General features: G+C 42.7%; 2 protein-coding genes across 2 annotated transcripts in view; both read right to left on the reverse strand.

Moving 5' to 3' along the window:
• Window positions 1–2,386: 2,386 nt before the first annotated feature.
• On the reverse strand, window positions 2,387–32,204 carry LOC311122146 (myoD family inhibitor domain-containing protein-like). The gene is made up of 5 exons (XM_084196548.1): window positions 31,966–32,204; window positions 31,512–31,674; window positions 29,676–29,804; window positions 10,545–10,850; window positions 2,387–4,444 (listed from the first exon to the last, which is right to left on the reverse strand). The coding sequence occupies exons 2-5, from the start codon at window positions 31,603–31,605 to the stop codon at window positions 4,191–4,193; spliced, it is 783 nt and encodes a 260-aa protein (XP_084052674.1). The 5' UTR covers window positions 31,606–31,674; window positions 31,966–32,204; the 3' UTR covers window positions 2,387–4,190.
• A 33,247-nt stretch (window positions 32,205–65,451) lies between these two features.
• Window positions 65,452–72,089, reverse strand: part of LOC311122147 (forkhead box protein P2-like) — a gene marked incomplete at its 5' end in the record, with an annotated part of 8,565 nt that continues 1,927 nt past the window's right edge. Inside the window, one exon of the mRNA XM_084196549.1 lies at window positions 65,452–66,697. Within this exon, the coding sequence (XP_084052675.1) occupies window positions 66,553–66,697 (145 nt within the window). The remainder of the gene's footprint in view (window positions 66,698–72,089) is intronic.

Here is a 72,089-nt window from a genome sequence, read left to right on the forward strand (position 1 = left end):
CTGTGAGAAGAAAGGACGTTGCTTGCATTATGCATCTTCACATCAGATGTTCGGAGCAGGTGCATCACCGGGCTGCATGGTGTTCCTCGCCTTGGCAGAGAATAAAATAATACTCCAGCTTCATCAGTGAAATGGAACACGAGATGTCTTATTACCAAACATGCTGCATCTCTGTTCTAATTACAAGGTAATGAGGTTTAATTTGCACGGGCTGAAAGGACAGAAGTACAAAAGCACAGACAAATACAGACAAATACACTGTAATGCTAAACAAAATGAAGAGTACTATAGCTGGAGCCATTTGGAAGACACGGCCCTATGCGGCAAATTGCCATGTAATGCACCCACCCTCATGTTCCTATCAAATGACTTGCATTGGATAGAATTACCGGTATGGTTGATCTTATCAATATGTGACTGAAGTCTACCTCTAATGTGAAAATGATGCAACTAAAAACACCATTAAAGCCCCGTCCCTTTATGTAATAAAAAGTGACTGTATAAATTTGTTCTCATGGCTAAGGGCAGAAGACATTCATTTTCTGAGTGACAATTCCCTCCCACCCAGAAAGAAGAGAGAAAGGAGAAAGAGCAAGAAAGAGAATGAGGGGTGGCAAGGCACTCTGACTTATTTAATATTGTAAGAGAGATGACCCCAGGTCCAAGAAGCGCCAAATTTCAAGACCGAAAACAGAAACAATGGAGGCGTCTTAATTGTGACATTACAGGCACTCGCACAGCCAGGAACAGAGGGGGACTGATTAAAAGGACGGTAAAGGTGGGTGACTTTGTGAAAAGGTCATCGCACACTTACACACCTGGGGTTTTCACGTATTTTCCTCTCAAAAAAGAGAAAGAAAAAAAGAGTGAAAGAAATAACTCCTATGTGATTATAGAGAAAGGAAAGGCTTTCGGGGGCCGGGGCCGATATTTTACAATGCATTAGTGAAATAAGATGGTAATTTCCTGGGCAGAAAATGACAAAAGGATCCTCCCTGTCTTTTAGCTTGCAGGGGGTTCGCCTGCCGTCATCACCCCATCTCCAGGTGGGCTGGGCGCGGGGGTTAATTGAGAGGTCAGGGCTGTGCTCTACCCGGCAGGAGGCCCGTGGTCTCCATGGTCCCTGCTGACCTCGCCGAGTGTTGGTGGCCGTGTTTCCATGTTCCTCCGCTGCGTCTACGTGAGAGGCGCTCTAACTACAGACTACCTATTGTCTCTGAGTGATGAATGGTGGGGAAGATGAAAAAGGCCGGTAGCGTAACAGGTAGAGTATCATAGGTTCTCTGGTCGGTGTTGTAGTCATACTACTGACCCCCCACATGACACACCGGTGTCATTTAATGTAACACTATAGATTGATAAAAAAATATAATATTATGCAATTTGAGGGATTATAGTAACTAACTGCCAACTAATAGAGTTGGTCAAAGTAGAGAGCACACAGACCTGACTTGGAGACCACCACACATTGACTGCTGCCCACCAAATAAGGATGTACAGTACAGATGACATATCTATAACATACTGATAGCCTACAAGCAGATCGGTTTGTGCTTTAGCCATATGTTCATCTCATGCCAATACAATGTAGTGACAAAACAGTTGGCTAAAGCGCCAACAGATCTGCTTCCATGCCAAGAATTGTTACACAATGGCTCATAGCAAATCTGAAGACAAGAGATAAGTACATTAACAACGTTCATACTTATTGTAATCTTTTTTTATTATTTCAAACATGATTCTGAATTAATGTATAACAACCTACAAAGTGTGTTGTATGCTAAATGCAGTGAAAAGAGGTCTTATAGAAGATGGGAAAAGGTGAAGACGGTACAGTATATCATATACAGATCAAGTAGACAGAATATAAAAACATACTACAGTTTGAGAAAAAAGATAAACACATGTAAATACTACTATGCTTGGAGAAGAAGTCTTCACATTATCTATAGTGTTGTTCCTGTTAATAGGACTGTATATCCAGAATAAAATATCCAGAGAAAGACTGTGTTAGTTAATCATACGAATATTAAGAGAGAGGTCTGCGGCTTATGTCTGCGGAGGTGTCCTTCCAACTCCTTTAAACATAATAACAATCCACCATTAGAGAAGTAGGCCTAAGATTTGACAGCACATTACCTTTAATGGTGTGAAGTGAAGGAACATTCCCATTTAGAAAAGCAACACACTAATGAGTCCCTGTGTTAAGTATCACTAAAACAACATCAAAGCAAATCTCTTCTTCGAGACTGAGAAAATGATTCACCACAAACTCAACTTGATACACAGAATTTTGTGCATTAGTTTAGGATTCTCTTCTCCTCTGAATCTGACAGCCCAGAATATTTCCTTATTGTGTTGTGAGTCATTCACTTGTAATCCAAAAGCCGCTTATGGCAAACAGGGTCAGCCATGTTTTAATTCCTTATCACTTTCTGTTTCTAAAGAGTGCATTTGAACAAGTAATACTGAGGCAGTATCCCAAATACATGCTAAATAACATCACAGAAGTAACAGTCGTACCGTACAGTATGTAATCAAAGTGAGTGTAAGACAGAGCAAATAATTGATTGTCAACAATATAAAAACATGATTGTCATAACATTTTGCTTTCTACAATGAGAAAATGTTGTGCAATTCACCAGTCGGACAAATTTCTTATCCCTTGCATATTCCAGGAAGCCAGTATTTCCAATGTATATCCAGTAAATTCACGGCTTGAAAGACTGACAGGTGAAAACCACGGTGAGAGTCTTTAGGATAGACTAAAACCATCATTTCCAACAATATGGCTTTAACATTGCGTGAGGGCGCACGCTACAGTATAACTCAAATGTTCATTAATCATTAGTTATATCAGGCCAACAATCAGGAACAATCTGACAAGAATAATACTACTCATATCTGGAGTGAACTGCTGACGGAAGGCCTAAATCAAAATCTCCTCTGATCTAATAACAGCATACTCCAAAGCCTGACAACCCAGATGTCCTTTAACTCCACGTTAACCCTATAGTTAACCCTGCCTGTCATCCATCAACCCTTCTCAAAAAGAGATTTGTTGATATAGGTAGATATTTTGCTATTAGCAGAAGTTGAATCTCTCGTGGACAGACTACGTAACATAAATGGCATCGTAACATCTGTCAAAAGACTGAGATGCGACAACTAACAAGCAACAAAGATTTTAGTTCTGGGTGTACGAGATTAGCATTGGTTATACATAATGGAGCTCCATTTGTGCAGTTATGTAAGTAACTCAAGCACACTTGAATCCAAAAGACAACTAAAATGTGTCCTACAAAGCACGTACATTATTTACACAATTTAAATGATACAGAACAAAAACTGATATCTGGATTAAATACATTGTTAACAGAAAAGGTATACACTAATCTACCTGATTTAGTGCTGATCTTCAAACTTCCTTTACATGAAGCTTTTCAATACGTATCGTTTATCAAACTACAGTAGATATGGACTATACCTACGGCTGTCCTGATCTGTTGTTGCAAATTGTTCATGAATGTGTGTCTTGTAGTTCTTATACAATGCCTCTAATTTAAAGTGTATTAATATGAAAAGGAAAAACACATCCCAGAAACATCACATAAAGTTATTACAGTGTCATACAGATATACTGACTAAAAACACTAAAAGGCTGCTAAATATCAAGGTAAAACATGTATTCCTTTGGTTTAGTGTCAGGAATTGACATTTTGGTAGTGAAAAATAAGAAAACTTTCAGTCGGACAGTATTCCTGAAGTGATAGAGATGATCTTCCTATTCAATAAGGCATCTAAGGTAATACTTTTTAAAGAGCTGATTAACATATGTCAACATTAAACACACACTTTGGTAAATTACATTTTCATATAACATGTTTATACTTGTGGTACGTAACAAAAGCATTTATAAACTATTTTTGGCCCCTGCTTGGCCATGTTGGCAGAGAGGCCCAGTGTAGATTAATACATCTCTCTGTGTGGGCTTATATCAAGAAGACACACACAAGCACTTGTACACACACACACACACACACATACGCGAACACACACACACACACACACCCACCCATTAGCCCACACACACTTTTCCTCTCTCCCTCCCTCTCTGCTGGAGTGTAAAGTACAGGTAGCAGTAGCACTACGGCCATACTTCCCAATCCCATCCCCCATCATGGTCCTTCCTATGTGGGGAAGCAGATGCCGCAGCACTCCATGCAGATCTCCAGGCAGTCGGAGGACTCGCAGCAGGCGTCCATGATGCCACAGTCCATGTCGTCGCAGGGGCAGTTGCAGTCGTCTCCCATGTCCTCAGCGCAGCAGCAGCAGCAGCAGGCCTCCGAGGTGCAGGTGCCACAGCTAGCCTGGGCCACCACCATGTTGCACAGGGTCAGGAACTCACAGAACAGACAGGCCAGGATGCAGTGGACACAGCAGTCTGGGTCCAACACACACCATGTCCATAGAGACGGATGGAGGATGAAGGATGAATGAGAAACACAGAAAACCACACAAAGCATGATCAAATACAAAGAAAACAAACAGAAAACAAGAACAAAAGCCTATTAAAAGCCAGTGGGAAAAAATCTGATTAAAACCCCTGCCTGGAACAGAGCGAGTTAATCCCTGGTCCTTGGTAATCAGAAGCCTTGAGCAGGGCTCAAGCAGTTATACAGTCACAAATCAGACTGGCCAATTACGCCGACACGTACAGTATGATAATGTCCTAACAGTAAACAGGTCAATATAACAGACTCTCACTATTAACTGACAAAACAAAACAGATGAAACCACAGAATGAAATGGAACAACAGTAGTATATTCAATAGTAGAATATTGTATCTCTATGGATGAAACTGTGCCCATGACTGTGTGTGTATGTGTGTGTGTATTGTGTGGGCGTGCACCTGTGTGTGTGCATTCAGGTGCATAAAAGAGAGTGTAAGCTGCGTAGAAGGAGCAGACTAAGCAGGGAGGAGGAAGGAGAGCCAAAGGGAATCAGGAAAAATTCCAAAGGGACTCAATTCCACTTTTGAGTTGTGATTAGCAGCTTTCTGAATAATTGGGGAATTATCATGCAAATGCACAGACTTGATTACGTAAAGCTGATTAGCAAAGTCCGAATTCTTCTCCCTGGCAAATTGTTGTGCTAATGCTGCCGTTTTTCTCATCACTGATTAACATTGAACCTCTTTTTAGACCTTTTACGTGGCTGGGGAGCATGACACCAAATCACTGTTGTTTTCCAATGAACGGATGGAGAACCCTCCTCTCTGTTGTTTTATTTTATGGAATTTATTATTCCGTTTTTTGTTCAGTGGTGTTAAACATTTTACAGAATGTAAGTGATGTCATGCACTAACATCCGTTACATGAAAGTCAGCTGGTACACAGTAAAAACAAAAAATAGACAGACGGACAACAGATTTAAGCAAAACAATAAGTAAAGAACAGGTAGGATTAAAATAATCAAAGCACATGCAAGCAATTTAAACAACGTTAGTACAAAGATGATCTATTCAACTAAGTCCTGGGTACTAAGTCACAGATCTCCTCTGCCATAATGTTTTCTGTACCATGCAAGGAGCTGAGAAGGCTCTCCCCACCACACCCTCCGGCCAGAACATGCACCTCTACACAAGGCCCAGCAGAGCTTGGGAGCTGCAAGACATTATATGGATGCAGAGAAATGCCAATACAAACAGAATTCATTTGCATAACTTTCATCAGACCATCAGCCTATCAGAAAGACAGGGCACCTTTTTGACTGGGTTTGAGGAAGAGAGCGAAGGAGAAGGAAAAGAGGAGAGGAATGCTGAATGCTCATGTTTGTTTAATCAAAGTCGTTTTTTTTCTCCTGTTCCCTCACACAGGCAGGCCGCAGAGCTTGACCAGTAGCGCTGTATCGGATACAAACCAGAGAATGCCAACATGAACGATACAATTGTGTTCCCCAAGATGTTTGAACGCTAATTATCATAGGCAACTACAACGGAGACACTTTAAAAGAAATGCTTCATATTTCAATATTTGAAACGATGACATTAAGTTATTAAAAAATATTAATTCATGATACTGTGCCTATACATATTGTGCACCGTATTCTAGCGCTTAAAGCTATTGTGTACTACTAGAGAAAGTGAAATGAGTAGAACTTTGCCAATGTCAAATGATGAAACCTAAAAGCATCTAAAACCTTGAAAGTAATAATAATTAAGCTAGCACCAGCACAGTACACTATGTTCTGATACAAAATGATCTAAATACTGTCCATAGCATCAAGTAGTTGGGGCATCTTAGTTAGCTATTCACTTGGATGTATAATTCAACAGCAGCGATTAGTGAGAGCCGTACAGAAGGGAGCGAGGAAGGGGGCGAGGGGGGCTGGGTCATGTACACAAGAACGCCAGACATCTCTCCTACCACAAAGAAAAATACGGCGCAAATTGACACCGCCTCAGTGAGAGAGCGTTCATGTTTAATGTCAGGCCGCGGCGAAAATGCCCAGATTCTGGAGGGCCAAAAACAGCAGCGAGCGCCTCAGAGGATATAGTTTGAGACATCTGGGAAAAAAACTCCAAAAGGCTCACATCAAAAAGAGGAACAGCATGACATAAAACAAGCTGGAATGGGTGCACACCATCGAGCCAAGCGAAAACATTCAAATGAAGAGAGACTGTTGGGTGGAGGGCCAGGATACTGCCTAGCTGCCTGCCCGGCACAGGGAGGGAGAGAGGGAGGGTGAGAGATAGCGATTGAGAGGAGAGGCCCACCCCATGCAGTAGTCTTTAGAGTGCAAGTCCATAATGCATGAATGAGGGTCAAACTTGTGGCTACGGGGAATATACACACAAACCAAGGTGTGAAGTTGGCGCAAAGAAAGCATTCCAATTCAGTCACCACAAAGGCCTTAAAAAGAATTGAATGGGACTTAAAAAGGAGCTCAAAAATCATATAATGGATTATACAACAAATAAAAACCTCAAAAAGGCCCCAACCGACCCCCAGCCTGAATAAAAGACGAGTGGTAAACGAGTCTTCAGTCAGTAGCGTCTACAGAACTGTTATCACAGCTTTATTTCTGTGCCAGAGAACATGTGCCAAGAATGCTCTGCTCTAGAATCCCCTGAGCTAGGTTCCCTTCTAGTGGAGCTTTATTTTTCTAGTGTTCATAGGGGCTGTTTAGTAGCTAATTTCACAGGCAAACAGATTATGGTAATCCATGTAAACATTCAAACACAACAGCTTGCTGTTTTCCGCCGGGAAATAAATACTTGAGTGTGAACATATTGATTTAGAAAACACAAGTCGAAAAATAACCAACACAAAAGCTGTAATGAGACAGACTTATTGAACTGTTGCTGCTATTTTTCTTTGCCAATTAAGACGTGGAAGAAAAACATGACCCCTGTGGAATACATCATTGGTGAATATTTAACTCGTATCATACCTTTTATTTATAGGGAACTCTTTCACTTGTCAACCTTAGCCCTACCATTAATCTGCTGCATATGTCAAATAGCTTAACCTTGGTGAAGACAAACAATCTCAAATTCCCCAATCCATATAAAAACACATTTACAGTGAGCTCCAAAAGTATTTTGTTGTTTTGGCTCTGTACTCCAGCACCTTGGATTTGAAATTATACAATGACTATGAGGTTAAAGTGCAGACTGTCAGCTTTAATTTGAGGGTATCATTCAGGACTAGCATCCACATTAATGAAGAAGTGTTTAGAAACATTCTGTTCTTATTTACAATAAAAGTGACTCCAAAATGACACAATACATTATTTACCATTAATTTCTATTGGGCACAAAATAATCTGAAACATAACCAAAACAAACAGCAAATGCATCCAAAAAGTTTGTAGGAGTCACAAGCTTGATGTAATCATTGTGTGCTATGAATACACATAAGTGAATTTTGTCCCAATAGTTTTGGTCCCCTGAAATGGGGGGCCTACAGTGAGTGAAAAAAGTATTTGATCCCCTGCTGATTTTGTACGTTTGCCCACTGACAAAGAAATGATCAGTCTATAATTGTAATGGTAGGTTTATTTGAACAGTGAGAGACAGAATAACAACAAAAAAATCGAGAAAAACGCATGTCAAAAATGTTATAAATTGATTTGCATTTTAATGAGGGAAATAAGTATTTGACCCCCTCTCAATCAGAAAGATTTCTGGCTCCCAGGTGTCTTTTATACAGTTAACGAGCTGAGATTAGGAACACACTCTTAAAGGGAGTGCTCCTAATCTCAACTTGTTACCTGTATAAAAAGACACCTGTCCACAGAAGCAATCAATCAATCAGATTCCAAACTCTCCACCATGGCCAAGACCAAAGAGCTCTCCAAGGATGTCAGGGACAAGATTGTAGACCTACACAAGGCTGGAATGGGCTACAAGACCATCGCCAAGCAGCTTGGTGAGAAGGTGACAACAGTTGGTGCGATTATTCGCAAATGGAAGAAACACAAAAGAACTGTCAATCTCCCTCGGCCTGGGGCTCCATGCAAGATCTCACCTCGTGGAGTTGCAATGATCATGAGAACGGTGAGGAATCAGCCCAGAACTACACGGGAGGATCTTGTCAATGATCTCTAGGCAGCTGGGACCATAGTCACCAAGAAAACAATTGGTAACACATTATGCCGTGAAGGACTGAAATCCTGCAGCGCCCGCAAGGTCCCCCTGCTCAAGAAAGCACATGCCCGTCTGAAGTTTGCCAATGAACATCTGAATGATTCAGATGATAACTGGGTGAAAGTGTTGTGGTCAGATGAGACCAAAATGGAGCTCTTTGGCATCAACTCGCCGTGTTTGGAGGAGGGGGAATACTGCCTATGACCCCAAGAACACCATCCCCACTGTCAAACATGGAGGTGGAAACATTATGCTTTGGGGGTGTTTTTCTGCTAAGGGGACAGGACAACTTCACCGCATCAAAGGGACGATGGACGGGGCCATGTACCGTCAAATCTTGGGTGAGAACCTCCTTCCCTCAGCCAGGGCATTGAAAATGGGTCGTGGATGGGTATTCCAGCATGACAATGAGCCAAAACACACGGCCAAGGCAACAAAGGAGTGGCTCAAGAAGAAGCACATTAAGGTCCTGGAGTGGCCTAGCCAGTCACCAGACCTTAATCCCATAGAACATCTGTGGAGGGAGCTGAAGGTTCGAGTTGCCAAACGTCAGGCTCGAAACCTTAATGACTTGGAGAAGATCTGCAAAGAGGAGTGGGACAAAATCCCTCCTGAGGTGTGCAAACCTGGTGGCCAACTACAAGAAACGTCTGACCTCTGTGATTGCCAACAAGGGTTTTGCCACCAAGTACTAAGTCATGTTTTGCAGAGGGATCAAATACTTCTTTCCCTCATTAAAATGCAAATCAATTTATAACATTTTTGACATGCGTTTTTCTGGATTTTTTTGTTGTTATTCTGTCTCTCACTGTTCAAATAAACCTACATTTAAAATTATAATGTGATCATTTCTTTGTCAGTGGGCAAACGTAGAAAATCAGCAGGGGATCAAATACTTTTTTCCCTCATTGTATGTACAAAAAGTGCTGTAATTTCTAAACGGTTCACCCGATATAGACGAAAATACCCTCAAATTAAAGCTGGCAGTCTGCACTTTAACCTCAGTCATTGTATCATTTCAAATCCAAAGTGCTGGAGTACAGAGCCAACATAACAAAAAATGTGTCACTTTCCCAATACTTTAGAGCTCACTGTATCACATATTTCACACTTATCATCTATCTTATTTTTTCTCCTTCTTCCTCTATAAGACAAAGTAAAAGACAAAGCGAGCGGACTCAGAGACGAGGCGATGATAAGCAGGGAGCAGCAGGCAGGTTAGATAATGGATAGCAGATAACAGATAGCAGACAGCTGTTACAAGGTAAAAAGAGAATGTGTGTGTGATTCACAGATGGACAGAGCCACTGTTAATGAGGAGCCACAGTCGGGCTGTAGACTGGAGGACAGACCCATGCAGAGGGAGGGAGGTGTGGAAGGAGGGATGCCACTTCGCAGGCACCCTGGGCAGCTCAGCCTCATTAGAAGGTCACACCTTGCTGACCATTAGTCATTCAGAACACCAATCACCTTCATTACTGCACTCACCTCCGCACAACACCTTAGAAAATGATGGTTCCCCCTGAATTCTAAAATACATCCTTTCAGTTGTTGTTGAGGAAAATAAAGCCATATTAGGCAGGCCTTGACCAATTTCATCATTAAAATAAGAGAACTGAGAGAATCTGTCAACTTTTGACCGTCTATTCTGTCCCCTCGACAAATGGCATGTTAAATGGTGGAAGACCTGCACTAAAGGTGTTGATGAAGTGTTAGGGGACAGTCAAGCCAAGCAGATGAGGGAAGTGTGTGTTCATTGTGTGATTAGTGTGTGAGTGACTCTAATGACCTGAAGTTGGAGCACAGTACTTACCTCCTGGTGAGAGTGTGTGTGTGTTCTATATAAGAAGTATTTGTGTGTACAGTCGGCGCCCAGTACTAATAACTCACCCTCTGGCAGCGTCCCAGGCTTCTGGGATCCGGTGGAGCTTCCTTTACTCCGTCTGCTGCTGTCGCTGTTGACCGACAGACTGGAACGAAGCTGGCTCTGCATCTTCTGGGAGACGCCGGGCGATGGGTGCTGCTTCCTGTGCTGCTCTGCCCCACAGGAACATTTCCGGTGGATTCCATCGCTGTTACTCAGGCCGGTGGAGGATTGGTGGCCATTTTGACTCCTGGCAGAAGCAGCATCTTCTCCTCCCTCGTCGGGCTCTCCCTGCGCAGAGGCGGTTGGCTGGGGCAGCGGCTGAGGTTGAGCTGGACGGGAAAAGTTATTTAAAAAATGTTACACTCCTCTCTTTTCAGTTCGAGAGCACTTACTGTGCTTTCAGCATGTAGCATGTTTGACTGAGAACATCGCATTTATTCTCTACTAAGATTTTATAGCTAGATTCTGGGTTTGAGGAGGATGTTTAGAACGTTCAAGGTACTGACTGTCTTTGTTATGTTGGGTGTTCATGACAAGTATCAAGTAAGTCACTTAAGGTAACTTTTTTGTAACCCTCAAGATTTCTTGTTTTGATCTTTTCATACCATCAGAACAGATACGGGAATCCCGAGGCTAAACCTTCAATAACTCTCCTTTTTAGTACTGCCATTATGGAGCCTTAACAAATAAAGGAGCACAGAAGAGGATTACAACCCTCACACAGCCACATGATCACACAGTACAGTATCCCTGTAGGTGAACAGTGAGGGAACAAGCGTTTTCTTGGAGCAGCACCCAGGTGAGTTAAGAGAAAGATGGAGAGAGAGAGAGAGACTGATCCTGCATTCCTGCCTCTGCTACAGTAGTGTAGTGATTTAGCTTCCCCTTTCTCAAAGCGCTGGCTCTTTACACTCTTACAGTCGCTCCACGTGTGACAGGCAGCAGCCAGCCATGAAGAGTCAACCACCGAAGAATGAACGTCGGGCCATCTGATAAAATAAAGGGAGCGGTGACATTTCCAGTGGAAGAAGGGGAAGCGACTCCTGCACATTCAGCTCTACAGGGAGCTAGCTCCTGCATTACCTTCCATCTGCACCGGAAAGGAAAGCAGAGAGAAGTAGCAGCATGGTGACTTATTGATCTCCGTTGAATTATTCATCTCTTTTTTTGTGTTTCTCCCTCGTTCTTTTTTTCCCTTTTTCTTACAAACTCTGCATTTTAGGGTGCGAGTGCTGTATTGTACAAGTGGCGGCCCGTACGGCAATACAACAATCACAGGGGAACTTTTTGTTGGCGACAGCCACACGATCTAGTGTTGATTTGTAGAGTGCTACTACTGTACCTGAACTTCTCCAAGTCAAAGTGGATGCACCAAACAGCGGTCTGAATATGCCCGTTCTTTCTTTCCTGTGTGCTCACCAACTAGTGCAATTACTGTTAACAAGAGAAAGGAAAATCGAGTTCTAGCCCACCTCTTTTTTACAACACACTCTCAGCACCCAGGGAGACCTCTCTGACGAGAATGTAGATGTAAAACAATGCAATTAAAAACAGACACTGCTTTGTCTCCTCGTACAGTGGTCCGCACGCTGCCTCTATAAACAAATATAGACTTTTGGGATCAGGTTTCCATGCAATTTGAATTAGACAACTGGTTGGCACAAAGGAGAATTCATTATGTTCCGATATAAACCCAGGATGATGGATTTGACAGCTTTTTACGTGACATTGTTAGCAAAACTACGGATGGCTAACAAGGAGATTCAACAATTGCTGTTGTTTTCTTTCGCCATATCCACATGTAACTTGTGAAATATCAACTTTGTTCTTACATAGTGAACATCAACAATCTATTCTGTAATAAGGCACATTTTGTAACAGTGGAATTCAGAATCGGCAGCGAACACACCATACTATAACCAGTACAAAAGTTATCTTAAACTGGCCTCCCGAGTGGCGCAGCGGTCTAAGGCACTGCATCGCAGTGCTGAGGCGTCACTACAGCCTCTGGTTCGATCCCAGGCTGTGTCACAGTCGGCCGTGACCGGGAGACCCATGAGGCGGCGCACAATTGTCCGGGTTAAGGGAGGGTTTGGCTGGCCGGGATTTCCTTGTCTCATCGTGCTCTACTAACTCCTTGTGGCGGGCCGGGCGCCTGCAAGCTGACTCCGGTCGTCAGTTGGACGGTGTTTCCTCCGTAACATTGGTGCGACTGGCTTCCGGGTTAAGCGAGCAGTGTGTCAAGAAGCAGTGCGGCTTGGCAGGGTTGTGTTTCGGAGGACGCATGGCTCCCGACCTTCGCCTCTCCCGAGTCCGTAGGGGAGTTGCAGCGATGAGACAAGACTAACGACCAATTGGATACCACGAAATTGGGGAGAAAAAGGGGTAAACGTTTTTTTATTTATAATAAGTTATCTTAAGCTCAATAGCCTTTACTGAAGTATGTAGGCAGGCCTATGTGACGCCACACTCTGGCCTAAAAGACGACACTTGCCTATGAAATAAATTACCCATAGCAGCTGGTGTAATAAAGCAGTCTCTTTTCTCATACAGAGGTCATGGAGGCATCCACAAACGACCAACCCACACCACAGTCTGTCTATTCTCTGCCTCAGCCAGCATAATTACATTTCCCTTTGGAGAAAGTCAAGCTTTCAATTTACAAAGTATAAATTGTTATTAGGAAACCACTGCATAAAAAAAGCAGTGGTTTGGGTTTCTGACACACTAGAAAGCCTAGAAAGTGGTTCAAGTGCGAGCCTGTGAAGACACATTTCGAGGTACAGGTTCCCAGTCTCTCTGGCAAATAGTTTTATTTTTATCCAGAGAAGGCAATGGGAGACTAAGATGAATGAACAGGAACAGGGTAATATTCATAATCATTGATCACAGTAATGATGATCCTGCCAAAGATGATGACATGATGAACCATGCAACCACACTGAACCAAGTAGAATATACGGTATAACTCCTTCTGGTAATAATAGAGACATAGAACAAGCAGCAACAGACAATATCAACTTGGATAACAATTGTATACTCTATAGATCGGGTATACAATATAAATGCCTATGTAATATAAATGCACTGCAAAGTCAGTGTTCCTATCCGGACAAGAAAACATATCTCCCATAAAAAAATGAACAACTCCCACACGTTTAAAAAATCATAAGCGATTAAAATTGAACAGTTGTGTGGTTTACCACAAAAACCTGTTCGGAGCTGGTGGAAATACACAACCTGACAGATCGCATTAAAACACCATGTTTAGGAGAGGAAAAAACACTTCAAATTGGACTTCTAACCACCCTATTTCTAACACATCAACAACTGTTGAGAGTGTACATTTGTAGTTGAATAATACATGGAGTATTCCTCTACACAGGCTGTCAAACATATCACCGGGAACTGGGGGTGAGTGGTTCTTGACTGTCTAAGCAGCATCCCAATTTGGTCCCTTGTATCTGACAGGCTCAAATATCTTGGGAGCATTTTTAAAAAGGCCAGTGTATGATGGATTCATGAAGAACACACAAATATAATTGCCATTTGTCACCAAGTCTTCAGCGAGTAGTACCCCACGCCATGGGGACCGCAGCGCCAATGCGCCTAGAGAGCACTACGGTCTGTGTGCGGGATCGCTCTGTATGTAAAACTGTGTATAAACATCAACTTTTTTTTGTGGGGCAGAAAATAGGTCCTATAGGAAGAATTCAAAATCGCACCCAAAAAACACAAGGAGTATATTTACATTTACATTTTAGTCATTTAGAAGACGCTCTTATCCAGAGTGACTTACAGTTAGTGCATACATTATTATATATATTTTTTCATACTGGCCCCCCCGTGGGAAGTATATCACATGGACCCACCAGGAAGACACAGGTATATTTATGAACATCAACTCAAATGTGCTGTATAAACAGTAATTCTAAAATAGTACAGGTACCGGAAATATAACTAAGAGGTCAAAACAGGGCAGCTTGGAAATTCTAATTTGCACATTACTACACTGTAAGTCATACACGTAAGGCAGGAGCTGGATTGGAGTGAAAACTAGAGCGCTGTGTTTCTATGGCTCAAGCCTTTTTAATTTTAAGAGAGAGAGAGAGAGAGAGAGAGAGAGAGAGAGAGAGAGAGAGAGAGAGAGAGAGAGAGAGAGAGAGAGAGAGAGAGAGAGAGAGAGAGATCTGTTTGCAGAGACCTATTAGGATGCCTGTCATAAGGAACATACATAGTTATTCAAATGACACATGTCAGCAGGCTAAACAGATCCATCCAGCCCCATCTCCTAATAGCTAGCCAGATACACCATGCTTGTGGTTTGTGAGTCAAAATGCACTGTGGAATGCACTGTGGAAAGTGGAATACTCACAGGAAAAAAACAGACAAATATTATAAGCAAGATGTAAACTAATCCAACAGGAGCATTTCTTTCTAAATCAACTTGTTTGTTTATCTTCGTAACCATTACAGTACATATTATAAACATGTCTCCTATACATGTTCTGGCCGTATACCTGGTTGATCGAAATGCTAATTTGTGAATGTGCCAATGACCTAGCAGCGGTCTCATCATCCCCTAAACAGCCTGGGGTGGTGTTTCCCCTCCTAACAAACAGCCCTGTAATGTCTGGCTGGCTGGGCAGCTCAATCCAAAGGGATATATTTTCTCATTAGAAATTATACATCTCCCATTCCCATATTTATAGACTCAAAACCAGGGGAATTATATGTAGAGAAGAGGGGGAAAAATAGGACCATGAATGTTATTACAAAGGCTCTGATTAAAATGTTCCTTCGGCATATCAATGCTCATTTACGGTTTGACCTTCCAACTCCGTGACAAGGACTTTCTTTATTGTGTCGGAGGACAGGTTGTTAGAAGGGACAAGCAATGTCAGAATCATCATGAATTGTCCTTTCGACTATTCCAACTCAACACAACCCAGGCTGTGATCATTGTACATGCAAATATCAGGCGTACAAATTGCATTTGAATTGCATTCAAATTGATTAAATAGAAAATCTAGCGTGAAAATGTTGCTGAGTGTTAGGGTGCTGTAGCTTAGAATAGCCTGGATAAGCTAGTCCAACTAGCCTAGTCTAACTGTAATTAATGGAGACAGACTAGCATTCACCATAACATTTAGTATAGCAGGAAGACATTCAACACATGCAGCGTAACAGGAAAATGAATCTTGCTTCAATAGAATAAAACATGTGACAATCGTGGTTGTCGTGGTAATGTCAGATCACTCCTATACTAAAAAAGTAACCTTCCAACTGATCACACACAGCTCTATTTATCTTAGCCTAGTGACGATAGGCCATCTGTGCTTGTTGAGGAAACTAAATTACCTTCTCTGATAGGATACTCTTTCAGCAAGATGTGAGATGTTATGTGACAGAACTGTTGTAACTCAATTAGACCGCCTATCCTCTATTCTGAGGGTATTGTATAATATAGCATCTCATTCCTGGAGAAACAACCATATCTACGCTCATGTCTTATTTTCCTGCCGTTTTGAATGAGGAAAGTCACTATTACTCAGCTGTTTTTCACCGTGGCACACTTAATTATTTGTGACAAATTATCATTCAAATTTGGTTCTTCAAAATGTAACCTGCTGTAGTGATCTGACACTTGAGTGTTTTAATTTTCTGAACCATTCCTCTTTTATTTTTTTCCCCCAGTCTCTTTCCTTCCCTCTTTTAGACTGCCCCTCTCACGCTCTCTTGATAACAATGACAAGGAAAGCAGGGCGTCTGGGATTTACTAACTTCAAATTTGGTAATTTCGCCGCTGATTGAGGGAAAAAAATAACCCCTTCGGACTTTGTTCTGCTTAATTACATTTTACAGTGGAGAAAGCAACTTGAAAGACAAGAGCTTGATTCGACAACCTGAACCTTTCAGGCGCTCTTGGGGAAGGTGGAGGCTATCATCAATTATCCTTCGATTTCAAAACGGAACATTTGGCGAGATGAATATGTCTGACTGCTATCTAAATCATTAAAAACACCCAATGAGATGCCATTTTCTCTTAAATTAATCACATTGAGAGGAAAATCATTCACATTGCACAAAAGGCAAAAGCGCACAGGCATTGAAGTTCTTCTCTTTTCCCCTCTTGTGTTGTGTGGAATTTGGTGTGCTGCTAATTTGAGTAGTGCTAATGTAGCATAACAGAACAGATCAAGGACATCCACCACAGCCTTAAAACCTGAGCGCTGCTGAATGACACTAAATGCAGTCTTTTCTCCCTCCATTTCTGTCTTAAGCTTTATCAAATCCCAATTTTTCCCCAATCTGTTTCCATCTGAGACCAAAAGAGGAATGTAGTAAAATCAAATGTAAAAATGTCTTCACAAGTTTGAGAAAGTGCACATCTTGCACAGATTTAGGCTTTACACAGGCAGCTACCACATTTTCTAGAAAGATCAATTATGACGTGACTCAGAGCAGGCCTAGGGGAGCTGCCAGACTCCAAGCTCGCAGAGTGCTCCACCCTCTCTCTGACGACTCAAAACCAAAACTAAGCAACAGAGAAGTGGAGTGAAGAGAGGGAGGGGGGATGAGGAGAACGGGGAGTATTTTCAGTTTCAGTTCAATCGATGACTCACAGATTCCACCAATTTCTAAATCTCTATGCTGAAGTTAGCTACAAGTTCCACAGGAAACTGACTTGTTTGAAATTCAAACGGGGCACAATGCATCTGGAGGGAGGGCATTGCAGTACTAACAGCACTGGAGAGGAGGACAGATGCATTTCAAATCAACACACAGTAACAACAAAAAACGACAAAAGAAACTTGGCAAAACTGAGCAGTCCATAACGGCCAGCCAATATAGGGTCTGTATGGGGCCGTCAGTCTATAAAAAATATCTATAGACATGGTACCTTTATTTGCTCAGTATCAATCTGAGCATTAACCAAAGCTAATGGGACAGCTGTGGGTCAATGGTCTTTGTCTTCAGAGGTGCCAATCAGGGCCTTAAGCTGTGTGATCAGACTAGGGGACAGAGGTGCTAGTCTGCCTCTGAGTGGGTTTTTAACGGAGACGGCCGTATTGATTTCAGCTCTAGCCGGGGAGCGCCGTCTGCACTGTGTCTGAATGGAGCCAGCCCAGCCGGGTCCCCAGTCACAGTCCAGTGATCAGAGCCCTGACAGAATGACCTACCAGAGAGGTGGTGAACCTGCAAACACGATGGGGGCACAGGAGGGGCAACATCACTAGAGATCTCTGTAATAGAAAAGGGTTTTAACCTTAATGTTGGAGCCAAAACCCTGTTAGAGGCCAAGTAATCCCCCCCTGCACCACTCTCATTTGATGTGGGCCCCCATGTGTGTGTGTGAGCTTTCCTTCTCTCTTCTCCAAGGCACTACCCCTGTGCTGTGTTGTGGGGTTGGTTTGGGAGCCAACAGAGTGGAGCTGCACTAGGGCATTGCTGTTCAGGGAATGCAGCAGAGCCTTTGTAGTAGAGTTGATATAGTGGAGCTCTATGGACACCTGCTCTGACTGCTCCAAGAAGACAGGTAAACTAGGGAATGAGATCTAGGCCAGTGTGTTTTACTATTATTAGAAAACTGACAATAATTTGAATGTGTTTGAGTATTCAAATCCTTCCTCCAACACTGCAAAACAATCAATATTTCGTTCTCCATAGTCTTTGTTTCTTTCGTTCTCCATAGCCAATAACCTTGTGTTTGAATTATGACGGTGATATCTGATATCCCACACATTAGAAATACTTGTGTATGAGATTTCAGTACATAAATGGATGGTACACGAACTGACTTCTTGGAAAGGTGGCCTTTGGAAAGTATTCAGACCCCTTGACTTTTTCCACATTTTGTTACATTACAGCCTTATTCTAAAATTGATTAAATAAAAATCCTCAGCAATCTACACACAATACCCCATAATGACAAACAAAAAACCCAGAAATAACTTATTTACATAACTATTCAGAGCCTTTGCTATGAGACTCAAAATTGAGCTCAGGTGCATCCTGTTTACATTGATCATCCTTGAGATGTTTCTACAACTTGAATGGAGTCCCCCTGTGGTAAAGTAAATTGATTGGACATGATTTGGAAATGCACACACCTGTCTATATAAAGGTCCCACAGTTGACAGTGCATGTCAGAGCAAAAACCAAGCCTTGAGGTCAAAGGTATTGTCCATAGAGCTCCGAGACAGGATTATGTCAAGGCACAGATCTGGGGAAGGGTACCAAAACATTTCTGCAGCATTGAAGGTCCCCAAGAACACAGCGGAAGTTTGGAACCACCAAGACTCTTCCTAGAGCTGGCCGCCTGGCCAAACTGAGCAATTGGGGGAGAAGGGCCTTGGACAGGGAGGGGACCAAGAACCCGATGGTCACTCTGACAGAGCTCTAGAGTTCCTCTGTGGAGATGGGAGAACCTCCCAGAAGGACAACCATCTCTGCAGCACTCCACCAATCAGGCCTTTATGGTAGAGTGGCCAGACGGAAGCCACTCCTCAGTAAAAGGCACATGACAGCCCGCTTGGAGTTTGCCAAAAGGCACCTAAAGACTCTCAGACCATGAGAAACAAGATTCTCTGGTCTAATGAAACCAAGATTGAACTCCTTGGCCTGAATGCCAAGCGTCATGTATGGAGGAAACCTGGCACCATCCCTACGGTGAAGCACGGTGGTGGCAGCATCATGCTGTGGGGATGTTTTTCAGCGGCAGGGAGACTAGTCAGGATGGAGGCAAAGATGAACAGAGCAAAGTACAGAGAGATCCTTGATGAAAACCTGCTCCAGAGCGCTCAGGACCTCAGACCGGTGCAAAGGTTCACCTTCCAACAGGACAATGAACCTAAGCACAAAGCCAAGACAACGCAGGAGTGGCTTCAGGACAAGTCTCTGAATGTCCTTGAGTGGCCCAGCCAGAGCGCAGACTTGACCCGATCAAATATCTCTGGAGAGACCTGAAACCGGCTGTGCAGTGACGCTCCCCATCCAACAGAGCTTGAGAGGATCTGCAGAGAAGAATAGGGGAAAAACTCCCCAAATACAGCTGTGCCAAGCTTGTAGCGTCATACCCAAGAAGACTCGAGGCTGTAATCGCTGCCAAAGGTGCTTCAACAAAGTACTGAGTAAAGGGTCTGAATACTTATGTAAATGTGATATCATTATTTTATTTGTAATAAATTAGCAACATTTCTAAAAAACTGTTTTTGCTTTGTCATTATGGGGTATTGTGTGTAGATTGATGAGGGGGGAAAAACTATTTAAATCAATTTTAGAATAAGGCTGTAACCTAACAAAATGTGGGAAAAGTCAAGGGGTCTGAATACTTTCCGAAGGCACTGTATCAAATAATTTCACTTAAGTATTTTCAATCTCTCTTTTTTTGTTTAAAACATCCACAATGAATAGGCTTCAACACTTCTGGAAATGCTAATTGAATGCTTGAAATTTCCCATATGAAATCCATCTACAGCAAGACAATGAGGAAATAATTACCACAGAGGTAGAATTACAATGGCCATTTTAATCAACCCCTGTGCTACCATTTCACCCTATTTATACTGTTTTTGATTCCATGATCCACTGGTAAGTAATCACTTGAAAATTATGCCTCTGTTTTAATGGGCTCTTGCTTTAGACATTTTTTCAGTAGAGACGGGTGTCTACTGGATTACAATAAAGATTTAGCTCTTAGGTAACAACAACCATGCTGTTCTTTTTGGCAGAAATACTAGCACAAAAAAAAAACAGATAGACTAATTTTTTTAATACTGATGATATATGAAAGTTTCTGAAGTTTACAGGATCTTACCCTGTATACTAGGGTGTTACATTTTGTATGTGGGTCTAACTCATCTTTACACTACACAAAACAATGACGATTCCTGGATATCCCACTAATTTCATAGATGCTATATTGAGGCATCAATAAGCAAGAAGAAAGCTCTTCTGCAACATCCACCAGCGAAGCAACAATTCATTGACATACATCTACCATTGGAAGTGTCAAATATTAACTTCCTAAAGGTGATTTCTGCACCCGGGTAATAACCTTGAAGCTTCCAGAGTAAAAGCACAATCAGGGATTCACACAAAGGCCACACTAATGTATTTCTTTTCAAGGCGACAGCCATGTTATTTGACCTCACGACTTCACTTCAGAATTTCCCTCAAGATAAAAAAAATAAAATCAGTTCAGCAGCCAGGGTTCTTCTTTATCCATGGCGAGAGCACTTCAACTATTTGACAATCACATTGAATAATGTGGCGATTAAACACCTAAAACTGGCGTTAGGTCATGGCAATTTATTTAAGGCCCGGGCCTGCAGAGCCAAAGCCCTGTTTGGAGGAGATATCAGCTGAGTGTATCCCCATAGAGGCCGAGCCACACAAAACCCTGCTAGCTGCCACATACTGGGGCCTTATAGTTGAAGGGCTCTGACAAGAAATAGTGACCTGAACATACATGACCTTCACGTTTTGCATATTAAAGGTCAGAAATAACTTGAGCTAAATAACACAAGTTTAACTGTTAAAGAGTAACATTAATGAAAACCAGATGTTTTAGGCTAAGTTGTAGTGAAACACGTCAATTATGGTCTTCATTTTAACAGTTTGTTGCAAAAGTGATATATTTTGGTCTTTTAGTAGTAAATCTAGGTCTTTTTGCCCCTAGCGGTTCAACTCTAGCATTGAAATCGTGATGTAGAGGCACCTTGAGAAGGTGCCTCTATGTCATCTCAAGGGAGGGGGTTCAGTATGAAATACACTATTTTCTAGATGAGCTGGGTGGTACCACCTCAAGGCTTACTATATTTGGCAATGGTCTTGGTAAGTGGAGTGTGCCAATATATTTTGCATGATGCTTCCTTGACTACTGACGTTACACAAAATTCAAAAGGCAGTATGGCACATTTCCACATGACCAAATTCAAATTTTTTGCTTAGTTTCATACACATCTATGTGCTTTTACAAATAAAAAAAACAGGCTATGATGATTATACGTTTATATTCGTAGCTACATCCATCGTCAAAAGACCGATGACAATGGTGGTCATGCCAACTATTTTTCCCAATCGCTATGACTGGCACAGTCTGCTAAAACAGTTGGCTCATAGTTCACTGGTTGTGAGTTCTAACCCCACAAGGGGCAGATATTTTTCCTGTGCCCATATACTATTAATTCTGAAAAGTGAAACCATACCTGTGAGAGGGGTCACCCTGGTAGTAGTTGTAGGTTTTTATACAGTACCCAAGACCAATCTGAGAGTTAATTTGACCATTGGAAAAAGAGCTACTGCATAAATACTGCAATGCGGGTTGGATTGAATTGAGCCCCTAATTTTCATTTTGAAGGTGATGATTGCACTTTTCTTCCCAAAGCAATAACGCAATAAATGTGAGTCCACATTTCATTATATATTTTTTGTGCCCCATGGGCGATTCGAACTTACACCGCAGGTGGCAATAGATAAAGAACTCAGCGCCTTACCACTGTGAGCCAACTGTCCAGAGCCTAATATAATCGCAATACACAGAATTGTATTATCAGAGTGTGCCAGGGGACTTCTGGTAACTATGCTTTAGTGAGAAAGTGTTGGGATCAGGTACAACTAAGTTTTCCCACCCGCAAAATTAATATTTATGAGCTACTTCTCACCTGAATGCATTTCTTTTTTTTAAGGGGTTGGGCAAAGGCTGAAAGTGGGGTTGGAAGATACCCTTTAAGACAGAAATAGACAACACGTTCAAATAACAAGCGGCAGTTTTTCTGTTTTGATTCAGGCTAATAAAAACAACAGACCCAGACAGATCACATGCAGCATAGGGCACCCAACAACTTGGAAATCGGACAGAGGGAGGAAAGAAAAAGGAATAAAATGGCACTATGTTGTCAGTCAGATGATTCCCTCCCGATTTCCTGTTTCAGTAAGCGAGGGCTTCATTACAATCAACCAGACCTGTTCAGTGCTCATCAGTTCCCTCGGCCTGGATGTCTAACATTGCATTCTGTAAGCTTACTGTATATTCAAAATATTTATATTTACATTCAATTTGCTAAACAAGCCCTCTATACACAGATTTGGTTTTTATCATTATTTTAAGTGATTAAAACATGTTCCTGCACCTTTCGCTCAAAATGAGATTTGTCGTCCCAAACACAGTCTGTGGGGGGTGACTACAATTACTACATTAAAACTGTTGTCACAGACTTCTTTATTTTTAGATGAAAGTGATGCATTTCACTTGCCAGTAGTGCAGCACACCATACAGTACACTGCATAGTCTACACCTAGGGCTGGCACAATAACCGTATAACCATGTAACTGAAGGTTATGGATGAAGACCTTCATGAAAATAAAATAACCGTCATAACAATTAAAAAAATATGTATATATATTTTTTGATTTGGATAACAATTAAAAACATATGTATATATATTTTTTGATTTGGATAACAATTAAAAAAATATGTATATATATTTTTGGATTTGGGTGTGGAACGAACAGCTGACTGAAGACAGGACGGCCAGGCATTCGTGTGGCAATTTGACTGGTAAACTCATGGGTACACTCGCAATGGCTGCAATAATTGTCATGGTAATGTAAAACGTTAATTCAAATGATGTTAACAGATGTGGCTCATGCAATGGAATTTATTTTTTTGTCAGGAGCGGAGCTGAGAAAATGTACGTCAATGTTAAAAAAAAATATATATATATTTTTTTTACATTGCTATTCTAACGGTCATTACGTTGACCGCTGTCATTTGGCTAGCCAATTACCATCATCCAAAATTCCATGACCATCACAACCCTACCTACACCTGCTAGCTACAGTAGAAACCTTGGTTTGAAAAGTTCTTGCTTCAAAATCCCTGTTCGAAACTGCTCCGGTAAACAAACCAATGGCAAGTCATTAGCGTAAGACCAAAAAGGCGCCCTGGAAAAGTTTAACAGCCTAGAAACAAAGAGTTGCTGTATCAGAATGTAAACAATCCTCTTAAAACAACTACATGGATGGAAGCAATCAGGTTGTTGTTGCTATTAGCGTTGCCTGACACCACACTCTCCTTATGGAGTGGCAAACACGAGGGGTTTAGAGGAGTTAGAGATCCTGCTTTTTCTGTTTGTACTGCTGTACTATTCTGACCTGGAAAGTGGATACTCAACTCTGTTTCAAACAACAGTAAATCTTGAGGTAATGAGATTTTGCCAAGAGGCTAAAGCAGTGTGATTTAAGTGTAAAGTATTGCTTTGGCAAACTTCGCAGGTTAAATGACGAGCAGTAAGAGGCATTGTGAGTGGGTTAATAGTGACACTTGAAGACAAGAGATCAGTTGGTAGTGAATTGGAAGAACATTCTGGAGAACAGGAACAGAACAGGTTGTTTCTATTATCACAGTTCTAACTCAGTGGGACTCCGAGTTGGAAATCGGGTGTGACATGTACTTTCCATTCAAAAACAAATGGCGAGGACTTTCCAATCAATTTATTTTCGTTTCCCCTATTATTTCTGCTGAACAAAAGGGCAAAATGATGCATGAGGAAGCGTTTACATTGCTTAACCCTTTACACTCGTGGGAATGTAAATGTTTTACAGAATGAATATGAAAAGCATATGCATAACCATGGTAGCAGTTGAAAGGGAACAGTTTGGAGATAATGGAACAATTATTACACTAAAGGTGAGGACACAACAGTTCACCTGACAAGACTGAATGCAACCATTACACTGTTGATTTTATGTGCATTTTACATTTACTGTACATTTTGCCGCATTTGCTGATAACGAAAACTGAAAATACTCCGGAGACATTCAGTAACATGATAAGACTATTTCTGGAAAATGTGGGATAGGTGCATCATAAGACAAAAAAATGACAGGGGTTTGGTTGAGGACTAACTGGTGTCTCCAAGCAGCCACACACCTCTCCAAAGTATGCACAGTTCCTAAGCAATTTCAATGCACTTTTATAATTCAAAGAACAGTCTTCAACTATAAAAGGTACTTTCTTTAGCTCTCCTAGCTGTGCCGTTGAGGAACTAGAGCAAGGACACTTATACAGTGAGGGAAAAAAGTATTTGATCACCTGCTGATTTTGTACGTTTGCCCACTGACAAAGAAATGACCAGTCTATAATTTTAATGGTAGGTTTATTTGAACAGTGAGAGACAGAATAACAACAAAAAAATCCAGAAAAACGGATGTCAAAAATGTTATAAATTGATTTGCATTTTAATGAGGGAAATAAGTATTTGACCCCCTCTCAATTAGAAAGATTTCTGGCTCCCAGGTGTCTTTTATACAGGTAACGAGCTGAGATTAGGAGCACACTCTTAAAGGGAGTGCTCCTAATCTCAGTTTGTTACCTGTATAAAAGACACCTGTCCACAGAAGCAATCAATCAGATTCCAAACTCTCCACCATGGCCAAGACCAAAGAGCTCTCCAAGGATGTCAGGGACAAGATTATAGACCTACACAAAGCTGGAATGGGCTACAAGACCATCGCCAAGCAGCTTGATGAGAAGGTGACAACAGTTGGTGCGATTATTCGCAAATGGAAGAAACACAAAAGAACTGTCAATCTCCCTCGGCCTGGGGCTCCATGCAAGATCTCACCCCGTGGAGTTGCAATGATCATGAGAACGGTGAGGAATAAGCCCAGAACTACACGGGAGGATGTTGTCAATGATCTCAAGGCAGCTGGGACCATAGTCACCAAGAAAACAATTGGTTACACACTACACCGTGAAGGACTGAAATCCTGCAGCGCCCGCAAGGTCCCCCTGCTCAAGAAAGCACATATACAGGGCCGTCTGAAGTTTGCCAATGAACATCTGAATGATTCAGAGGAGAACTGGGTGAAAGTGTTGTGGTCAGATGAGACCAAAATCGAGCTCTTTGGCATCAACTCAACTCGCCGTGTTTGGAGGAGGAGGAATGCTGCCTATGACCCCAAGAACACCATCCCCACCGTCAAACATGGAGGTGGAAACATTATGCTTTGGGGGTGTTTTTCTGCTAAGGGGACAGGACAACTTCACCGCATCAAAGGGACGATGGACGGGGCCATGTACCGTCAAATCTTGGGTGAGAACCTCCTTCCCTCAGCCAGGGCATTGAAAATGGGTTGTGGATGGGTATTCCAGCATGACAATGACCCAAAACACACGGCCAAGGCAACAAAGGAGTGGCTCAAGAAGAAGCACATTAAGGTCCTGGAGTGGCCTAGCCAGCCTCCAGACCTTAATCCCATAGAAAATATGTGGAGGGAGCTGAAGGTTCGAGTTGCCAAACGTCAGCCTCGAAACCTTAATGACTTGGAGAAGATCTGCAAAGAGGAGTGGGAAAAAATCCCTCCTGAGATGTGTGCAAACCTGGTGGCCAACTACAAGAAACGTCTGACCTCTGTGATTGCCAACAAGGGTTTTGCCACCATGTACTAAGTCATGTTTTGCAGAGGGGTCAAATACTTATTTCCCTCATTAAAATGCAAATCAATTTATAACATTATTGACATGCGTTTTTCTGGATTTTTTTGTTGTTATTCTGTCTCTCACTGTTCAAATAAACCTACCATTAAAATTATAGACTGATCATGTCTTTGTCAGTGGGCAAACCTACAAAATCAGCAGGGGATCAAATACTTTTTTCCCTCATTGTAGTTGTTTTGTTTGGAACACAACCCTGCATCACCGCCATTACACAATTACCGTTGTTTACGTAATCCAAAAACTATCCATTATAAATCGCAATCTGTGTCCGGTGGGCATGATTTTTGAAAGCATGTTCTATTGCTAACATGACTAGCTAAGTTATTCAATACAATCTTACAGTGTTAGGCTTTCACAAGGCAATTCAGTGAAACCAATCGTAATTTTGGTGCGCACAGAAAGGAGTCATGAGTGCATTCAGGTAAAACAAACATAGGCTCATTCTGTTCAGAACAACCCAGGGTATGACGACATGTCATCTTGTAACTGTACAGTAAACATAGTGATCAAAACATTGACACTGTACATGACATGAGTTTGGAGATGTGAAGTGCACATTTGGACTTACGGCTGTTTGGCTTGCTTGGAAGTCATCCAAAGCGGTATTTATCATAATCCTCAATTTCTCTTTTTTCTTTTTTTTCTCATTTTTTTTTTGTAGGGGGTAGATCAGCTTCAATATTTTCTGCATCACTTCCAATCCCCCATATATATTTTTTGCAAATAAATAAATAAAATGTGCAATTTTTTGTCCATTAAAATAACATCAAATTGATCAGAAATACAGTGTAGACATTAATGTTGTAAATGGCTATTGTAGCTGGAAACAGCTGATTTTTTATGGAATATCTACATAGGCGTACAGAGGCCCATTTTCAGCAACCATCAGTCCTGTGTTCCAAAGGCACGTTGTGTTTGCTAATCCAAGTTTATCATTTTAAAAAGGCTAATTGATCATTAGAAAACCCTTTTGCAATTATGTTAGCACAGCTGAAAATTGTTGTGCTGATTAAAGAAGCAATAAAACTGGCCTTCTTGAGAATAGTTGAGTATCTGGAGCATCAGCAATTGTGGGTTCGATTACAGGCTCAAAATTGCCAGGAACAAATAACTTTCTTCTGAAACTCGTCAGTCTATTCTAAGGTTATTCCATGCGAGAAATTGCCAAGAAACGGAAGATCTCGTACAACGCTGTGTACTACTCCCTTCACAGAACAGTGCAAACTGGCTCTAACCAGAATAGAAAGAGGAGTGGGAGGCCCCGGTGCACAACTGAGCAAGAGGACAAATACATTAGAGTGTCTAGTTTGAGAAACAGACGCCTCACAGGTCCTCAACTGGCAGCTTCATTAAATAGTACCCACAAAACACCAGTCTCAACGTCAACAGTGAAGAGGCGACTCCGGGATGCTGACCTTCTAGGCAGAGTTGCAAAGAAAAAGCCATATCTCAGACTGGCCAATAAAAAGAAAAGATTAAGATGGGCAAAAGAACAGACACTGGACAGAGGAAGATTGGAAAAAAGTGTTATGGACAGACGAATCGAAGTTTGAGGTGTTCGGATCACAAAGAAGAACATTTGTGAGACGCAGACCAAATGAAAAGATGCTGGAGGAGTGCTTGATGCCATCTGTCAAGCATGGTGGAGGCAATGTGATGGTCTGGGGGTGCTTTGGTGGTAGTAAAGTGGGAGATTTGTACAGGGTAAAAGGGATCTTGAAGAAGGAAGGCTATCACTCCATTTTGCAACGCCATGCCATACCCTGTGGACGGCGCTTGATTGGAGCCAATTTCCTCCTACAACAGGACAATGACCCAAAGCACAGCTCCAAAGTATGCAAGAACTATTTAGGGAAGAAGCAGTCAGCTGGTATTCTGTCTATAATGGAGTGGCCAGCACAGTCACCGGATCTCAACCTTATTGAGCTGTTGTGGGAGCAGCTTGACCGTATGGTACGTAAGAAGTGCCCATCAAGCCAATCCAACTTACCTGCAATTAATGCAGGGCCAATATCCAAGTTCCTTACTTTTCCTCCTTCCACTTCCCTCTTCCATTTTTGCGGTAATGCTGCAATTATTTGGTTGTAATTTTGGGTAGAGCAGACATTTCCATATGTTTTTGTTAGCTGCGTGTGCGACATAACTCCACCAGTCCTACCTATAATAACATTTACGAATACCTTTTTTTTTAAATCAAAATTTCTATTTATTTTTATCAATTAGTATATTTGAATTTAAGCATAATACTTTAAGTCATGTTAGATTACAGTATTTCAATCACCTCAGACAATTTTTTTCTCAAAAAGTTGCCCAATTAGCAGGAGGGATGGGGGCAACTTCTTGTCGCGTGTGGTGCTCATGTTCAAAACGGCTGTCAGTCAAAACCCATACAGAGCCAGAGCTCTGACGTCATGTATAGCATGTTACTCAACGCTTATAAGTGCCCAAATGTTCAACCCGTATACTGGTATGAGTGTAAAGGGTTAAGAAACAACAAAGTGTGTATCACCTAGACTGCAAAATAACCACAGATTGCTTTGCTGTTGCTATGGTCCCTTCTCTCCTTTCATTTGTAACTGAATCTTTCAGCCGGGTAGCATATTTACATTTTAGTCACTTAGCACAGGGTTTCCCAAACTCGGTCCTGGAGCCCCCATGGGTGCACGTTTTGCTTTTCCCCTAGCACTACACAGCTGATTCAAATAACCAACTAATCATCGTGCTTGTATTATTTGAATCAGATGTGTAGTGCTACGGCAAAAAACTAAAAGTTCACCTAGGGGGCCCCACGACAGAGTGTGGGAAACCCTGATTTAGCAGACGCTCTTATCCAGAGCGACTTACAGTTAGTGCTTTCATCTTAAGATAGCTATGTGGGACAACCACATATCACAGTCATAGTACATTTTTCCTCAATAAAGTAGCTATCAGCAAAGTCAGCACTAGTAAGGGAGATTTTTTTTCTCACAAATAAGGACAACTAAGCATGTTATCTGATTCACTATAAACATGGCTACAGTGCAGACACACTAAAACACTAGACATGCCTTCTAAAGAGATTAAAGTGCACTGAAAGCTCAAACAAGTGGGCATGGACAATCAAGGCCAAACCACAACAGGATTTCCACACTCACACTACAGAAAGCTGAAGGGTTGGAAGAGCAACCAGAAGGAAACATGCCAACTATTGGTCATTATAGCAGAATGAGAGAACACGCATGTTACTTCATCCCATGTTATTGTTATTTAATCCCACAAGATCATTGTATTAAACTTCAATACCATCTGGCCATTTCTCTCTGAAACTGGGAGGGTAACTTTTCAGAAGGACCATCTGTCAACGGGCATGCGTCACTCTGCCACAGGGCCTAACAGTGACAACAAGTGTTGATTGACAAGTCCGAAGGTCCTGACAGAACATGGTCATGACAAAAACATTACTCAGGTAAGATAGCTGGGCTTGGCTACTGCACAAGGCTATACATGTTTAGAGTGTTTCTGTCACTATGTCATTGTTTCTGTCAATGTGTACAGTACAATTGTTAGGTATTGTGTTTTGTGTGGATCCCAGTAAAGTAACAGATGGGGATCTGGGAAAACACGTAATAGCAGGATTTCCTGAGGTACCCCTCAATGTAACACTTACTTCGAACAGGGTCACAATAGGTAGGGCTTTCCCCCATCACGTGACTTTGTCCTTCAGTGGACGTGCCTCTGGGACACAACGTTCTGGATGGGTTTGTAGTTTCAGATGATTCGTTACTGTCACAAGCATCTAGGATCAAAGCACACAACATAAGAAAATGAACAACAGTTTAGCTTAAAAAGAAGGGGGGAAAAGAGACTGACAGAGAGATTGTTTGCATGTCCTCCCATTAAACAGCTCAACTGGTCAAAATAAAGGTGTACTTCTACTCAGAAAAATATGTAAACGGTGATAAGGTCAACTTCGGTGGACGTAATACTAATATCAGGGACAAAATGACAAGCCAAGCCAGGGCTGCCTTATTTTTGCCAGGAGAAAACATTGTCATTTGGCGAAAGGTTACACAACAGAGTCGGGAGCAGGGCGGTTCAGGTAAAACCCAATGCCAGATTTCTGGATCTCATTTTCTCTACTCTGCTCCCGGGTGTGCACTACCTGCCAAGGTTTTTACAACCATAAAGACAGCATTAATCTACATTGAAAAACATATGTAGGCAAAAACCTTCTCCGATAACTATGAAAAAGGACAGCCCATCTCTCTGAGTGACTTTATTAGTATTATGTGATCCCCCATCAAATACTGTACATTAAAGGATCCTTGCAAAAATGCCGTCTCCATTCCTGCTATGTTTAGCCAATATGCTACAACATCAAAAACATCTACAATGTCTTTATGACAGTTGAAAAAACGACTTCCCGTTTGCTTCAGACAGTTCCTGTTTTGGGTTTTTTCGTTTTGTGATATTGGTTTATGTTTTGGTTGTAACATAGCCCTTTTCATGTTGTTTGGTTCTGGAAAAGAAGGTGACGAATGGCTCAGCACAACATGGCAAATTTTATTTACCTTAGCCGGAAGATGCATTTGTTGCAGACCTGTAATGCTGCCGCTCTGTTTAGTAAGCAATGGCAGACAGATGAAGGAGAGGGATGAATGAGCCACAGTGGCTCTAGATAGATATGGCCCAATCTTAGCCAGAGGCATGGGCTGATAGATGGCAAGTCTTTAGTCTTGGTGTGACTCCCTCCCTCTCAGATCGATGCACACTTACAGTAGCAGTGTGATGCATCGCTGTATTTAGTGATTACAGTTAGAAATAAATTAGCCTATTCTCAGAACACCTACAGCCTCCTGAGAGAGGGGAAATGCAGTCTTAACTGAGAAAGGCTTTGAAGGTCCAGCGAAAATCCATTGGCCACCCGTCCCTGTGATTGCTTACTCTGTCCTACTTTGCTATTTTTGACAGTGCTGTAATGATCCTTGGTATAAATAGGATGGGTAACGGTTCAGCGGCTGTTTGAAAGAAGAAGAAAAAAAAAATGGGGCCAAGCTTATTTTACATGTGATAATCTTACGGGCAACTAGAAAGTTAATTAAAAACTATAATTGGCTGTGGTTCCTGCTAATAGTCACCAAGGCATTCCTTCAATCTTTATTGGGAAATAATGAAAACATTATCATACCTAATGCTGGTGTATAGATACCGATGTCTGGCAAAACTACAGGAATATAATTTGAGGGAATGGGTTCATGTTGGTTGTTATTATTGTTCTGAGTGAACTGAGGGATTTTGACATGCAAGGAAAACAAGACCATGATTTCAATTATGACTAATTTTCCATCTTGACCAAGTTATTATTGATAGAATATTCCTTCAATGGTAAATTGACACCAACAGAAGAGATGTAGAGCACAAGTACAACACCTTCACCAAACAAATAAACAACAATTGCATAACAGTCATGTTGTCAGCCCTTATAAGCAGTATATTGTCATACCGTGAGAGTTTGGGAGAAGAGGACTTGTCTCCTGTTGAAGGTTCTTCCCTGGCCCGGCAGGCCCTTCCGGAGGTAAGACTGTCTCCGTGGACATGAGACAGTCCTCTTGAAGAGATACACGACAGATAAAGAAGAAACTCCTTTTCCTCCTTAGCCCTCAACCCTGGGAAATTGAATGTAGACTTGAGTAACAAACTACCACTCAAGTTAACGACAATGAGCAAGTTGCTGGTTCTCGCTCATCATAGAGAGGAGAGTATGAGTGACGTCAACCCACAATATGTCGTTAAAAGTTAGTGGAATTTTCCCCCTCTACTGCCTTACATAAACTATAGAAATGGCAAGGATACCTGCAACTAAGTCGTTTACATTTATACATATGGCTATTTATTATCGAATAAATCACATAGGCCTACACTATGTGAACATGCATAATACGTTTGTTGATAAGTACCTTACAAACATGACAACTCCCTGCCTCAAGTTTGACTTATTTCCATCCCTCCTCCATAGTGAAACGCCTTCTCGTTGGAAAATTCAGCGCTAGTTGTAAATTCAAATATCTCCAAAGTTATCAATACGTTTCCAATTATTCGTTTATTCCGTTTATCACACTGTTCGCGCGGGAAAAGTTGTAATATTACTCCTAATGTCCTCGACGTTCTGCTGGTTCGCTTGAAGAAAGTTTGATCTGAAACATTTTCATCATATCCGGATTCCGAAAACCACTTGCGCACGCTCGGCCAGATGCAGAAATTAGAAAGTTATTGTGCAGTGTGTCTAAAGGACCATGGGAGAAGTAAACTTTGAGGTGTAAACTATTGCCACTTGACTGTATCCTAAACAAAGTGTCCACAAAGTAGCTCGTTTTTGGACACAGGTCCATGAATGGCTAAAGGATTGCAATATTTACCTGGAGCTAACCCTGCAGATAGCACTACTGGGTGATCTGAAAAGTAATAGTCAATCGATCAATAATATAATAATACTTTTAGCAAAAATGTTTATTTTCAATTTACAATCTGTAGAAACAATGAGAATAGAAGGGTTCAGAACTTTTGTGAAACATCACAGTACAGTTGAAAAATATATGGCAAATAGAAATCCAATATGGATGGTGTTAAGAGATAGATGGAGGTGTTGAATGGAGCTGAAGGATGGGACTAATAACAACTAACAACAACTAATAACAACAAGATAACTAATGTAAAGCATACTGAGTGCATAATAAGTATATAGGTTATTATGGACAAAAAAAACATATGGGAGATTGGAAGTGATGCAGACAATTACATTGATGGAAGTTACAATCTATCTGCAATATTGAAGCTGATCTACCCCCTCAAGAAAAAAGGGTCCTCAAAGTATAGCTGCTGCTTATTTCCTCTGAAGGTTATTATCTGCTTGTCACCCATCATTATCTTGATATGCATCGATGCACCTTGTCCAATATTGTAGCAGATCATCTGCCCAAGTCATCACATGACTCAAATAGCTTTTTATCTAACTATTAGGCTTATCACTACTGATGAAAAAAACTATTTAAAAGTACTTTTAAAACTTGCATAATACAATTTGTAATGCATCTTATTAAAGGGGCAGTGCAGACAGAAACGGGATTTTCCTGTGTTTTGAATATACTGAACAAAAATATAAATGCAACATGGAACAATTTTTTTTTTTACTGAGTTACAGTTCATAGAAGGAAATCAGTTAATTGAAATACATTTATTAGGCCCTAATCTATGGATTTCACATGACTGGGCAGGGGCGCAGCCATGGGTGGGCCTGGTAGTGCATAGGCCCACCCACTTGGGAGCCAGGCCCACCCACTGGGGAGCCAGGCCCAGCCAATCATGGCCACCTAATCATCCCCAGCTTTCAATTTGCTCATTCATCCCCCCTCCTCTTCCCTGAAACTATTCCCCAGGTCGTTCCTGTAAATGAGAATGTGTTCTCAGTCAACTTACCTGGTAAAATAAGGGTAAAAAAAATAAAAATGCTCAGGGATTTCACCATGAGGCCAATGGTGACGTTAAAACAGTTACTGAGTTTCATGGCTGTGATAGAGAAAACTGAGGATGGATCAACAGCATTGTACTTACTCCACAATACTAACCTAAATGACTGAGTGAAAAGAAGGAAGCTTGTACATAATACAAATATTCAAAAACATGCATCCTGGTACTGCAAAAAATTTAGCAAATAAATACACTTTTTGTCCTGAATACAAAGCGTTATGTTTGGGACAAATCCAACACAACACGTCACTGAGTATAACTATTTATATTTTCTAGCATGGTGGTAGCTGCATCATGTTATGGGTATGCTTGTCATCAGCAAGGACTAGGGAGTTTTTTAGGATAAAAAGAAACGGAATAGAGCTAAGCACAGGCAAAATCCTAGAGGAAAGCCTGGTACAGTACAGACTAGTTTAATTCAGTAGAGTAGAGTACAGTACAGTTTAGTAATATAATGTGGGTCCCCTGTAGCTCAGTTGGTAGAGCATGGCGCTTGCAACGCCAGGGTTGTGGGTTCGTTTCCCACGGGGGGCCAGTATGAAAATATATGCACTCACTAACTGTAAGAGCGTCTGCTAAATGACTAAAATGTAAAAGAATATATATATATTGTACTGTACTATACTCTACTTTTCATAACTGTACTATAGTGTACTGTAATGAACTGTACTCTGCTGTGCTCTACTGTACTGTACTGTGCTGTACAAACTTGTGAAGCATAGATGTCTAAATCTGAATCAATTATAGACCTCTATGTTTGGGCCAAATGTAGGCTGGTCCGGACCAGACCAGACGTCTATGGATGTTGAAATCAAGGCCCGTCCGGACCAAATCTGAACCAAATATAGACGTCTAAGATTGGTTTGGATTTGTTCCGGACCGGACCAAAAAGTAATGTCCATGGACATTGAAATCAAGGCCTGTCCGGACCGCACCAAAAAAATACCCCCAAAGAAAGACGGCGGGTCTGGACAGGACCAAAAAAAGACGTCTAAAAGACGCTGGCGTTGGTCTGTGCTTTGTGGGAACTGTCCTCACAGCTCTGTGCCAAATGCCTTAAAAAGACAATACGCTATTTTCTAAACCATCTATTAAAGATTTTACATTAGACATGCATTTATTTAGTTAAACATTCGTTTTGAACTTTGTCTTTGCTTTAAAAGAAAGATAGCACCCCATGCAGTGGCCCCTGTGCAGGATCCGTATAGGACCTATTGTTAGTGCAGTATCTTGCTGATTGCTATTATATACCATGAACCCTTTTGGTAACAGAAGTGAAATATAACATGAGAGTGGGGTGACTGATGTGAAATATGCCCTCCTCATTGACTGGGTGAACTCCATTTTCTGCTCCTAATGCAGAAATCACTCCGGCTCTCTGGCATAATGATTTACGATGAATCTGTGTCAATGCTGAACTCACAAACCCCACATAATCCATCTTGCAGATACCTACACACCTTGCAGTCGGACTGGAGGAATGCAGCATTCCCCGTTTCTAAGTGTTGAATCTATTACTGGGCTCATCTGTAATCACGGTGGGCCTCTGTGCCCCACAGATGGTAATTACCTGGATACAGATACTCCCTGACTCCCTGCTAAAGGTAAAATATTGGCAAACCATGGTTGCTGTGCTTCCAAGCTATTGCCTGTGTCTGTTTGGGGTGTTTCAATGGATGGTAATTGGGAATGGATATGGCTAAAATTGCATTAAAGTACTAGGACCCTGACTTTGATGGAATTTATATTGTACAAGTCAAAGATTGAATGCTGAGCACTGCAAATAACTCAACTACTGTATCTCAGATGTATATCTTCTTGCGCAAGTCAAGCTTCCTCTTTGAGACAGTGATTTTTCATGCGTTCAGACTACATTGCAAAATCTATTATCCCCTGCATTTTTTATATAGCGACACACACTGACAAACACTATCTTGTGTGTGATCATGTGCGGTATCAGCGCCTAAATAAGGCGAGGTGGAATCCTCTGTGTACACACTACATCACAGCAGGTTGTCACATTGTGTCAGTGTCGTGTCAGCATTGTGCATCTGTTGCAGTCACATCTCTGAAGACGCAGGAAATGTCTCTATTGACTTCATCTGTTTGTTTGGCAGCCTGCCTGATTGCTGGAGTAGAAAGGACCCAGACAAAAGCCAGTCAGTAATCCCTATTCACTGTCTGAGTCCACTGTCCAAAACGCAGTACTTCACAGTGCAAAAAATGCAGCAAAACTATCTGTCACCACCACCACTACTCTAGTGATAAAAGGCCATTCGCTGTTGTAATGTTGTAAACATTGCAACATACAAACTGTGCAGCCCAGGCCCACTGTTTAGAGAAAGTTATAGAGTCCTGATATAGAACGATATATACATTGTGTATTTGCCACACAAATTGGAGGCCCACTCTCTCCCAGAGTCAAGGCACGCGCTTTGCAGCGTGTTCCTAACTGATCATCAATTACTATACAAGCCAAATGAGAAAAGTATCACTTAATTACAGTAGGCTATGTGGGTGCTCCTAGGTAAGAACAAACTGTTCAAAGCTAGGGGAAATAGGTCAGTGGTATTCAGATCTGGGCCTCATGCTGTTTAAAAAAAAAATCTTCCTGGTAGTTCATGATTGGTTGATTCATGGATTAATGTCATTGATTGGCGAGAAAGTCCACTCATTCCCAGCTCTGAATCAGTCCCTGATTAGAGGGAAAGAAAGGAAACCCTGTAGTGCTGTGGAGAACTTCAAGGCCCAGAGTTGAATAGCCCTAAACTAGGACCTGCAGATGTTCTTATAGTTAACTAAGAGGTACACCATGGCCCTTATGCATCGCTCTCACCAGCGGCCTGTGGTGGACGCATTTGGTTTTTGTTATGGAATTAAAGTTTCACCCCAAACGGCGGAAAAGAAAAGCAGTGGAACTGGAAACCAGTAATTATGCCTAATGAGCTTATTCTTCTGCGCTGTGATTGGAATAGAAATGTGAAACTTACCGACGGAGCCGGGTCCTCGTCTTGACTTTAATGGCCGAGCGAAATGAGAAGGTGTCACTTTGAACCACAACACCACGGCACAGCCACAATGCACACCCGTAACTGATCAAACCTTCAAAGAAACTCACAAGGAAGTCGATGGCTAGAATGAGTGGAACTTAATAAGTCGAGCTTTGAAGCTAACAGAGGAAAAAACGCCAGCCGTCCACAGACCAAGCTCACCGTGGCATTGGGTGACCCTTGACGCCCTGTGTGATTAACGGCATTATGGTCATTTCTGACGGCGTTTGAAATACTCTCTGATCAACACTCTGCACACTTTTATTGGTCTCACTGTCAGATACTGAGACAGACTTTGTTTTCACAGAGCAAGCCTAGTCTGGAGCTGTCTGCTTGAAACGAATATGACATGAATAGATGTGCGACTCATTAAAAAACACGTTTCCTGGTGATCAGCACGGTTGGGTAATTACTATAACTGATTGGTGATTCAAATGCAAACAAACACCAGCTCCCTCAAGGAGAAGAAGAAGAAGAAGAAGAAGAAGAAGAAGAAGAAGAAGAAGAAGAAGAAGAAGAAGAAGAAGAAGAAGAAGAAGAAGAAGAAGAAGAAGAAGAAGTGAGCAGCTGAGTAATATTCCTCCTCCGCTTGCCTTGTACACATCTGGACTCAAACTTTGGAATGAGTGAAGAATGCACGTAATCAGTAGCAAATGTTCACACTGGGTCAGACTAGTCATGAGTTCATGAATATGTATCCCTTTCTCCAATAAAAAACTAAAGAATGGCCCTTGGTCTGAGCAAAAGAGAAGTTGAAGGAAAACGAATATTTAAAAAACAATCGACTGCTCGGCAGGTTTTCATGATGATAACTAAGGCCAGACGACTCATAGTCCACATGCACAACAGCAGGACAACGTGACAGTTAGGCTATAACAATATGGCTGACAGCTCCTGATGATGGGATCCAAAGATCAAAGTTGTGCTGCTTAACCTTGTTGACCTTCTACCCCAAGCCACTGATACATGTGTCAAATCATCCAATCCATCGCAGTCCTGCACTAATTTTCTGCTGTTGATACAGATGAGCAGAGAGTATGAGTGAAAAAGGAGTTAATCTGAGTCAGTATTAGTTAGTTCTAAATGTGGAACTGGACCCCCTGGCCCTGACTTGAGGAGGGGGTCATTGCAACACTCATCAGCACCCCCAAACCCATGTACGCACACACATACACACACACACACACATGTACATTCACACACACTAACAAGCACACACACACACACACACAGACACTCAACCAACCCCACTAACCCCTACCACCAGCAGCCTGTTGCTCTAATGTCAGTTTCTCCACTTTCACAGCTGCAGCAGAGTTACAGTACGTGAGACCAACAACATGTCAAATGACACCCCAGTAAGAGCGGAATGTGTGACTACATGCTAAATACATGTCATTCTAGGTTACGGAAAGTTTGACATGTGAGTGGTTGTGTTGTAGGCATCAACACACAGCGGTGTAACATGATAGTCGGCACCTTGATGTGAAGTTAATTTCCTTAGTGTTAACATTCTTTGATAAGCTACAGATTGCATGTTGATGTGGACAGTGTGTGTCAGGTGTCAGTGTGCAGCGGTAGGACGGAGTCATGCGCAGGACACAGAACTGAGTAATAGACTAACTTTACTCGAAAAAACTACAAATCTAATTACATCAGCTCACAGCAGTATAAACACCAAACAAAGAACAATCACGCACAACACCATGAGGGAACCAGAGGGTTAAAAGGGAAACAAATGAACGTGATGGGAACCAGGTGTGTACAATACAGACAAAACAAATGGAAAACAGAAACGTAGATCGGTGGCAGCTAGAAAGCCGGTGACGACGACCGCCGATAGCCGCCCGCACAAGGAGAGGCACCAACTTCGGCGGAGGTTGTGACAGTGTGTCACAGCTGGTGTGGTACATGATGAAGGTACATGTAGTCTATGTTCAGTATGACTCTGTTACGATGCAAACCAAAGATATATAAAACTCTTCTCTGCTTTGATAATATAAAATATACGATTTGTTAACTTAAAGGGGCAATCTGCAGTTCAAACAATAACAAAGCGAGCTCTCCACCACTGTTTTGGTAAAGGGATGAGGGATGGGGCTGCGGAGATGTAACCACTTTCAAATTAATTTGACAGAGTTATGGATGCAAGGATTGACCGTCCATGATATCAACATTATGGTTTTAACCATGTTTTGAGGCTATACATTTACAATTATATTATTTACACACAATGGAGTAAAACAAGCTTATATTTTGGGTTCTGATGGGTTTTGACAGTTGAAATAAGCTCATTAGGCATTCATAAGTTATATTTTTCAAGAATCAATGGGTTTATATAAAAAAGTCCAAAAATTGATGTAGCAATCCCAGATTGCCCCTTTAAAGTTTGGAGCAGTTTTTTTTTTAGCATTTCTCGTCCTTGGCTCGATCTGATTGACTTTGTTTTCAAAGCTGAACACCACCACACTATTTAGATCTTTCTGATTCATCAGAGACGTATCATTAGCATAAACCTAAGCCAAAGATATACAGTGGAGACACTGGCAAAAAAATCACAGGTTACTTATTTGTGAAGGCGTGACGCCACATAGCCTGTGTGTCCAGCTTTGAGCCGTCTCACACGGTGCCAAACACATACCCCAGAGTCCTGTTAGTGTACCCCCCTGGGTGCAGCAGGGCAAGACTAGAGGCATATCATCACACACACACGCATGCGTGCACGCACGCACACACACATACACAATGCTGTGAAGCCACCATAATATTCCACAAAACTATTTTTGATTAATTGAATGGCCCTGCCTAAGCCTCAGATTAGACCTTGACATACATTACCGTTAAAAAGTTTGGGGTCACTTAGAAATGTCCTTGTTTTTGAAAGAAAAGCAATTTTTCTGTCCATTGAAATAAAATCAAATACATCAGAAATACAGTGTAGACATTGTTAATGTTGTAAATGGCTATTGTAGCTGGAAACAGCATATTTTTAATGGAATATCTCAGACTCCCCATCTTAATCTTTTCTTTTTATTGGCCAGTCTGAGATATGGCTTTTTTTTTGCAACTCTGCCTAGAAGGTCAGCATCCTGGAGTCGCCTCTTCACTGTTGACGTTGAGACTGGTGTTTTGCGGGTACTATTTAATGAAGCTGCCAGTTGAGGACCTGTGAGGCGTCTGTTTCTCAAACTAGACACTCTAATGTATTTGTCCTCTTGCTCAGTTGTGCAATGGGGCCTCCCACTACTCTTTGTATTCTGGTTAGAGCCAGTTTGCGCTGTTCTGTGAAGGGAGTAGTACACAGCGTTGTACGACATCTTCAGTTTCTTGGCAATTTCTCGCATGGAATAGCCTTCATTTCTCAGAACAAGAATAGACTGACGACTTTCAGAAGAAAGTTATTTGTTTCTGGCCATTTTGAGCCTGTAATCGAACCCACAATTGCTGATGCTCCAGATACTCAACTAGTCTCAAGAAGGCCTGTTTTATTGCTTCTTTAATCAGCACAACCGTTTTCAGCTGTCTAACATAATTGCAAAAGGGTTTTCTAATGATCAATTAGCCTTTTAAAATGATAAACTTGGATTAGCAAACACAACGTGCCGTTGGAACACAGGACTGATGGTTGCTGATAATGGGCCTCTGTACCCCTATGTAGATATTCCATTAAAGAAGCCATTTACAACATTAACAATGTCTACACTGTATTTCTGATCAATTTGATGTTATTTTAATGGACATTTCTAAGTGACCCCAAACTTTTGAACAGTAGTGTATATTATAATTAAATAAGGCAAATCTGGAAGTGAAGGAATATCACATTTTTAACAAATGTAGGTTTTAATTTACCTCATGTGGAGATGGACTGTGGTCACCGGCAAAGAAGCCAATCCACAGTGTCTAGGTTTGGCTGGGTGTGCAGATATAAAATTAACCCAACGCAATTTGTATGGAACAGCAGTCAAATATTTATCCAGTTGATGAGGTCTGGCTCTCTGCGCTGCTCTGACAATAATTAAAGACAAACCAAGCTAAAGGTGAGACGCAATGACATCAATGTTGAAATGATGTAACATCCAGATGGCTTGGTACGAATAGCTAGCACAATAGTGGACAGTGCAACAGTATTAGCTAGTTGATACTGTGGGAGCATTGAGGTTGAATTTTAGTTATTTCCTGTTTAGAATGTTTGATGTGTTCTGACGAGACATTCTAAATGTCCGGATGGCTGTTTACCTTGTTTGTAGAATCAGGTCAAGCACTTCCACAGGCTGAGTGAGATGTTTAGACTAGAGTCCTAAAATCCCAAATAAACCTTCAAGCACCTAGGTTCATCCAAATCCCCCAACCATGTCTTCCTTCTCAACTCATTATCTGCAATTACTATGCACGCCAATAAATTACACCTTGCTGTATTTTGTCAATGAAAAAGATCCATTGACTTTGATGTACAGTGCTGTATGTTATTGACAAACAGGTAGAATGGGTATTGTTAGTATAGTAAGGGGTAGCCTGTTGAGAAGGCATTGGTCTCACTGACATGGGATCACAGTCCGAGGTATGTGTCCGATGAGTACCATTCAGAATAAGAGGAGTGCAGCTAAAGATCAATAAAGCACTGGAGCGCTCTGTGGGTCTCCTTCATAGAGGCCCCTGCTCCCAACACAGACTGATAACTCAGTTAGAGCGGAAATAAGTCCACGGGCATCTTTATACTATTCAAAGCAGTCAGGCCCAATGTTGTGATTATATGTGTATTTGTGAGTGTGTAGTTTTATGTGTGCTTGTGTGTAGGTGTGTTTGTTTCATGTGTCTGTGTGTGTGTGTGTGTGTGTGTGTGTGTGTGTGCTTGAGTGTGTGCCTGTGCCACCTCACGTAAATACAAGCCTGAGTTGGCCTGTATCCATTCAGAATGTGATGATGCTATTTTCTCTTTTCATACAGTCAAACATGCCTTTTCAAATGTCAAATCTAAGCCAAGGACTCACAGTATTAATGTGAAGGTTGTGAGATGTGCAAGGAAACAAGGCAGGACGGGAGAAAGAGGGGATTTCACAAATCTCAGATCAAAGATGTCTAATTATGTAAATCAAGAATTCTCCAAATATCAGCATTACTAAAGAGGATTTGAGAAGGTAAATGATAAATCACCAATCAGCTTGCCAAATCAATACATATGATATTAACCATAATTTTAAAATGTACTTGCAAAATAACTTTGAGGTTTAATCATACATACGTATTGACCGCAAACTGAAAAATGAATTAATATTAAAGGAACAACTCAATAAAATAAATAGTATCCTCTGCTGATTCAGCAGAAATATGGTCTTTGTTGGTTATAGTATCTTTGTTCATGTGTTCCTAGAAATGGAAGGACGTTAAACAGAACAGAACTGACAAACGCTCTGGAAAAATCTTATCAGACATCAGAAGGCAGAGGGGGTTCTTTGGAAAACATCCTCAATGACCACATTGACATTACCTCTGTAGCTCAGCTGGTAGAGCACGGCGCTTGTAACGCCGAGGTAGTGGGTTCGATCCCCGGGACCACCCATACACAAAAATGTATGAACGCATGACTGTAAGTCGCTTTGGATAAAAGCGTCTGCTAAATGGCATATTATTATTATTACAAATGACAACCCTGCTGCTGGCTGATGCTAACTGCAGTGCTGCAGCCATTCACACAGATCAGAGAGCAGAGTCTGTTCCAGGTTGTGTCTGAAATGGCATCCAGAAATGCGCAACTCCAGTCCTCGGGGGCCAGAGTGGTGTCACACTTGTTCCCATCCATAGCAAACACAGCTCATTAAACTAATTGCCTTCTAAACTGAATATCACGATTAGTTGATTATTGGAGTCAGGTGTGTTAGCTGGGGCTGGGGAAAAAGTATGACACCAATTAGGCCCCTGAAGACTGGAGATGCCCATCCCTGCCCTATATAGTGCACTATGTAGAGAATATGGTGCCATTTTGGAGTCTGTTCCAGCTCTGTTTCTGTTTGGGGTTTATCTCCTGCTAGCGTCATGGCGACAGAGGAATGTAGATGTGGCTAACCTGTGCTCCAGTAAAATAATCTGGTTCCAGATCTGTTTGTGCTGTCTTGCCAACTATAATGGCCATTTGTTGGTAAGACAGCACAAACAGATCTGGGACCAGGCTGGGGAGCCAACATGGTAACCTGTTCTCACCTTGTCACATAGCTAATGTACTGTACACTAACACTACAACATCTCAGCCTCAACACACAGAACAGACAGGTAGACTCACCAAGAGAACATTCATCAATAACAGCAGATTGATCACACTCTAAAACAGAACAGAGGAAGTCGATACTGTGTCCGACAAACTAATACCTATTAAATGTTTACAGTTTTAAACCCCTATGATATTTTGATGTTTGACTTTGGAGTCAATAGCTTTTTTTAAATGATTATTATAATAACCCCCTATGAAATTTGGATTTGAGAACCTTACATTACTTAAAACGAACAACAACAACTTAATTCACCAGGCGATGAATGCCGCATTACCTGTCTGAGACCCCCTGTGGTTTCCAGTTAAATGAAGATTAGATCCGATTAATTATATCTCCCTATGTGGCTAACCTGGAAGGGTTCAGTTCAGCATCCTGATGAGGCTGTGTGTGTGTGATTGTGTGTGTGTGTGCATGTGTGTGTGTGTGCGTGCTTGTGTGTTATGACGCTGTAATATATTAGAGGAGGAGATAAGACACACCTATTGATAAGAGATCTAATTACAGTCAACATGAAAACACATTTAACTCACAAATTATAATTCAATGCCATGGCTTTGCATTAGAAATGGTTATTTTGCTATTAGCTTTGGTGAAGCTCCTTTGTGATTCCTAACTGCCCATTGTATCAAGTGTTCGAGGCATTATTGGATAGGCCAGTCATCTAGTCATCTTCTGTCTGCTGTCTACTGTGTCACTCACAACCCCATTGAACACACTGGGATGAGCTTGAGACAGAACAAAACATTAAGTATTACACTCCATTTGCATATCATTAGGAAGATGGGAGGCCACCACCCCCTATGGGTTACTCCCTTATAAATATATTTAAATATATAAATATCATGAATACATTAATTGATATTGCCCTCACATCATCTCTAAAAGCAAGCAGGCCTCACGTCTATAGTGCAACGCCGCCTTGTTTCTCTGGGGAGAGGACTCGCATGACACAGAGACAGAAGCACACAAATAACACACACAGACACAGAAACACACATATGCAGGCATGCACACACACACACACACACACACACACACACACATGCATTCTCCCTTTTCTCCCTTTTCATTTTTCACAGTTCAACGAAAAGAGCAATTACATCAGTGTCTGCAAGCCTGAAGACGTGAGCGTCGCTGTGGGCAAACACCTGGCCGCATTTAGTGGAGCAGGAGCCGCGCTGCAGCCAGATGTGAGCTGCAGGTCTGGGGCACACGGAGGGAGGCACATGGAGCCTGTGATCCAGCCCCAACAATGACCCCTGGGTCCGGGCGGCGAGAGGAACCAGTGAAACCCTAAAAACACTTCCATCACAACCAGTTAATATTACTATCCTTCACGAACGTGGAGTCCAACCATCAATGTTTAAGACTTCAGCCATCCATCAGGTATCCATTTAGCATGTGTCCGTATTTTCCTATTGAATCAGTGAGATTAGCATTACAAAGCGAGGGGTTTGAAATGTTGTCAAAACATATCATCACTGATATTGCTTCAAACATGCCAAGAGTAAGAAGTACACTGCACAACACACAACATATAATGTAAGACGTTTGGCAGGAATGAGTGGATGGTGTGATCTGTAGAGAGAGAGAGAGAGAGAGAGAGAGAGAGAGAGAGAGAGAGAGAGAGAGAGGGAGAGGCACAAACAGAGAGAGAAAAACACTTAGAACAAGAGAGAGAAAGGGGGAAGAGAGAGAGCGGAGAGAGATTCATTCCCTGAAGTATTTACATTGTATATAACTTACAAGTAATACATAGTGCCAACATCATCCATGTACATTTTGTTGTTAACCTCATTGCATTGTACTGTATTTACTGAAATGCTGTACCACTATACTGCTTTGGTAATATCTTCAAATTGTACTTCAAATGCCAATAAAGCAATCTGAATCTGAATCTGATAGAGAAAAAGAGAGAGAGAGAGAGAGAGAGAGAGAGTGACAGAGACAGAGACAGAGACAGAGAGGAGAGAGAGTAGAGAGCGCAAGAGAGAGAGAGTGAGCGAGAGAGAGAGACAGAGACAGAGAGCGCGAGAGAGAGAGAGAGAGACAGAGACAGAGAGAGAGAGAGAGAGAGAGAGAGAAAGAGAGAGAGAGAGTAGAGAGTGCAAGAGAGAGAGAGAGAGTAGAGAGAGCAAGAGAGAGAGAGAGAGAGATAGAGAGAGAGGGAGAGAGAGAGAGCGCGACAGAGACAGAGAGAGCGAGAGAGAGAGAGAGAGAGAGAGAGAGAGAGAGAGAGAGAGAGAGAGAGAGCGAGGACAGAGAGAGAGAGAGAGTAGAGAGTGCAAGAGAGAGAGAGGGAGAGAGAGAGGGAGAGAGAGAGAGAGAGAGAGAGAGAGGAGAGAGAGAGAGAGAGAGAGAGAGAGAGAGAGAGAGAGAGAGAGAGAGAGAGAGAGAGAGAGAGAGAGAGAGAGAGAGAGAGAGAGAGAGAGAGAGAGAGAGAGAGAGAGAGAGAGAGAGAGAGAGAGACAGTATGGCATTTGACCCCCGTGTGACCTGCATGCCAACCCCTCACATGTGGTTCACATCTGTCCTCCACTACAATGCCTCTTCAGGCTCTGGCTTCTGGCTCTGAGCCACTTGTTGCAGCAGCAGGCATGGAACATGGAGCCCCAGTCAGCCTCCATACGCCTGCTAGCCAATTAACAGCAAAATAAACCCAAACAGATTTCAATTGATAAATCTTTAATGATACGAGGGATTTTACACAAATGCACACTTGACAGTGCTAATTTAAAGCAAATACCAAAGCTTGATTAAAAATTCCCCAGGCCAGGGAGAGGATAAATGTTTGAATAATTTATCAGATTTAATTGACACGACTATGATGCTGTAAACAGAAATGTTTTGATGTTCGTAATGCATTTTGACACGAAAGGAGGTTTTGGGGCGGATCCAAAATAGAGCACAACGGAAATGTGGTACAGGCAAGAGAGGAGGGGGAGGGGGGTGGGGGAGGTGGGAGGGCGGGGTCACAAGAGGAGGCAAACAAGGGGGGCTCCCCCTTCCTGATTTAGTAAGCCGTCTGCACTAAATGAACTATCAGTACTCTCTATTTACATATTATTCCAGATCTGCGCAGGCTGCAAGTGAGACCGCCATCGGGTATCTTATAATAACTAATTTGGAAAAAAATGACGGGAAAAGAACCAGGCAGGATGGCGAACGTTCAGCAAACACAGTGGTACAAAACCTCGGAGCCAGCCCCAGGCAACAGCACTTTATTTTGACCCTGGGAAACTGACACTAAACAAGGATGTAAATACACTGAGAGAGAGGGAGGGGAGGAGAGGGAGCCAATAATTCTCACGCCGGGCACATCTGGTGTTTGTCACAGCCGTGCGTTGGGGCTCTTCACACCGCGGCACACACACACACGCGCGCGCACACACACACACACATACATACACACCAGCCTGCATGTGCTCAACCTGGCTCCACTGTCATGGCCTCTCCCAGGTGTGTGTGTGACCGCCACACAGAGGGAGAGGGAGAGACAGAGGGAGAGAGAGAGAGAGAGAGAGAGAGAGAGAGAGAGAGAGAGAGAGAGAGAGAGAGAGAGAGAGAGAGAGAGAGGGATAAAGATAGGTAGAGAGTGAAATAGAGCGAGAGAGAGAGAGCTAGATAGGGAGAGAGAGAAGGATAAAGAGAGGTAGTGAGTGAAATAGAGAGAGATAGAGAGCTAGATAGGGAGAGAGAGCGAGAGAGGGAGAGAGAGAGAGAGAGAGAGAGAGAGAGAGAGAGAGAGGGGGGAGAAAAAGAGAGAGAAAGAGAGAGAGAGGGGGGGGGAGAAAAATAGAGAGAAAGAGATGAAGGAGAGCATTTGGAGAATGAGAATGTGGGAGTTGTGGAGACATACAGTACATACCGTACACAGGAGACTCGCCAGAAGAGATATGACCTGCAGGTGTGTGTATAGGCGACCACTCGTATGATAAGACACCTATTTGCATGTGTGTAGTCACTCCTTCCTGGCAGGTCTGGACCAGTAAACATCACCGTTATCTGTAAACAAACATACTTGCTAGTGACTATAAATGAATACATCAAATTTTGATGGGAATCGCCGTGTTCGTCAACCGAGCAACAGAACGGCCTACACCATGATACAATGTACACCTGAATACATGAATACAAAACCAGGGGCCTTTCTGTTTGTAGGGCTATGTTGACTGAATTTTTCAAGATGTTATTTTGATTTGACACGAGTCTGGGCTCAGCGGAGTGGAGAGACAGACAGACACAGAGAGAGAGTGGATCGTATACAGTACAGGGCCTTTGTCTGTGGAGACAGAGAGAGACGGAGGCACAAGCATGTCACTAAGGAGGAAACCAAGGGGAAGACACACAACAAGACAATTAGTCTGGTCAGAGATCTGAATAGCAGACAGTTTGGCACTAGACACACACAGACACACACACAGACAGGGTTTTGTCCCATTGATGGTTTTTTTCATACAGTTGAAATGAAATCAGTCTGCAGTCAGAGAAAAAGCCTCTGTTGTGTGTGTGTGTACCCCAATCTCGGCATGGGCGGGCCTTGAAGCAGGGCTGACATTATAACACACACCAGACGTTTACTTGCCAGAACAATGTATCACTTTCACATCAAAGGAAACGCCTCCTTTAAAATGAAGCGGTGGTGGATGTCAGCTTGCTTGTGCTTTATTCACTTCTATCAATAAACCTGCAGTTGGGGTATAAGGTAATCAGGAAACCCAGCCAAATAGGGCTGACAATGTATCAAAGCCTGCGCTCGGAGGCAACAGCAAAACCCTAACAAGCCAGTTTATTACCGGTAGCTGTTACTGACATTAGTCAAAACCAAAAGAAAGATAAAATAGAATAAGGAATGAATGCGATGCTGGAATAGCCCTCGGCAGCCTGTGCGCCTCATGCTTTTGATAACCACACGCCTCCTTCTTTGATATGATAACAAATATAAATTGTTTTAAAACATCAAATGCGAGGAGAGCTGTAGCTATACCCAGAATTCAATGGTGTTCATCTAGAAGAGGGTGACATACAGACACACACAGCCAGGGCCGGATCCAAAGACAGCAGGAGACACATACTGGCTGAGATGAACTCATTCACATCGAGAGACCCCGGCTCAGCTCGGCTCCACCAGGCTCATTCTGCTGTAAAAAAAACAGCAGTGCAGGCTTCCATAACCTCTATACCTGAATCACTCAGCCAAGGGTTACCCTCCTGCTCCCCTCCTCAGGGGGATCCATGTTGTCGGACTCCCCCTGGTCGTGCTCTGCTGTCTGGGAGGCTTGTACAGGATGCTCTGGGGTCCATGGAAGGTGAAGAGGGAAGATTGAATCCCTGCCTCCTCGTGTCCTTGGATTTGTTTGTTTCGATCCCGGGCTAAACTGAGGGAGTAGACATTAAAAGGAGGGAGGAGAGAGAGAAGGAGGTGGAGAGGGAGGGAGGGAGGGAGGGATGACTACAAGCCCCAGCAGGTATGCTGGGTGTGTTGAGGGTAAAGAAGATGCTGCAAAAAGAAAATCTCATCCAAATAATTTTTGCCCCATGGCCAGTAAAATGCAAATAACAGATCAAAGGGGTTTGGAATGGAAAACTGGAGAGATTGGAGTGAATATCATCACAGCTCCTCACCATGACACTTCAGTGGGCTATATATCATGGGTATGGGAGAAATACCTCAAACTCATAACTGAACTGTGCTGGACAGGTGCTCCCTCTCCCTCTCCCTCTCTCTCTCTCTCTCTCTCTCTCTCTCTCTCTCTCTCTCTCTCTCTCTCTCTCTCTCGCTCGCTCTCTCTCTCTCTCTCTCTCTCTCTCCCTCTCCCTCTCTCTCGCTCTCTCTCGCTCTCTCTCTCTACCCGTCTCTCTCGCTCATCACTGTGGTAAAAGCACTCCCCCTTTCATCACTCAGAACACACAGATAGTTTGCTTAGGTACAAGAGCTCTTCACAAAGGGATGCCAAATTCCCCTGTTACTTGTTGGCATGACGATTTTGTTTGATATTGGCGGCCTGATTCAATTGTACAGTACTCTACATTGTCTTCCCAACTTACTGTAGATAAAACATCAGAGTTCCTATCCGGTCATGAACACAAAAACGTCACACACGAACCTCAAGTTCTAATCAATCAATACCACTTTTTAACACTTAAGGATGTGCTTCTCTTTTAAAGTCACTGTCCAGTGTTTCCAGATTTCTTTGAAATTTGACCTGTAATTAATTACAATATGAGTGAAATGGTAATTAAGTATGTTAAAAAGCAGCTTTTCTGTGTTGGAATGGTTTGGGCGTACCCTAACAACAGAATGGTGTGGGCATATACCGGTCATTAAAAATATTAATGCAAGTAGACCGCTGATTGGCCAGCTCGTCTTCCTCAGGAGGATGACATCATCCTCTATGAGGAAATAGCAAGCAGTTTCTATGCGGCCTGTTTGAGATACAAGTTTGAGGTGGGGGTTTTTCTCCAATTTATGCTTTGGCCACAAATACGAGTATAAGATGAGTCAACAACATTATTTGGGTATGGGTTAACAGAATACGAACTTTTAAAAGTTACATTTTGACTGGACAGTTACTTTAACACCCAGTCTGTTCAATGTATAGGGCTATAGTCCATGAAACTAGCCTAGCAGTGCCATTTCTCAAGTTTGGACCTCAAGGTCAGAAATACTGCAGATTTTTCTACCCTCTAATCAGGAGCTGATTCAGACCTGGGTCACCAGGTGAGTGGAATATCTGGCCAATCAATGACGTGATTAATCAACCTATTATAATGACCAGGGAGAAAATAAATCCAGCAATACTTCAGAATTCAGATCCTGCTATCCATCCCTGGTGTGTGCTTGTAGAGGTGAGATGAGCAGGTGAGAAGCCTCCTAGGTCTAAGTAGCAGCTGAGAATGTGGCTCTGCTTGGCTCAGCGTTGCCATGACTACTGTTAATGACCCATGCCATCTGACCTGGAGGAGAAGCCAATTATATGGCTTTACAACGGTGATGTCATGACAAAAAGTGTAGATCAGTGAAATGTAGATCAGTAATAATACTGTCAATATTTTTTATGTAAATACTTTGTTGTTTAGGAATTAAGAGTAACAAAATCATAAGAATTACTCAAGACAATTATTGGTGAGGCTTTATGTGTCACGGTTTCGGCCGAGGCTGCTCCTCTTCCTTGTTCGGGCAGGCTTCGGCGGTCGTCGTCTCCGGAGTACTAGCTGCCACCGTTCTATGTTTCATGTTCGTTTGGTTTTGTCTGTTCATAACACCTGTCCCTTATTTGTGTCTTAATTGTTTCCCTATTTAGTTTCGTGTGTTTGGGTCAGGTGTTATGCGTGATTGTTTCGTTGTCAGCTTGTACTCTAGTATTTTGAGTCTCTCGTATGTGTTATTCGAGAGTTCGCACTGCGTGCGCCTTTTCTTGTTTTCCCCGCACAGTGTTTGGTGCGTAATTTGTTTGCGCCACCCGGTTGGGTTGACGTCTTTTGTCGTGTCGGACTTTACTAAAGTTCAGTTAAAGTCCTCCTGGTTTCCTGCGCTTGATTCCTTACTCATCCACACACACCACTCTGACAGAATCACGCATAATCTCCATGGAATCAGCAGGAGCGACCGCGCCAACAGCCGAGATGGCTGAACGTCTTCGTGGTCAGGAGGACCGCATCAACCAGGTCTGTCATGCCCTGGAGGGGGTGATGAATACTCTGCACCGATGGGAGACCAGCGGGGTTCCCACACCCCCACGAACCGAACCAGCCCCATCGGTCAGCCCTCCTGTCTCATCTCCGGAACCCAGTGGGATTCGGCTCTCGCTCCCGAGGGCGTACGACGGCTCCACTGCCGGGTGTCAAGGGTTCCTGCTGCAGGTGGAGCTCTACCTCGCCACCGTACACCCGGCGCCCTCGGGACACGAGAGCGTCTCAGCCCTCATCTCCTGTCTCACCGGCAAGGCGTTGGAGTGGGCCAACGCTGAGTGGAGGAGAATGGACGCCGCTACCACGAACTATGCGGAGTTCTCCCGCCGCTTCCGTGCTGTGTTCGACCATCCACCAGAGGGGAAGGCGGCGGGGGAGCGTCTATTCTACCTCCGACAGGGGATGAGGAGCGCCCAGGACTTTGCCTTGGAGTTTCGGACCCTAGCGGCCGATGCAGGGTGGAATGAGCGGGCCCATATCGACCATTTCCGCTGCAGCCTCCGGGAGGACGTCCAGCGAGAGTTGGCGTGCAGGGACACCTCGTTGACTTTCGACCAGCTTGTCGACATGGCCATTCGGCTGGATACCCTGCTCGCCACCCGTGGACGTCCCGGGAGGGGGGGTTCGCCCATTCCACTCTCCAGCACCTCCGAGCCGAGCCCTATGGAGCTCGGTGGTGCTGGCGCTAGGGAACGGAGGAGGAGGAGCCCGAGGGGACCCGGCCCTTGCACTAACTGTGGTCGTGGAGGGCACACCGCGGCTAGGTGTTGGGGCGGGTCCTCCGGTGAGGGAGAAGGCAGGTCACGCATTGGGGGGTCCCCCCAGGTGAGTAGGCGCCCTGCTTACCCAGAGCTTTCTGTCGTGCACCTAACCTTGCCTGTTTGTTTCCCACAGGTTGCACCTCGTTCCCAGCATAAGGCGCTGGTAGATTCAGGCGCAGCTGGGAATTTTGTAGATCGCCAGTTCTGTATAGAGTTAGGGATTCCCCTCCTTCCAGTGGATAAGCCTTTTCCCGTCCATGCCCTAGATAGCCGTCCGTTAGGGTCTGGGTTGATTAGGGAGGTCACAGCACCCCTTCAGATGATGGCGCAGGAGGGTCATGAGGAGATAATTCAGCTCTATCTGATTGACTCTCCTGCGTATCCGGTAGTGCTGGGTCTTCCCTGGTTGATGACTCATGACCCTACTATTATGTGGCGAGAGAAAGCTCTTAAAGGGTGGTCTGCTCAATGTGAGGGGCGGTGTCTGGGTGTTTCCATAGGGGCGACCTCGGTGGAGAGTCCGAATCTAATGCCAGCACTGCAGATTCCCCCCAAGTATGAGGATTTGGCACTGGCGTTCAGTAAGACTAGGGCGGCGCAGCTGCCGCCTCATAGACGGGGGGATTGTGCGATAGATCTCCAGTCAGGAGCAGCTCTCCCGCGGAGCCATGTGTATCCCTTGTCTCAAGAGGAGAGAAAGGCTATGGAGACGTACATCTCTGAGTCTCTTAGACAGGGATACATACGGACCTCCATTTCACCCGCTTCCTCAAGTTTCTTTTTTGTGAAGAAAAAGGATGGAGGTCTGCGCCCGTGTATTGATTACCGCGGTCTCAATCAGATCACAGTGAAGTACAGCTATCCACTTCCTCTGATTGCGACTATGACGGAGTCACTGCACGGTGCGCAGTTCTTTACAAAATTGGATCTTAGGAGCGCATATAACTTGGTGCGCATTAGAGAGGGCGATGAATGGAAGACAGCGTTTAGCACGACTTCCGGACACTACGAGTATCTAGTCATGCCATATGGGTTGATGAATGCTCCCTCAGTCTTCCAATCCTTCGTCGATGAGATTTTCCGGGACATGCAGGGACAGGGAGTAGTTGTGTACATCGACGACATTCTGGTGTATAGTCCTACCCGTGCTGAGCATGTAGCCCTGGTGCGCCGAGTATTGAGGCGGCTGTTGGAGCATGACCTATATGTCAAGGCAGAGAAATGTCTGTTTTTTCAGAAGTCGGTCTCCTTTCTGGGTTACCAGTTATCTGCGTCAGGGGTGAAGATGGAGGTAGACCGGGTGTCAGCTGTGCGTAATTGGCAGACCCCAACCACTGTGAAGGAGGTGCAACGGTTCTTGGGTTTTGCGAATTATTACCGGAGGTTTATCCGGGGTTTTGGACAGGTGGCAGCTCCCATAACGTCTCTGTTAAAGGGGGGTCCGGTGCGCTTGCGGTGGTCAGCTGAGGCGGACAGGGCATTTGGGAGACTGAAGGACCTGTTTACCTCGGCGCCGGTGTTGGCGCATCCGGATCCCTCTTTACCGTTCCAAGTAGAGGTGGACGCGTCAGAAGCCGGGATAGGGGCCGTTCTTTCCCAGCGTTCTGGCACTCCACCTAAACTCCGTCCCTGTGCGTTTTACTCAAAGAAGCTCAGTCCGGCGGAGCGGAATTATGACGTAGGAGACAGGGAGCTGTTAGCCGTGGTACAGGCCCTAAAGGTGAATGGAGTCGCCAGGCTCGCTGGACTATGTTTCTAGCCCGGTTTGTGTTTAAAATCACATACATCCCTGGGTCCCAGAACGGGAAGGCAGATGCTCTGTCTCGGCGGTATGACGCAGAGGAGAGGTCAGTTGAGTCCACGCCCATACTACCGGAGTCTTGTCTGGTTGCTCCGGTGGTGTGGGAGGTTGATGGTGAGATCGAGCGGGCGTTACGCACCGACCCGAGTCCTCCACAGTGTCCTGTGGGTCGGACGTACGTTCCGCTCGAGGTACGCGATCGCCTCATTTGTTGGGCTCATACGTCCCCCTCCTCTGGCCATCCGGGTATCGGCCGGACAGTGCACTGCCTTAGCACGAAGTACTGGTGGCCAACGTTAGCTAGGGATGTGAGGATTTATGTCTCCTCCTGTTCGGTGTGTGCCCAGTGTAAGGCGCCCAGACATTTGCCCAGGGGTAAGTTACAACCCCTGCCTATTCCACAACGACCCTGGTCCCACCTCTCGGTGGATTTTGTTACCGACCTTCCCCCCTCACAGGGGAATACTACCATCCGGGTCGTTGTGGATCGGTTCTCTAAGGCCTGTCGTCTCCTTCCCATGCCGGGTCTACCCACTGCCCTACAGACCGCAGAGGCTCTGTTCACCCATGTCTTCCGGCATTACGGGGTACCCGAGGATATAGTGTCTGACCGAGGCCCCCAGTTCACCTCTAGAGTGTGGAGAGCATTTATGGAACGGTTGGGGGTTTCGGTAAGCCTTACCTCGGGTTACCACCCGGAGAGTAATGGGCAGGTTGAACGTGTCAACCAGGATGTGGGTAGGTTTCTGAGGTCATACTGTCAGGGCCGGCCGGAGGAGTGGGCGAGATATGTGCCCTGGGCCGAGATGGCACAGAACTCTCTTCGCCACTCCTCCACCCAACTAACCCCTTTTCAGTGTGTATTAGGGTACCAGCCGGTTCTGGCACCATGGCATGAGAGCCAGATCGAGGCCCCCGCTGTGGATGAGTGGGTGCGGCGCTCGGAGGAGACGTGGGACGCTGCACACGTCCATCTGCAGCGTGCCATACGTCGACAGAAGACGAGCGCCGACCTACACCGCAGTGAGGGGCCAGTGTACGCACCTGGAGATCGAGTCTGGCTCTCAACCAGAAACCTGCCCCTCCGCCTGCCCTGCCGGAAGCTGGGTCGGCGGTTTGTGGGGCCCTTTAAAGTCCTGAGGAGATTGAACGAGGTGAGTTATAGGTTAGAACTACCTATTGATTACAAAAATATTAACCCCTCGTTCCATGTGTCTCTCCTCAGGCCGGTGGTAGCTGGTCCACTCCAGGACTTTGAGATTGAGGAGACTCCTCCGCCCCCGTTGGACATCGAGGGGGCTCCGGCGTACACGTGAGGTCCATCCTGGATTCTAGACGCCGGATGGGGGGTCTTCAATATCTCGTGGAGTGGGAGGGGTACGGTCCGGAGGAGCGGTGCTGGGTGCCAAGGAGGGACATATTGGACCAGTCCCTACTGACCGAGTTCCATCGGGGTCATCCTGCGCGCCCTGCTCCGCGTCGTCCGGGTCGTCCCTGAGTTCCGGGTCGGCGCACGGCTGGAGCCGCGCGTCAAGGGGGGGGTACTGTCACGGTTTCGGCCGAGGCTGCTCCTCTTCCTTGTTCGGGCAGGCTTCGGCGGTCGTCGTCTCCGGAGTACTAGCTGCCACCGTTCTATGTTTCATGTTCGTTTGGTTTTGTCTGTTCATAACACCTGTCCCTTATTTGTGTCTTAATTGTTTCCCTATTTAGTTTCGTGTGTTTGGGTCAGGTGTTATGCGTGATTGTTTCGTTGTCAGCTTGTACTCTAGTATTTTGAGTCTCTCGTATGTGTTATTCGAGAGTTCGCACTGCGTGCGCCTTTTCTTGTTTTCCCCGCACAGTGTTTGGTGCGTAATTTGTTTGCGCCACCCGGTTGGGTTGACGTCTTTTGTCGTGTCGGACTTTACTAAAGTTCAGTTAAAGTCCTCCTGGTTTCCTGCGCTTGATTCCTTACTCATCCACACACACCACTCTGACATTATGATAAGATTTAATTTAGAATTGGTTAGATCTGAAAATTGGTAATGTGATTTATTCTAAAATAAGCATAATTTCCAATCTGAGGAGATACAGTGAGGGAAAAAAGTATTTGATCCCCTGTTGATTTTGTACGTTTGCCCACTGACAAAGAAATGATCAGTTTATAATTTTAATGGTAGGTTTATTTCAACAGTGAGAGACAGAATAACAACAAACAAATCCAGTAAAACGCATGTCAAAAATGTTCTAAATTGATTTGCATTTTAATGAGGGAAATAAGTATTTGACCCCCTCTCAATCAGAAAGATTTCTGGCTCCCAGGTGTCTTTTATACAGGTAACGAGCTGAGATTAGGAGCACACTCTTAAAGGGAGTGCTCCTAATCTCAGTTTGTTACCTGTATAAAAGACACCTGTCCACAGAAGCAATCAATCAATCAGATTCCAAACTCTCCACCATGGCCAAGACCAAAGAGCTCTTCAAGGATGTCAGGGACAAGATTGTAGACCTACACAAGGCTGGAATGGGCTACAAGACCATCGGCAAGCAGCTTGGTGAGAAGGTGACAACAGTTGGTGCGATTATTCGCAAATGGAAGAAACACAAAATAACTGTCAATCTCCCTTGGCCTGGGGCTCCATGCAAGATCTCACCTCGTGGAGTTGCAATGATCATGAGAACGGTGAGGAATCAGCCCAGAACTACACGGGAGGATCTTGTCAATGATCTCAAGGCAGCTGGGACCATAGTCACCAAGAAAACAATTGGTTACACACTACGCCGTGAAGGACTGAAATCCTGCAGCGCCCACAAGGTCCCCCTGCTCAAGAAAGCACATATACATGCTGTCTGAAGTTTGCCAATGAACATCTGAATGATTCAGAGGAGAACTGGGTGAAAGTGTTGTGGTCAGATGAGACCAAAATGGAGCTCTTTGGCATCAACTCAACTCGCCGTGTTTGGAGGAGGAGGAATGCTGCCTATGACCCCAAGAACACCATCCCCACCGTCAAACACGGAGGAGAAAACATTATGCTTTGGGGGTGTTTTTCTGCTAAGGGGACAGGACAACTTCACAGCATCAAAGGGACGACGGACGGGGCCATGAACCGTCAAATCTTGGGTGAGAACCTCCTTCCCTCAGCCAGGGCATTGAAAATGGGTTGTGGATGGGTATTCCAGCATGACAATGACCCAAAACACACAGCCAAGGCAACAAAGGAGTGGCTCAAGAAGAAGCACATTAAGGTCCTGGAGTGGCCTAGCCAGTCTCCAGACCTTAATCTCATAGAAAATCTGTGGAGGGAGCTGAAGGTTCGAGTTGCCAAACGTCAGCTTCGAAACCTTAATGACTTGGAGAAGATCTGCAAAGAGGAGTGGGACAAAATCCCTCCTGAGATGTGTGCAAACCTGGTGGCCAACTACAAGAAACGTCTGACCTCTGTGATTGCCAACATGGGTTTTGCCACCAAGTACTAAGTCATGTTTTGCAGAGGGGTCAAATACTTATTTCCCTCATTAAAATGCAAATCAATTTATAACATTTTTGACATGCGTTTTTCTGGATTTTGTTGTTGTTATTCTGTCTCTCACTGTTCAAATAAACCTACCATTAAAATTATAGACTGATCATTTATTTGTCAGTGGGCAAACGTACAAAATCAGCAGGGGATCAAATACTTTTTTCCCTCACTGTATGCCAAACGCATACAAAGCATTTTTATTGATGTGGATGACAAATAATAATGAGGGGTTAATCTCTCCAAAACGCCTCTTTCTCTAATCTTAATAGTTCAGTCACAATAACCTGCCATTTCAAATCCTCCTCTGCTTCACCCTGTGTGCCATCCAGATCAGCAGTGTTCTTCACTTATATAAAAGGCTTTGGCCCATCTGGATAACAGAGAACAGAATGCATTGACTGACATAAGAATCTAAACACAGCTAGCTGTATTTTATAGTTGGTCAGCAGAACCTGTGTGGGGGGTTGACACTGTCTTCAGCCCAACTCAAAACCACTGTTTCTTCCTTCCCAGGACAAAAGTATTTGCCATTAAATGTAAATTAATCCTCCCTCTTTTCATCTCTTCCTCCCCTCCTGTCCTCCCCCTCTTTTCTTCCCCCTGTCAATGCCCCATCCCTTCATCTTTTCTCTATGCATGCCGTGCACCTTTCTCATGCCTCATTATTGCCAATAATTTGAATTCCAGTGCCCATTGTCACCTGCTTTGTAATCTGATTACTTAATGTGAGGAATTAGTATGTACATTTAATGTAATTTCCCCCCCCCCCTCTTTTCTTGTCAACATTTTTGGGGGGATAAATGTTGCAGAGGGAGGAACAGAGAGAAAGATAGAATGGTTTGGCTTGCATGTCTAGCGGATATGCCAGCATCATGCTAATAAATGACAGCTGATTTATGCATCTGTATTCTTTTATTTATAAAAAATAGCAAGCAGGCCGATTTCTGATATGAATAATACAAGTGCATCCACTTTGATTAGGTCTTCAGTGGAGAGCTGTGCATATTCAGCATTACAATTAAATCTTCTGATGTGAAATAGGAATGACATGCTAATGAAGCGAGCCAGCGAGCCTGAACCGAGACTGTCCAACATAGTTATGGGATATCTTAGATGAAGAGTAATTATACGAGGAACACTGAAATGTCATTAAAAATCTTCAGTAAGTGATTTAACCCACTTTTCCTCACTAATGCTAGATTTGACTTTTTTTACTCCTCTCCTCAGGTTTTTTTTCATCCCTCTCTCCATCCTTTTTTGGGGGGGGCCAAGACCGAACAGAAAGTTCCTCCTCAGAAGTTCCAGTTGGGAAAAGCTGCAATCGAGAGTCCTCTTTTAATTTAGTGCATCAGAACTCAATGGTGGTGGTATGTAATTGAAATCATTCTTTAATAAATTCATGTGGATTGGCAATTAGGTCTTGATCTGATTCCCACCAAATGGACTGAAATTGATAGTGGAGGTCCTTGAGCCATATCACTCCAGCCACTTCCACATTATCAAGCTCAAATGTTGATATATTATGAGTAATAATGTGCAGTAAAATACTTATGTGGAAGGGATTGGATGTTGTTGATAAGCGGATTTAGTTAATCTGATTCTCATTCATTCATGTTTGATGTGTTCTCATTTTACAGTCTGAGATTTACCCAGTGCCTCAATGTGTTGTTGTTGTCTGTATAACCAGCTGTAAAACAATTACTGAACAATATCATGATACCATATAATATTCATTACTGCCATTATGGAGTCTCACTATTTGTGCTTTGAGCATGTGTGTGTGTGTGTGTGTGTGTGTCTGTCTCGTGGGGCAGTGTGTGTGTGTGTGTGTGTGTGTGTGTGTGTGTGTGTGTGTGTGTGTGTGTGTGTGTGTGTGTGTCTGTCTGTCTGTCTGTCTCGTGGGGCAGTGTGTGTGTGTGTGTGTGTGTGTGTGTGTGTGTGTGTGTGTGTGTGTGTGTGTGTGTGTGTGTGTGTGTGTGTCTGTCTGTCTGTCTCGTGGGGCAGTGTGTGTGTGTGTGTGTGTGTGTGTGTGTGGTAGGTGCTGGATATGCCACAGGCAAGAATTCATGAATATCAGCAGTTTCTCACCACTTTGTTCGGTTAATCCCTTGTTTCAGTGGGAGAAATATGCATTTTTCCAGCATGCATTACTTCATTCATAGCCCATTATATCCACAGAAAGTAAAATGTACCTTTAGCCCAGGACCCACTGATGTCATGATTTGTGAATGTCTATGTTAAAAGGGCCACATTATTTTTGGCCCCACAGAGGCAACGCTGTATAACATTAGGAGCAAATAGAGTACTTGGTTTCATTAAAGTTTTGTTATGCACGTTAAATCGAAAACTGTTCATTTCATTGTCCTATTTTGTTTAAATAGCAAAACAAAAAGGGATAAAAACACTTAGTTTTAAAGGGTATCTAATCAGTTTGAACTAAACTGATAGCATTTTATATTAATATAACATAATACTGCATCATAGCAAAACATTGTATCATTTGTATAGCCTTTATTAACAAAAGCACTTGTCAGCCTAATATAACTGAAACAGAGCAGAGCCCTGTCTGGCTCTGTGCTTCTGATAGGACAAACATGTGAGTGGTGTGACCGCGTCCGTTACGGAACATGGAGTCATGGCATAAAACTGGCACCGGTAGAAAAACGAGTGCCGAACCCAAACGTGCCTCGAAGCTATGCAATTATTTTTGCACCCGGTCCAATATCAACTCGAGAGCAATGCAAATTATTTAAGACGCGCTTTTCAGGGCCCGCAATTATAATAATGATGATCTCAATTAGCGTCGCCATTGCCTCTGACTCTTTAGCAGGCAATTTTGCAGCCTGGGGGTGAGGGTATTCTGGAGAGCTGACACACACTGTCAGACCAGGAGGAGGAGAGGAGTAGAGGGAGACGAGTCCTCGGACGGACGCTCAATCAATAAACATGTGACTGGAGATATTTACTACAACATCCCAGGAGGAGACGGCCTAAATTGACCTAATTGGTCAGTGTTGGAAATGAAATTAGATGTAGCTGGATGGAGTTCATTTGCTAGGCCTAATTTTAAAGCTAAAATGATACACTTTATCACTTGAGGGATAAAGTCTGTATCCTACAAGCACTAAAAGGATCAAGTAACTTTTGAAGTCAATAACAATATTAACTGTTCTAATCTATTTGTATAGGAAGATGAATATTAACAAATAAAAGCACTGAGAATAAAACAATCTCCATATAGGCTACATTTATGTGCATTTCTGAGTCAAAAATGCACATGTACTGCAGTTCTATAATTTATATACTTCCAGTGTGTGACTATAAAGGTGCTGCTACATTCACCCAGTGCACCGCTCCTTCTAAAGGAGTTTAGAAATTAACTCTGACCTATTTAAGAGAGAATTCTCTCCATTTCCTCTGGAAATAAAAGGGACTTCTCTTCCCAGCGTTCATGTGGAAAAGGTTTGCACCACTACCCCTTTCTTTTATTCATCGCACTGTAAATAACTCCACTTTATGAAAAGCAGCCAGTGTGACTCACGGATACCTCTCTAACCACAACACATTATTATTTCATGGTCTTTGAAAGAGGGGTCTGTAACGTTGCCTTACACTTTAATGTGGGAGCTCGCTCTGATGTTGTGTAGTACACAGCCCCGTCCTTGTTGCAACTCCTCACTTGAATTCACAAACACTTCCAAGTGCATAAATAGCACGAGAGACAAGTGTGCCTCGAGAGGTAATGCTCTGGAACGCCATTGAGGGAGATAACAGCAGGCATGGCTGCAGCTCAGGCTGCCATTGGGGGGGACTGTGTGTGTGTGTGTTGATCTCCTATTGACTTCTCATGGGACATCACATAGAGAAAATAACATACGGGTTGGCGTTGTCATTAAATGACCAGCGGACATGATTCAAAGCATCCCAGATAGAATGTCCCTGGCCACTCTTTGGAATGTGAATGAGCCCTTAGAATACAGAGAAGCTAATGGGGACCTATTGGTCATGGTGGATTCAGTGTGAATCTCAATGAGCGTGTCAGTAAGAGCGATCCATGACTGACAAGGTGTAACCTAGCTGAGATGAGTTGAGCTATCCACTGCTTGTCATCCATACTGTTCTTTATTCTATAGCATCAGTCAACACAATTCCATTGAGAATTGTTTTGAAAAAAGAAGAAGGAACAGCAACATTGGAATATACAGTGAGGGGAAAAAGTATTTGATCCCCTGCTGATTTTGTACGTTTGCCCACTGACAAAGACATGATCAGTCTATAATTTTAATGGTAGGTTTATTTGAACAGTGAGAGACAGAATAACAACAACAAAATCCAGAAAAACGCATGTCAAAAGTGTTATAAATTGATTTGCATTTTAATGAGGGAAATAAGTATTTGACAACCTCTGCAAAACATGACTTAGTACTTGGTGGCAAAACTCTTGTTGGCAATCACAGAGGTCAGACGTTTCTTGTAGTTGGCCACCAGGTTTGCACACATCTCAGGAGGGATTTTGTCCCACTCCTCTTTGCAGATCTTCTCCAAGTCATTAAGGTTTTGAGGCTGACGTTTGGCAACTCGAACCTTCAGCTCCCTCCACAGATTTTCTATGGGATTAAGGTCTGGAGACTGGCTAGGCCACTCCAGGACCTTAATGTGCTTCTTCTTGAGCCACTCCTTTGTTGCCTTGGCCGTGTGTTTTGGGTCATTGTCATGCTGGAATACCCATCCACAACCCATTTTCAATGCCCTGGCTGAGGGAAGGAGGTTCTCACCCAAGATTTGACGGTACATGGTCCATCGTCCCTTTGATGCGGTGAAGTTGTCCTGTCCCCTTAGCAGAAAAACACCCCCAAAGCATAATGTTTCCACCTCCATGTTTGACGGTGGGGATGGTGTTCTTGGGGTCATAGGCAGCATTCCTCCTCCTCCAGGTTGAGTTGATGACAAAGAGCTCGATTTTGGTCTCATCTGACCACAACACTTCACCCAGTTCTCCTCTGAATCATTCAGATGTTCATTGGCAAACTTCAGACGGCGCTGTATATGTGCTTTCTTGAGCAGGGGGACCTTGCGGGCGCTGCAGGATTTCAGTCCTTCACGGCGTAGTGTGTTACCAATAGTTTTTTCTTGGTGACTATGGTCCCAGCTGCCTTGAGATCATTGACAAGATCCTCCCGTGTAGTTCTGGGCTGATTCCTCACCGTTCTCATGATCATTGCAACTCCACGAGGTGAGATCTTGCATGGAGCCCCAGGCCGAGGGAGATTGACAGTTCTTTTGTGTTTCTTCCATTTGCGAATAATCGCACCAACTGTTGTCACATTCTCACCAAGCTGCTTGGCAATGGTCTTGTAGCCCATTCCAGCCTTGTGTAGGTCTACAATCTTGTCCCTGACATCCTTGGAGAGCTCTTTGGTCTTGGCCATGGTGGAGAGTTTGGAATCAGATTGATTGCTTCTGTGGACAGGTGTCTTTTATACAGGTAACAAGCTGAGATTAGGAGCACTCCAAGCACTTTAAGAGTGTGCTCCTAATCTCAGCTCGTTACCTGTATAAAAGACACCTGGGAGCCAGAAATCTTTCTGATTGAGAGGGGGTCAAATACTTATTTCCCTCATTAAAATGCAAATCAATTTATAACATTTTTGACATGCGTTTTTCTGGATTTTGTTGTTGTTATTCCGTCTCTCACTGTTCAAATAAACCTACCATTAAAATGATAGACTGGTCATTTCTTTGTCAGTGGGCAAACGTACAAAATCAGCAGGGGGTCAAATACTTTTTTCCCTCACTGTAACCATAAACAGCAATTCATAAAAAACATGTTTTATGCCCTTTCTTGATGCCCACACCTCTCTACAGTGGGTACCTGTGTGCCTCTTCTGAGTCTCTGTTGATCCCTACAGTATGTTATTCCCTGGATAAACTACCCCCAGTCAAGGCTTATGATAAACTCTCCAGTAACTACAGGCCTAGTAGTGTACTGGGCCATGGGTGTACTCTATCAAAGGGTGGCTTGAACACGTGGCCCCAGAGCCATTACTGGTCCAGGGGGTTGGCTCCAGAGGGCTCTGCCAATGGATCCGCATGTCCCCCTCCTCTAAACAAGACTATGGGTGCTAGAATCTGGAACAAAGCCTTGTAACATACACATTAAAATTGAATTGTTTTTTTTCTCATTCTCAGAAGTAGCACAGTCCAGAAACGTTAAAAGCATAATGCCAGCTCGATTTTTCATGGTTGTGCCTTTGTAGAATAAAATATATATGTGTACAAAAAAAGTAAGAACTCCCTGAAGTTGGAGGTAGACAGTTGCTTTTCAAATCCTAGTTTTGGTCCTTTATTTTAGTCAGCAGTGAAAAGCCATGAATACAGAAAATAATAAAGTTTGTTACAATTCTCAACCATGACTTTCTAATGTCAGAGAATCTTAACGCACGGACACAGTACACGGTAATGAAAGTATCAAAAATGAGTTAACCTCGATCATAAAGGAATAAAACAAAAACATAAAATGTATTCACCAATTACATAAACATATGTGTTTGCTACAGTCCCAATTTACTGTATACATAGGGGGATCATATTCCCAATTATTAGAGAATGATAGTAGTAGAAAGTAGACATGACTCAACTGCCAGACATAATGCTTCATAAAGTATGCACAGAGGTACAAGCAATAAATACACACATTAGGTTAAGCCTTACAGCTACGCAAAGCAGATGCAGAAAAAACAGGTTTGCTATTCTTAGCGAGCAATGAGAGAACAGTAAAAAATCATGAAATTCAGAAAAGAAACACAGATTTTTTTTTTCTCTTAGAAAAAAGTCTGGTAAATTTTATGGGTCCACCAACATTTTTACATAGTATGCACAGTTATCAAAATACAGACAAAATCATCCCAGAAAATCCAGACAATCCTAAACTCTAGTGGAGGAGCAGATTGTAGTTCTGGAGATCTTTCTGGTATTATGTGCAAGCAACTATTTTAGACATTTTTATTTTTACAAAACCCATGCAAAATCTACAGGTAATATGCATTCTGTGGCTGACAGTTTTTTCCTTCCCAAACAGTATAGCTGATGTATGCATTCTTATGCATTGTACTTACATTTAGGTCATCATCCTGATAATTTGTATTTGTTATATTATTTTTATTTATTAATGATTGTTTTCCAGTCCACCAAATGATTTTAGACATGCATTTTAAAACACAATATTCCCTTAAAGGTATTTTTACATGATCATTCTACAAATGTTTGAGGACAACCTATTACAATACTAATCTTTTTCCATATCTGACGTTGGGAATGTAAACTGTCCGTTGAGCCATGTCCATTGAGTAAAGTGTAACAGCTCTTGTGGCATTCTAATAACTTGACGTGCAATCTGCCATTTAATTGTTCTGAATTGGTTGTGCAGAGGTAGAACCTTTTAGAAAGCCTTCATTTTTGGGGGTAAGTGGGAGAACCCTTTTTTGAAAGACGCTGTGTCCTTATATTTGGTGTGATAAGATTATTATGAACGTCGTCCTCAAGTCATTTTGCTGACTCCATCAAAGTACATAAGGGATAAGCTTTGTTCCTGGGCCCAGCACCCTCTTGAAGTGGAACTGGCATGAGTGTGTGTGTAACGTGTGTTTGGTTATGCATGTGTGTTTGGTTATGTATGTAGTGCGCTAAGCTCTAGCAGCCAACTTTTTTGGCTTGGCACAACACTTGAAAACAACATATGCACAGTATGTTTCCATACATACACACAAAGCAGACACACACTGATAGTTAAAATACAATACAACTCAGTCAGTTATTTGACAGTATTTGTCTTTCTGCATCTGAAGGTTACCATAACAAGGATCAGGAAAGCTGGCAGACCAAAAACACAGGACTGTGTGTGTGTGTGTGAGCCTTTGTAACCGGTGTGTGTGTATGTAATTTCTAGAGTGTCTATCCCATAACCAGAGGCAGAATTTTGTGTAACTTTGGTTTGACTGAAAACGGAAATGACCATTAAAGCAACAACATCCACTTTTCTAGATGACATTTAGCTGAGAGAAATGAAATATATTTTTAGACAATCACTAACTTCTGTTCCTGCCACAAGAATCCCAAATGTGATATAAAAGTTGCTTACCCTATACAGAATGCAGTGCAGTTAAAGATAGCTTATCCTATGCTACCACTGACTGTATCTATATAGTTAAGAAGCTATGAAATTAGACAATGAAGTATTTAAACTATAGAATAAAGCAAATATCACCTAGAAAAGGTTTATTTTCACCTTTGATACCCCTCTTCTACAATGGCTATATTATTTGCTTTTACGTGATAACCAAGCCACATCATTTCATATCAACTTGAAATTATGACTTATTTGGCTTTACTAGATATTTTAAATGTTTGGTTACTATGTTTTCAGTTTCGGTTTTAAACGCGGCTCTAAACAAACCGCACGGAAATAAGACATGACATATTTGACAGTCCCACTAAACATTACATATTCACTAGATTAGAAAAAACAATGGCGTGATGGGTAACGAAAAGAAAAAAGAAAAAAAAAGAAATCGAAAATCAAATACAATCTTCACAACAACACAATGTTCTGCACTTCCATTGAATACACAAATGTTTGTTTTGGTCATGATCCACTTTTACAGTATAGCTGCTTTCTACCAGTCCCTATCACAGGCTGTAGTTACATATCATCACATCTCCTCTCTTCTCCTCTCCTCTCCTCTCCTCTCCTCTAGTCCTGGTAGATACTCCTCTCTCGCCCTAAACTCCAAGTGGACACTCTACGAGTTATCAAATTACACATCAAAATCTTTAATTTTTTTCTTGAATCATCTTTGTACAGGGCTAAATGAAACGATCCCAGAGGTTATTTAGAAGGTAGTTTGCGGAAAGCTTCTCTTTGTACTAGTTAAAGTCACAGAAGGCTGACCAAAGAGTCTGGTGGCTTCTGTCTAAGCTATTGGCCATTGATAGTGTTGGCTTTGGTTTCTAGCTGTTGCCTGTGACTGTTTGCAGGTAGACAAAGCTTTAGAACAAGGAGGTAAAAGAGAACAGCAGAAGAATATGCAGAAATGCATTTTTTTCCGTATTGGTTGGTGCTTACACAAACAGTTACGTTTTTCAAACTTAATATCACGTTAATTACTTTCATCACAAACAGATACAGACTGGAAGCCTACTTTTTTGACAGCTGCAACAGTCTTGATACCGTGCTTCTGTTACTGGTGTGAAATAGGAAATGGCATTTACAGTTGGTGGTGCCAGAAATCATAATACAAAAAGTATAAGGCGAAAAGAAAAAAAAGATTTTTCTTTTTTTTTTTTTTTTTTTTAGAATTTTAGCAACATACAGGCAGTGACACTAATTTCTGATACTACTCCTGTGCAAATGATGGACAGAGCAACAACGTTTGAATTGAACCAGCAATCGTTTCTAACATCAACAACTACTGTGAGGGTTTTTGATATTCACAAACTTAAACATATTTTTTGGCAGTATATGAGGCCGTTAGCTTTCTACAGAACGGGTTTCCAGACTCGTGTTTTTATCGTTTTCCATTCATGAGCCTCTGTGTTTGTCTGTGTGTATGTAGTGGCCAAGCCATCTTAATGAAACAGGTCTGAAAGTCGTTTTAAAAACCAGACATCTCATGCCTGTCATGTTCAGTCAGGGATCCCAAAGGGCTGCAACAAAGAGTTCCTTTGGGCCTCGTCTTTCGGATGCATGCTCAATAAATACTCCAGTCCGTGGGTCGGGAGGGAGGAGAGTCAGCTGTGGTCTGTTCTGTTGGTTCTGTTTGGTTCTGGGTGTGGAGTGGTTCTGGTTCTGGTTCTAGCGGGTTCTAGGAGGACAGCCTGTGAGGAAACAGGTAGGAGGACAGTGTGACGGAGGTGGAGGGAGGGGCCTGTAGTAGTGGGAGGGACTCCAGTAGTCACTCCAGGTCATCTGATAGGTTGCCCTCCTCCAGCTCCCGGTCGTCGTCCAGCTCTGGGCTGTGGTTGGCTGTCGTCACCAGCGACATCGGACAGTCATCGTCGTCCATGTTCAACGGCTCCTCCTTGACGTGGATCACTGGCCTGGAGAGGAATGGATGAAATATGTTGTTCATTATTTTATACATAAAGACATATAATATCAGAGTAGGAAATTGATACAGTTCCACCAGTGTGCCTTAGTTCCATAATCCACCCAGGTAGGAGCTACTGCGATACAGTGGTGGTGAATGTGTGAACTCCCATACAATTAAACACAAAAACTATTATTGAAGTGAGAAGTTAGGCTGGTTAAAATTCAAATGAGTGCCACAAGTCCGGATTTCACCCATGCACTACCAAGGTGTTTGAGCACACAGCTTTGAACTAAACCTGTCTCTCTGTCTGTCTGGTGGTTGGTCAGTGAGCTGCAGACAGGGGTCTACAATGGTGGCGAAGTCAAAGAGATCCTCTTATGAATATCTGAGTTGTTTGCGTACAAGGCTCTAAGGAATCAACTGTTCACCCTGGTCACATATTTTATCATACTGCTATTTGTTAAAGGTAATTAGAAAGATTGTGAGGGAGAAGCCCCTCAGCACAATTAGCAGGGGGTGAACCAGAAAAAAACATCTAAGAAATCACTAAAATAGCCTCCCTCTTCTACAGAATGTATCCTAGATATTCCATTTAATACACATACAATATATTCATATTTTTCAGAGAAAACATGTACAATTTTGCTGACAATAATTGAAATCATCCAGAATTATCATAAATATATCAAAGCTGGCATTACATTGCTAAACAGCATGTAACAACAACCATAGTATTTGTGAACGATAGTTCAACATGAAACATCACTTCCACTCTATGCAACTGCACCAAAATTGCATGACAAAAATGTGAAAACAGCTAATACCCAGACATGATTGACCTTCCAAAGTTTACTGATGGCACCTGGTTGACTTAAAATATCTATATATATATATATATATATATATATATATATAAAACACACTGCATACTAAATAATGGAGCATTTCTCATCCCCTCTAGTCCCCCGGAGCAAGGGGAGTCAAGCTTTTTTTATCTTGTTAATAGAAAGCGCAATACGTCGTTAATATGCAGGGGCGTGCGTGTCGCTCCTCCAGAGGAAAAACCTGCAGCTAGTCTCCGCCATTAATCAACTTCAGCCCGGCAGTTCAGTCGGACACACATGATACATGTTTTTAACTCTAAATGGAAGAATATCTTTAGCCACTGTGAATAAAGGCAATGTGAAAACACTGAAACACCGGTCTGAGTGGGGACGTGGGGACGTTTCCCCTCCAGAACAACAGGGAGAGTGTGGGCAGAAGTGTTGGGCTACTAACAAGAATAATAATGCTGTCACACACAAACAAGGCTTAACATGATCCGGGGCCCTACTCAGGGAAAGGGTTTGTGGCGCGATGATAAATCTGACAAAACCTAATTATTTCTGACACGTCGGATGCATCAGGGAATCCCTGTGGACTAAGAGGGGGGAGAGAGTGAGAGAGAGAAGGCGAGAGAGCAAGAAAAATCCTTATCAAGTACTCTCTGTATTAGAACGTGTCTGGCAGCCATCTCCTGGGTTGCCTTCATCAATGGCAGGAGGAACTTTGAATTTGAAAAGAATTTTAAAAGGTACAGATTACTTTAATATTTATAGCAAAATAAATTAATATTCAGATGTGGTAGCTAGAAGGAGAGGCTTTGCCTTTTCAGGATGCTAGGCGGTGTGATGAATATTTCGGTTTCCTTCTCAACCCACACACCCAAGAGGAACCAGAATAAATAGAACTCTCCCCTCCAGGTGAGAAGAGGGGGATGAAACTATTCTCTAGCATTAATTTATCTACACTAATTCTAGTTATATGGTAACACATTTCTTGAGATTAATTTGTTGTCGTAAATAAAAACATAAAACAATATTCATATTCAGAGCTACCACTCTAATCAACAGACATATGTTTTGATATTTTGATATGAAGTATTTCTCCCAATTAATGTTTAACCCTTAACTTTTTCCACATTTTATTGTGTCACTGGCCTACACACAATACCCCATAATGTCAAAGTGAAATTACACTACCGTTCAAATGTTTGGGGTCACTTAGAAATGTATTTGTTTTCGAAAGAAAAGCAATTTTTTTGTCCATTAAAATAACATAAAATTGATCAGAAATACAGTGTAGACATTGTTAATGTTGTAAATGGCTATTGTAGCTGGAAACTGCTGATTTTTAATGGAATATCTTCATAGGCGTACAGAGGCCCATTATCAGCAACCATCAGTCCTGTGTTCCAATGGCACGTTGTGTTTGCTAATCCAAGTTTCTCATTTTAAAAGGCTAATTGATCATTAGAAAACCCTTTTGCAATTATGTTAGCACAGCTGAAAACTGTTGTGCTGATTAAAGAAGCAATAAAACTGGCCTTCTTGAGAATAGTTGAGTATCTGGAGCATCAGCAATTGTGGGTTCGATTACAGGCTAAAAATGGCCAGAAACAAAGAACTTTCTTCTGAAACTCGTCAGTCTATTCTTGTTCTGAGAAATGAAGGCTATTCCATGCGAGAAATTACCAAGAAACTGAAGATCTCGTGCGCTGTGTACTACTCCCTTCACAGAACAGCGCAAACTGGCTCTAACCAGAATAGAAAGAGGAGTGGGAGGCCCCGGTGTTCAACTGAACAAGAGGACAAATACATTAGAGTGTCTAGTTTGAGAAACAGACGCCTCACAGGTCCTCAACTGGCAGCTTCATTAAATAGTACCCACAAAACACCAGTCTCAACGTCAACAGTGAAGAGGCAACTCTGGGATGCTGACCTTGTAGGCAGAGTCAAAGAAAAAGCCATATCTCAGACTGGCCAATAAAAATAAAAGATTAAGATGGGCAAAAGAACACAGACACTGGATAGAGGAAGATTGGAAAAAAGTGTTATGGACAGACGAATCAAAGTTTGAGGTGTTCGGATCACAAAGAAGAATATTTGTGAGACGCAGACCAAATGAAAAGATGCTGGAGGAGTGCTTGATGCTATCTGTCAAGCATGGTGGAGGCAATGTGATGGTCTGGGGGTGCTTTGGTGGTGGTAAAGTGGGAGATTTGTACAGGGTAAAAGGGATCTTGATGAAGGAAGGCTATCGCTCCATTTTGCAACGCCATGCCATACCCTGTGGACGCCGCTTGATTGGAGCCAATTTCCTCCTACAACAGGACAATGACCCAAAGCACAGCTCCAAACTATGCAAGAACTATTTAGGGAAGAAGCAGTCAGCTGGTATTCTGTCTATAATGGAGTGGCCAGCACAGTCACCGGATCTCAACCCTATTGATCTGTTGTGGGAGCAGCTTGACCGTATGGTACGTAAGAAGTGCCCATCAAGCCAATCCTTCAGGAAGCATGGGGTGAAATCTCTTCAGATTACCTCAACAAATTGACAACTAGAATTCCAAAGGTCTGCAAGGCTGTAATTGCTGCAAATGGAGGATTCTTTGACGAAATCAAAGTTTGAAGGACACAATTATTATTTATATTAAAAATCATTATTTCTAATCTTGTCAATGACTACATTTCCTATGCATTTTGCCATATTTCCTATTCAAACTAATTTCATGTATGTTTTCATGGAAAACAAGGACATTTCTAAGTGACCCCAAACTTGAACGGTAGTGTATGTTTTTAGAAATGTTTACAAATTAATAAAACATGTCTTGAGTCAATAAGTATTCAACCCCTTTCTTATAGTAAGCCTAAATAAGTTCAGGAGTAAAAATGTGTTTAACAAGTCACACAATAAGTTGCATGGACTCACCCTGTGTGCAATAATAGTGTTTAACATGATTGTTGAATGAATAGCTAATCTCTGTACCCCACACATACAATTATCTGTAAGGTCCCTCAGTCGAGCAGTGAATTTCAAACACAGATTCAAGCACAAAGACCAGGGAGGTTTTCCAATGCCTCGCAAAGAAGGGCACCTATTGGTAGATGGGTTAAAATGTAAAAAAAAGCAGATATTGATTAACCCTTTGAGCATGGTGAAGTTATTAATAATACTTTGGATGGTGCATCAATACACCCAGTCACTACAAAGATACAGGTGTCCTTCATAACTTAGTTGCCTGAGAGGAAGGAAACCGCTCAGGGATTTCACCATGAGGCCAATGGTGACGTTAAAACAGTTACCGAGTTTAATGGCTGTGATAGGAGAAAACTGAGGACGGATCAACAACATTGTAATTACTCCACAATACTAACCTAAATGACTGACTGAAAAGAAGGAAGCCTGTACAGAGTCAAAATATTCCAAAACATGCATCCTGTTTGCAATAAGCCACTGAATTAAAACTGCAAACAATGGGGCTAATAAATTAACTTTATGTTCTGAATAGAAAGGGTTATGTTTGGGGCAAATTCAACATAACACATCACTGAGTACCACTCTTCATATTCAAGCATGGTGGTGGCTGCATCATGTTATGGGGTATGCTTGTCATCGACAAGGCCTAGGACGTTTTTTAGGATAAAAAGAAATGGAATAAAGCTAAGCACAGTTAAAATCTTCTTCCACTTTGACATTACAGAGTATTTTGTGTGGATCGTTGACATAAAATGACAATTAAATCCATTTTAATCCCACCTGGTAACACAACAAAATGTGGAAAGATTTAAGGGGTGTGAATACTTTCTGAAGTATATTCAAATCCTTGGTGATCTCCCTCAAGCTTTGTAATAAATCATTTGTATTTATCATGTTACAACAAACATGCTACATTGACGATATTAATCGTAATGGGAGACAAACAAGGCAGGACCAGACTGTAATCAGTAGCACAGCCATTAGACACCCAGCAGCACAACCCTTTCTCCTCACCATCACAGGCATAGCTCACAGCTTTCATTTGCATTCATTATAAATCACTAACATGCTTGTGTGGTTGGAGAATGAAAAAAAGAAAGGAGGAAAATGATTAGTCCTCGTTGGGGCTTTAGACTGTATTAGAGAACCATTGGATGAGTCATTTAGTCGTTAATGGCTAGCTGGCATTATGAAGTCTGGACTAAATGCCTAGGCTCTGTGTCTGATAAATACCAGTTACTGTATGTGTGCGTGACGTTTGTGTGTGTGTGTGTGTGTTGTGTGTGTGTGGTTTATAAGTGCATCTTGGACAGAGACTCATCATCATCACTGGGAGATTATGCTCACCGGTAATCACGCTCTGTATGAGGTATGGCAGGGATGCAAATAACATCATTAGCTATGTGTCGTAAGATAATGAGGGGCGGGGGACGATCAGAGGACAGAGTGACACACATCATAGCCTCTGAACATGGATCATTTACGGTTATCAAGGAGTGTGGAGTGATAAAAGTACATACAACAACTTAATGGCTTACAAAACAATGCAATATAAAAAACTAAGGATTTTGGGTAAATTGTTTCACTAATTTTACAATGTG

Source organism: Coregonus lavaretus, assembly GCF_964263955.1.
Source record: "Coregonus lavaretus genome assembly, contig: HAP1_SCAFFOLD_649, whole genome shotgun sequence".
In the NCBI taxonomy this organism is placed as follows: domain Eukaryota; kingdom Metazoa; phylum Chordata; class Actinopteri; order Salmoniformes; family Salmonidae; genus Coregonus; species Coregonus lavaretus.

Coding starts and splice junctions, on each gene's coding strand:
- LOC311122146 (XM_084196548.1), bottom strand. CDS start 31,605: ATGTCCACGGAGACAGTCTTACCTCCGGAAGGGCCTGCCGGGCCAGGG. Junction 29,805..31,511: donor TCTTCTCCCAAACTCTCACG/GTATGACAATAT, acceptor CTTTGATCCTAG/ATGCTTGTGACAGTAACGAA. Junction 4,445..10,544: donor GCCTGGGACGCTGCCAGAGG/GTGAGTTATTAG, acceptor TGTTGGACCCAG/ACTGCTGTGTCCACTGCATC.